At 40.0% G+C, this 72089-nt stretch overlaps 2 protein-coding genes across 2 annotated transcripts; both read left to right on the forward strand.

Moving 5' to 3' along the window:
• Positions 1–7683: 7683 nt before the first annotated feature.
• On the forward strand, positions 7684–9007 carry LOC130041830 (protein farnesyltransferase/geranylgeranyltransferase type-1 subunit alpha-like). Its single transcript, XM_056134100.1, is given in 2 exon segments — positions 7684–8388; positions 8390–9007. Coding segments are annotated over 2 exon segments (1107 nt in total). The 3' UTR covers positions 8792–9007.
• An 11652-nt stretch (positions 9008–20659) lies between these two features.
• On the forward strand, positions 20660–41701 carry TMCO5A (transmembrane and coiled-coil domains 5A). The gene is made up of 11 exons (XM_056134374.1): positions 20660–20697; positions 21847–21996; positions 22632–22755; positions 23130–23180; positions 24007–24078; positions 27162–27218; positions 27668–27727; positions 28173–28237; positions 34715–34775; positions 36710–36750; positions 41503–41701. Exons 1-11 carry the CDS (start codon positions 20663–20665, stop codon positions 41699–41701), a joined length of 915 nt encoding a protein of 304 aa, XP_055990349.1. The 5' UTR covers positions 20660–20662.
• Positions 41702–72089: the final 30388 nt, after the last annotated feature.

Raw genomic sequence — 72089 nt, forward strand, 5'->3', positions numbered from 1 at the left:
CTTCTTTAAGTCAATGAACGTTAGACAGAGCGGCATCTTGAACTCCCGAGATACCTCAATGAGCTTGGTTATTGTGTGGATATGGTCGATGGTACTGAATCCTTTTCGGAATCCGGCTTGTTCACATGGTTGTCCTTCATCTAGTGTTCTGCTAATCCTATTCAGGATGACTCGAGTGAATAGTTTGTAGATGACAGACAATAGGCAGATTGGGCAATAGTTGCCAATGTCGTGGATGTCTCCTTTCTTGTATAGTAGTACAGTCCTGCTGGTTTTCCATTGGGATGAAGCCATCAAGGATGACCTCAAAAACAGGAGAGCAGCAGTACTGGTAGATGCAGCAGAAGCTGGGAAAAACATTTGTAATGCCCGCCTGTCCTTCACCAACTACAAAACCAAGATGACTGCCCTCCGACATCATGATGGATCTATCACATCTTCCAGAAGGGCAATGGAGAAGATTATTCATGACTTCTACTCAGATCTCTTTAATAGCCACATCCACTTGCCCACATACCACATACCACATGATGGATATGTCGTTCCCAATGTTCTCCCTTCCGAAATCCAACATGCCATCTCGTCGGTAAAGAAACAAAGAGCACCTGGCCCAGACAAGATCAGACCTGAACACCTGAAGAACTTACCATCAGTACTCATCAATACATTGGCTCGACTCTTCACATGCTACCTGTCTGAATGCAAGGTTCCATCCCAATGGAAAACCAGCAGGAAAAAAAAATAATTTGGAATATGATAGTTAATTGGTGGAGTGCCACCCTAACTTTTCTTTTGTCAAACAGTGCTCCTCTCAGATTATCTGGGTCTGTCTCTACACCCCAGAAATAGGCAAAAAGAAGTCAAAAAGGCAAACTAGTTGGATCCTGGAGTCACCCCTTGCTCACAGGAATGACAAGTTCACATTTGCATTGGAGCAACTACCTTTAATCTGAGGATCAGATTCTCTACAAGGCAATGATGGAAATCAAACTGGGTATAAGTCAAAACCTGTTCACCAAAGAAAATTGTAAAAATTTTTTCCAAAGATATCCTTTCATCCATTTATTCAGAAATATCTGAACAGTTGGGGGTTACAAAATGTAACAGATTTCACAAAGCTACTGACCTGCACACTGGTTCACTGACTGACAGTTCTAACCACAGAGGTAGACCAGTAGTTTTCAGCCTTACTACACCTGAAAACCAGCACTAGTTTATAGACCATTGGTTGGAGATCACCTACTCCAACTGAAAGTGATTTCAGAGGTGATGGGAATCCGTGTTTCCATTGTCACACCTATAACTTCTACTGTATCTCTCTCAGATAGTCTTTATTTGAAAACCTGCAATGAGACTGGGAAGGGAAAGCATTGAATTCATTTATATTCAAGAGTAGCTTGGGGTGATGAAGAGTCCCCCCGTATGCATTCCACAATTTTCTGATTTTGGATTTTGGGCGACACCTGGCAACACTCAGGGCTTACTCCTCACTCTGGGCTCAGGAGTCTCTCCTGGAAGAGCTCTGAGGACCATATGGAGTGTTAGGGAGCATACCTGGGTAGATCATGTGGAAGGGGATATGTACTGTAAAACCTGTACTATCTCTCTGTCCTTGACTATATATTCCAAAAAGAAAATCATTGCAAGCTAGCTGTTTAAAAATGAGAAAAGAGAATAAATAAACTACCTGTTGTCAATACCTGACATAGCAAGGATGGATAATTTTGCTAAGGGTCAATAGGTAAGGGGCAAAGTTGCTGAACTCTAGCTGGCGTTCTAGATTTTACCATGAGGACTCACCATCAGGATGGGGATCTTAGTTTTTCAGTAGAAACTTTTAAAAGAGACTCTGGAAGTAGAATGGTAAAGCCAGATTTCTCACATGTACTATAGACAAAAAGAGAAGGGCTTTGAGCATCCTCAGAAGAAGACACAGATGAGAGGGCCAACAATATACATGTCTTCCTTACAGAAAATATCAATTGAGTTAAACAAATGAGGACAACTTACCCATACAAATAACTCAGCCTCACAAAGCCTATCAAATAAGAAGGAATTGGTCTTTGACCCACTTTATCTACATTGCATGAACTTCACCTAAACCCTGGTCAAAAAATGAAGTTGTACAAATTCAGTTCTTCACTGAATGATAGGAGAAAAAGAACTATGAATTTAATTTTGAAACTAAAATTTTAAACAATTCCAACTGAAAACTATTTTAATAATTAAAACTTCTGAACCTTCTCATTCTAGCATACATAATGTTAACTTACCTGTTATGAATTACATACTTTAGATATTATGATGATCCTTAGCAATGTGAAATACAGAAATTATTTATCCCAGTGGGAAGTTCAAGATGCCTATTTCTAAACGAAGATAGGGCATTAATTTCATAGACACCATGGGCAACAACTTTTATAATATATCCCAACCCATACATATTCCATAATAATGTGGACCAAAGTTCCATGGAATTCAGGTAATGCAGAACTTTGTGACCTTGGACTCTGGGCTCAACGGGATCCGGGAGCAGAGATCCTCTGCTTGTTTCACCCAGTCTCCGGTGACTCAGGGATCACACCCATAAGCCACCTCTTGCCAGCACCAGATAATCTCCTCATCGCCCACTCTCCAGAAATAACGGCTGCTTCTTCCAGAAGGGAGCATAAAATGAGGCCCCCATAACCATGCCACCAGACTCCATGCCAGGCTGCTTTCATCTTGGGGCGTTCCAGAGAGGGGCGGGTGAGAGCCCTCCCTGCCCCAAGGAACCCAGCCCCAGCATCCGACCTCTACTACACAACCACCACCACTCTCCAGGCTGCTTTCCATGCCCTCTGGTCGAGCCTCACATATGGGGAACATATTCCTGGACACATCGTAAGACACCCTCTACTTATTTTCCAAAATCACTATCACAATCACTATCACTATCATCCCATTGTTCATTGATTTGCTGGAGTGGGCACCAGTAATGTCTCCATTCGTTCCTGCCATGTGCTAGTGTAGCCCAATGGCATACTGGGGGCTCTTTCAGGGTCAGGGGGATGAGGACCAACATTGTTAGTTTTTTTGGCATATCAAATACTCCACAAGTAGCTGTTCAGGCTCTGCTGGTACTGGTGTAAAACTCTCAGTAGCTTGCCAGGCTCTCCGAGAGGGATGGAGGCTTTGGGGCAGCCTATAATCACCTTTACAGGTATTCCCAGTCAGGCGGGCAGGATACTCTCGGTAGCCTGCTGAGTTCTCTGAGAGCGAGAACTAGACAATAAGAGGTCTCGCTGCCACAAATGTGGCCGCACAACTTTCGGGAGCTTGGTTTTATAGTCCCACACCCCTGGGTTCCTTTGCCAGTTCCTTCATGTGTGAGGCTCGTCCGAGCATGTGGAGAGTGGTCTAAACATAGCTATGACTGGGTCCCGGAGGTCTTCAGCTGCCAGGGCTCTGCTCAGGGCGGGGAGGAAAACTCAACACACACCCCTCCAAGTAGCCCCGGTGAGGACACCAGGCTCAGTGGCAGGACACTCTGCATTGTTCTCTTCTGGGAGCTTGGTTTTATAATCTCTGGGTCTTGGCTGTTGATGAGGTTACACAGCAACTGGTTGGTGGAACTGTCTAGTTACTGGAAGATAGGGAATCTGGGTGGATGAGGCCCAGTCCTGAACAAAGCAGACTTGGAGATCTCAGTCCCGGGTTCCAGAGGAACACCTGGGATTCTCTGCCGGTTCCTCCATGAATGAGGCCTGTCGGAGCATGTGGAGAGTAGTCTTATGTATATTTTCACTGTCACTGTCCTCCTGTTGTTCATCGATTTGCTAGAGCAGGCCCAGTAACGTCTCCATTGAGAAAGCCCACCAAGCAACTGAGAGTATCCCACCCGGACTTCAGAGTCTGGCAAGCTCCCGTGGCATATTCGATATGTGAAAAATAGTAACAATAACGGGTCTCATTTCCCTGACCCTGAAAGAACCTCCAATATGGCATCATTGGGAAAGACAAGTAAGGAGAGGCTGCTAAAATCTCAGGGCTGGGACAAATGTAGATGTTACTGGCACCTGCTGGAGTAAATCAATGAACAACATAATGACAGTGATGACAGGGATGACAATGTATACCAAAGTCCACTATAACAGGTGATATAGGGAGTGAAAGAGATAGGGAGGGGGATTATTATATTTAAGTGAACTAGGAAATCAATAGTTACACTAAGAAAACAAAACTCAAGATCAGAATTTTTTTTAAGTAGTGGGTGGTGGGAAAAGAATTATTGCCCACTTTACAAAAGAAATACCAATTAATCTCTTGAATGACATTCATTGAAAGAGCTGTGTCAGCATAGGGCAACAACAAATCCTGAAGCCTCCATGAAAATTATTCTATCTCACCAAGAATGCCAGTCTAAAAAGTGAGATTTTATTTAGAGAGTGACAAAGCACAGATGAAAAAGAAAAAATGGGAAAAATTTCAATATATAGTGTTAAAAAGGAAAATGAATAGTAGAATAGGTGGACTTTTAGGGACATTAAAGATAATTTGAACTACTTCAAAATCCTTCTCAAAAAGAAGACTTAATAAATGATACTGATAGTGATTTGAAAAATAGTATCTATAATTCTTCTCTTTAATTCCTTATTAATCTTTTGCTTATAACAAATCCACATATTTTGGCCTAAGAGAGATGATAAATCAAAAATAAGGGGTGATAGTTAAAATTTAGTATTTTTATCTTAACTAGAGCAGACATAGATAACAAATATAAATGGAATGCACATCTATGCCAAACACAGTAACAGCAAAGTCTCCAATGGAGACGTTACTGGGCCCGCTTGAACAAATCGATGAACAACGGGAGGGCAGTGACAGTGACAGTGACATCTGTAAAATCTATAACATTACAGTGAGTATAGTAGAAATATTAATAAACTATTATATACATGTGATTTTCTGAACAATGTTATCAAAGCAAGTACTTTAAATTGCTTTTTGATTTCTATATTTTGATAAGATGACCCATTATATGATTCAGATCTCGTAACCAACTGAATAAATGAAACAGCAGCCTAATATTTTCCTCACATAATTACATGATGCTTAAGTTATACTGTTCTAGCTTTTTAAAAATATTGGCATAAAATTTTCTATAGCTATAAATAAAATTAATTTGGCAAGTCCCATTTCAGGGAATTCCAGCTGAATATTTCATATCCAACTATTCATTATAAAATCCTAAAGTGGTTTTAGGAACTCAAAATTCTCTATTTTAACCATTTTGAAAAAATTAAGAGGAAGTCTATTTGCTGCTACAATGCTAATAAAAAGTTGGGACTTACTGCATTCAAAACTAAGTATTACTTATTGGTTAGAGATTCCCAGTAACTCTGAATCATAGTCATTTTTGGAAACTGAACAAGAAATTTGACTGGAATGTCATATCTAACTTGACTAGAGACTGCCCAACTGCAAGGCAAATAACATGCACTTTCACCCCCAAATGACCTGGGAAATAAGCACAAAAAATATTCAAGGACTTAAAATCTAGCTGTGGGAACTTCACTGCAACTAAATAGAGAAGAAAACAGACGATCCCAGGGGAAACAAGTATATGGCAAGAAGGATGCAATTAAGAGCAATGACAAAGTCATTTACCATTGCTGTTTGTTTAATCCGGTCACTGTGAGCAAAGGTAGTAACAAGGAGGGAACTGTCCTCTCCAGAATGAGAGGAATTCAGGGATTCACAGCACAAAGACCCATCAGAAGGGCACTATGATAGGGAGACTGGTTGACTAATGGATGTGGGGAATAAATTCTCCCAGCTCTGTTCAAACCATTGGAAAAGAGTTGCCCTTCAGATCATCTCTACGCCTGTTTCTTTTATCCATTTTCAATTTATAATAACAATAATGACCTAGACATAAGACATTTCCTGGGCTTTAGTGACAGTCTAAGGTTAATGGCCCTCAACTACACCTCAGGCCATCAACCCCTCCCAGCTGGTCATTAATCTCTAGGAAATTTCCTGTTCTGGGGTCATTATTGTTTCAATATCAACTATACCTTAAAAGCTTTATGGATTCTACAATACAAATCTCTTGCCAATAGAGGTTATAAAACCTGTTTAGAATTCTGAAACTATCTTGAGTTTGACCTCTCAAAACTGTGTCGCTCAAAAGTCAAATTGTCCTAAAAAAAAGTTCAATTTTATCCTTATTTGTTTACATTTTCTCAGAAGAGTCTATTCAATATTATAAGAACTTAAAAAAAATCAATGGATAATGGGTGACAAAGGTCATCTTTTAAGAGCAGCACTTTCTCCCCTGAGCAGTAGCATTACTTAGCTTTTGAGAAAGAACACTGTTACTTGTGAGAATGGTTCTGTAACATAATTTATGTGACTAGGTATCTCCAAACCACCCCATGCAGAGAATTTTCAAAGTACACCCAAATTCTAAAATCTCATTTTTTACTCCATAAGAAAATATCTAATATGCACACTACTACAATGAGCATCCTATCTGTAATAGAATATTCCAAATGAAGATGGACTGATAAATCAGGGGTAAAATACTATTTCTGGAAGGTAGTATTCATTATTAAAATTAAGCAATTAAAATTCTGACCCCAGCCAATTTCCACTGACTCAAACGAGACTCCATCCATGAGTGAATCTGCTGAAAAAAAAAAAACAGGTATGCAGGATTTGTGACTGAAATCTCCAGACTCACATTGAGTCAGGAATGGGAAACCTCCCCTCACTCCCCTGTGCTTCCAGTAGCTTGGCAGTCACACTCACGAAATGCCTCTGATGCCAAGCTCATTGTGGCCATGTTCCAGAGACTCAGAAATAAATCTCCTGGAAGAGAGCAATACAAGAGCAACACACAGCAGAGATGCCTCTGGACCTCAAAGTCAGCATCCAGTTAATAAAAAATTTAATTAACCTCAGATATATCACTGTATTTAAAATTTTAGAATTCCTGGAGTGACATCTCATACTCTATACCACTGATGTACTAAGACAAGGGCTTAATGGCTCCAGGGTAAAATACAACAATCTTCACATACTTTCCTCTAAGAAAACTTTTTGGATCATTTTTAGTGGAATATTTATAACAAGCTATACAAAATAAATTATTAGGTCCTGCTCTGGGTTCAGGCTTGGGGATCAGGGTGGAAACATTCGAAAGATGGTGGTGAGAAGGTATAATAGTGGTGCAATTGGTGTTAAAATATTAAATGTAATAAATTATTTTGAGCAACTTTATAAAAATAAAATTAAATTAAAAATATAATTTAATTTAAAAAAGAAATAAATGAAATTCTGACTCTACTGAGAGGGTGGTAGTATGGCTCTCCAGGAATTATTGAGAATTAGAAAACTAGTGTAGACAAAGGAAAGGGGCAAGAAACCCAATAAATAGTAATAGGAAATTGCCCTGGTAGAAAAGCAGATCACAGACATGAACAGGCAGGGTATTGGAGATGTGGAAGCCCCAGAGGGTACCCAGCTTTGGGGAAGAATTTAGGGTCAGAGATTCGTGCATAGAGGATCTGACAAAAACAGTGTCTAATAGCAAAATTAGCCTGAATTGCCTCTAGCTTAGCTGTAATAAGTTTCATATCTGAAACTGAAGAATAAAAAAGGTCACAGGGGAAGGGGGCGTGGCGGGCCTGCCCTGGCATGGCAGCGGGCATCGGGGAGGCCGAGCAGGGTCAGCCATCGCCTCCGCCGCCGCAGCCACAGCCGCCGGACATGGCCGAGGCCGGGGGTGCAACGGCGGCCCCCGTGGACGACGGGTTTCTGGACCTGGACTCTCCCACCTACGTCCTGTACCGAGACAGAGCAGAATGGGCTGATATAGATCCCGTGCCGCAGAACGATGGCCCTAATCCAGAGGTCCAGATCATTTATAGTGAAAAATTGAGAGATGTTTATGATTATTTCCGAGCTGTTCTGCAGCGTGATGAAAGAAGTGAAAGTGCTTTTGAACTAACCAGAGATGCTATTGAGTTCAATGCAGCCAATTACAAGTTGTGGCATTTTCGGAGAGTTCTTCTAAAGTCACTCCAAAAGGATCTACATGAGGAAATGAATTACATTACTGCAATAATTGAGGAGCAACCCCAAAACTATGAAGTTTGGCATCATAGGCGTGTGTTAGTGGAGTGGCTAAAAGATCCATCCCAGGAGCTTGAATTTGTTGCTGACTTTCTAAACCAGGATGCAAAGAATTACCATGCCTGGCAACATCGACAGTGGATTATTCAGGAATTTAAACTTCGGGACAATGAGCTACAATATGTAGAGCAACTTCTCAAAGAGGATCTGAGAAATAACTCAGTCTGGAACCAAAGATACTTCATGATTTCTAACACCACTGGCTATAGTGAACAGCAGTGCTGTCTTGGAGAGAGAGGTGCAGTACACTCTGGAAATGATCAAACTAGTACCACATAATGAACATAATGAAAGTGCATGGAACTTTTTGAAAGGGATTTTGCAGGATCTTGGTCTTTCCAAATATCCCAATTTATTAAATCAGCTACTTGATTTACAACCAAGTCACAGTTCCCCCTACTTAATTGCCTTTCTTGTGGATATCTATGAAGACATGCTAGAGAACCAATGTGACAACAAGGAGAACGTTCTTGCTAAAGCCCTAGAGTTATGTGAAATTCTAGCAAAAGAAAAGGATACTATAAGAAAGGAATATTGGAGATATATTGGAAGATCTCTTCAAAGCAAACTCAGCACAGAAAACAAACCTCCAGCAAATGTTCAGCAATAACACCATCCAGAAGAATTTGATGGATGCTTTTACTTTTTTTTAAAAGACTCTAAAGTAAGAGTTTAAAACTAGGGTGGTCACTCCCTTTGTGGTATAAACATGAATCACAAAGGTAATTGCTTTCTCACAAGAACTAAGTTATGTTCTTTGGGTGTTGCTGCTGTTCAGACTAGTTCTAAGTAATTCAGTTTTTCAAAGCAACGTAGTTCAGGGGAGTGGGACCACGAGGGAGGAAGAAAATCAGAAAGATCACTGCAGTCTTACAAACATTTATTCTAATTCCTTAGCATTACCTTCTCCCCAAATGGTCCGTGCATTAGGGCTTAAGCAGTGATTGAAGGTAACGGGTATGGATGCGAGATTGTTTGATTCTGGGTTAAGCAAGCAGGAAATGCTTTTGATACATTAGAGCTGCGATGCTGCACTCACAGTATCTTGCTACCACTGTAACCAACTAATGTCAAAAAAATGATTTTGTAATAAAATTATAAGATGTATCTTTTTAAAAAAAAAAAGGTCACAGGAATATGGCATAAACTTGAGTGCTGACCACAAGCACAGGGCACAGCATCACAGAACACTGGGAGTCAGGAGGCTGATTGGATTCTACCTAAGTTAGAACTAACTCACCCATACCCTTCCACCACCCTTCCATCATTGAGGGAGGTTCTGGAGCTCAGCAATAACTGAATCTTGGAACGGTCAGATGATAAAAAAAAAACCAAACAAGTCCCACACAGCCAACCTATCCAGCATTTCATTTTCTAATGGAAAACTTTTTTTTTGAAATGTCAATTTGATTCTACGCAGCCAACATGGCCGACCCGAGTTCGATTCCTCCGCCCCTCTCGGAGAGCCCGGCGAGCTACCGAGAGTATCTCGCCCGCACGGCAGAGCCTGGCAAGCTCCTCGTGACGTATTCGATATGCCAAACACAGTAACAACAAAGTCTCCAGTGGAGGCGTTACTGGGCCCACTCGAGCAAAATTTGATTCTGGATCATATAAACATGATTCCTGCTAGGTATCAAAATTCAGGTCAGGGAGGGGGGGAAAAGTAGCAACTTCCCAGAATTTTCATACATTAACTCTTCGTTTGAATAAAATACATTTTTGAACTTTCAGGTAGAACAACAACACTAAAACAAGGTGTTGTTTTCCTACTTGGCTGCTATTCTAACACACTCTACAAACACTGAAGTTGACATGTGAATTGCTATTGAAATATTCTGTATGTTCTATATGATATCATATGTTCTGTATGACATCAGGAATGCAAAAGACAAAAGATGAATTTGAAGTGGAACTTGAGACAAAGACATGTCTCATTAAGTAAACAAAATATCTGGAAAACTTCTGAGATGGATATTATACCCATTATCTACATTTCAGAATAAAGTTGTGTCACTACTTTAGGGAATCTTTCCTTAGAGGGCTGTGCTGTGAGTGTATACCCTCTGGGGGGAAGAGTGAGTCAGGAATTCCAAAGGAAGGATAGGAATGATGCTTCCACCTGATCTCAAAGTGAGTGGAGCAGGGATCTGAGGGACAGTACAGGGTTTAGTTAAAAATGCATGTGGCCCACCCTGGTTCAAAACCTAGCACCACATACAGTCCCCACCACGGATCATTCCTGTACACAATGCCAGGAATGACCCCTGGGCATCACTAGGTTTCGCTCCAAAACCCCCACCACCCAAGAAAATTTGAGTGGAGTAAGCTAAATCATAATTCCTAAACATCCCTAAATCCTAATCCCCTTTTCTCTGAAAGAAGTATTTGGATCTGTAATTAAAGGTCCTGAAATGAACAGATAATCCTGCATTATTGCAATGGGACAGATGTACTTATAGGATCTTTCTTAAAGAGTGGAGGAGAGTTGGTGCAAAAAAAGGAAATGTGATGTCAATTGCAAGGAGAGTGTGGGAAAAATTTCAATATTCTACAGTCATAATTTTGGAACCAGAGAGGTCACAAGTGAAGGAATATAGATGGCCTCAAGAATCTGGAAAAACTAAGGAAACAGGTTCTTTCCCAGAGCGTTCAAAAAAAGATACAATTTTGTCAATACCTTGATTTTACTCAGCGCTACCTTATAGAACCATACACTACTTTGTGTTGTGTGGGCCACAAGTTTGTTTAATTTACCACAGCAGCAGAAGGTAAGTTTTGACACAGGAGAAAGAAGGGCTTTAGCAAGCAAACTAGGAGACTGTCTGTATGTTCCCTAGAGTATAGCAAATACTTACCACTGACTTACTCTCATCTTGAAAATATTATTCTCTATTTTCTATTTTGATGTGTTATTTTGACAGCAGAGCAAATGTGTGGGGAATGGTCCCTGTTCTAGAACCTGTTTAAACAAGTAGGAGTGTATCTTGCCAGCAAAATCAATTGTCTCATATCAAATTCATGACAGTCACCTACAGGGCCAGCTTTATGAACTCAGGATTTGTGCAATCTATAGGGATCTACATTCAGAAGCAACCTGTGCTTGGTTCAATGTTCCGCTGTCACTAACTTAAAATGACTAATAAATTTTGAAAGAGGGGCCTGGCATTTCCACTTTGCACTGAGTTATGCAAATTACTTGGTCAATGAAGGCCACAAAGAAGGACAAGGACTAGCAGAGAGAAGCTGGCAGAATGACTACAGTCAGTCACAGATGTCATTTTGTCAACAAGTGATGATATAAATTATACATGTAACTGTCTAGGTCATAGTTTGAGCTTCCAATTTGGTCATGAGAGTGGTTGGGCAACCTCCAGAAATATTCCTAAAAGCATCCTGAAGAAAAAGATGCAAGTTCAAAGAAAAAATTCAACCAGGATATAGTGGACAGAACATCAATGTACTGGTCAAAGTGTCCTTTAGCTCTGTTCCTGAGAAGGAGTGGGAAGATCTTAAAGTAAAGACAGCTTGACAAGCGGGAAAAGGGTAGAAGATGTGTTCCATTATCATCTCATACCACAGAAACTGGCACACATTCAAAAGAACAAAAAAAAATAGTGTTGACGTGGATGTGGAGAGAAAGGAATGCTCTTTCACTGTTGGTGGGAATGCCGACTGGTCCAACCTTTCTGGAAAACAATATAGATATTCCTTCAAAAACTAGAAATTCAGCTTTCATATGACCCTGCAATACCACTTCTGGGAATATATCCTGAGGGTTAAAAAAAAGTACTGTAGAAATGACATCTGCACCTGTATGTTCATTGCAGCACTGTTCACAATAACCAGAATTTGGAAACAATTCTGGTGTTTCCAAACCCAAGTGCCCTAGAACAGACTACTGGTTAAAGAAACTTTGGTACATCTACACAATGGAATATTATGCAGATATTAGGAGAGATGAAGTGATGAAATTTGCTTATAAATGGATGGACATGGAGAGTATCATGTTAAGTGAAATGAGTCAGAAAGAGAGGGGCAGATATAGAAGGACTGCACTCATTTGTGGAATATAAAATAACATATGAGACTGACATCCAAGTACAGTAGACACAAGGGCAAAGAAGAATGCCCCATAGTTGGAAGTCTGTCTCATGAGCTGGGGAAGAAGGCAGCTGGAATAGAGAAGGGATCACTAAGACAATGATGGTTGGAGGAATCGTTCAGGATGGGTGATGTGTGCTGAAAGTAGATAAAGGACCAAACGTGATAACCTTTCAGTATCTGTATTGCAAATCATAATGCCCAAAAGTGGAGAGAGTGAGTATGAGGGAAGTTTTCTACCATGGAGGCAGGGAGAGGGTTGGAAATAAGGGATATACTGAGACCATTGGTGGTGGAGAATGTGCACTGGTGGAGGGATGGGTGTTTGATCATTATATGATTGAAACCCAAACATGAAAGCTTTGTAACTGTATCTCATGGTGATTCAATAAAAAAATTAATTTAATTTAAAATTTTAAAAAAATTTAAAAAGATGTGTTCCACATGGAAAGCAGTAAACCAATGAGCCTATACCTAGTTTTCAGCCTTTCTAGCCATGGTAGTCTTCATTTGCCAAAAGGTAGAATCCTCAACATAATACTAGAATTTTCATTATTAATGGATACTGGATCTTTCGATGACTGTACTGAGACATTCATTTTTTTAAGGCAGCTAAAAATGCCACATGGTTAAAAAAATGTCCTCTAGGGAAAGAATTAGTTCCAGTAAGAACAATTTAAAAGAATAGTGAGAGACATTGTGAACTTAGGGATAATTCATGACCTCTTTCTCATTGCAAGGTTAGTATACCTTGACCATTTAGAAGATTCAGTATTACCTTCATAAACCAAGTAGAGAGTAATTCATATATGGACATGAGAGTGGTACTCTAGGATATTTTTTCCAATAGTAAAAAAATGTGATAAAAAGTTGTATGTTCATTCATGACATTGGCAACTATCGCCCGATCTGCCTATTGTCTGTCATCTACAAGCTGTTCACTCGAGTCATCCTGAATAGGATTGGCAGAACACTAGATGAAGGACAACCATGCGAGCAAGCAGGGTTCCGCAAAGGATTCAGCACCATCGACCATATCCACACGGTAACCAAGCTCATTGAGGTTTCTCGGGAGTTCAAGATGCCGCTCTGCTTAACGTTCATTGATTTAAAGAAGGCCTTTGATTCTGTTGAGATGGAAGCGGTCATTGAAGCCCTAGCCAATCAGGGCATTCAAGCCCAATACATCAGGATCCTCCGTGAGCTGTATTGCGGATTCACTACCAGGATCTCACCATTCTACAAAGAAGTGATCGTTGATGTCAAGAGAGGGGTGCGGCAGGGTGATACCATTTCACCGAAACTCTTCAGTGCCACCCTCGAGAACATCATGCGAGGACTGGAATGGGAAGGAATGGGAGTGAAGATAGATGGTCGGCAACTACACCACCTCCGCTTTGCTGATGACATTGTTTTAATAACACCAAACATCAGCCAAGCGGCACAAATGCTGGCCGACTTTGACCGTGAGTGTGGAAAGGTAGGACTACAGCTGAATCTTACGAAGACAATGTTTATGAGAAACAGCCTTGTTCCTGACGCCCCATTCGCTCTCAATGGAACGACCATCTCCGAATGCAACAGCTATGTGTACCTAGGTCGAGAGGTCAACATGACAAATGACCTGGCACCCGAGCTGCGCAGGAGGAAGAGAGCGGCTTGGAACGCCTTCAAGAACGTCGAAGAAATAGCTAAGAGGACGAAGAACCTCCGGCTCCGGGCACATCTCTTTGATTCCACTGTTCTTCCTGCATTAACATATGCCTCAGAGACCTGGGCCCTACGCAAACAAGATGAGAACGCCATTCAGGTCTCCCAAAGAAGAATAGAAAGAGCTATGCTTGGAATATCACGTTTCACTCAAATGAGAGAACGAATCCGGAGTTCTGACATCCGTCGACGATCAAGGATCAGGGACGCTGTCTCATATGCCAAGGTGTCGAAAATCAGATGGGCTGGTCACGTAATGAGATTTAAAGACGACCGTTGGACTAGAGCTGTTACTGATTGGATTCCACGGGATGTCAAGAGACCGCGTGGCCGCCCACCTACCAGATGGTCAGACTTCTTTGTCAAGATCATGAACGATCGGTTTGAGGCCCTCCATGTTCCCGGAGCGAAGAGATGCCATTGGGCTACACTAGCACGCGACAGGGACAAATGGAGACGTTACTGGCGCCCGCTCGAGCAAATCGACGACTAACGGGAAGTTAAGTGATAAGTGATTAAGTTCATTCAAAAAGCAAGCATATGATAATATACCACCACTGCAATGTAAAGTTGGTAATGCACTTATCCACAAACACTGAGGACTCCGTTCTTCATCTATCCACCTTTCATGGCCCCAGAATAGCTTTCTTAAATCTTAGAAATCTTAAAAATCCTTAAAAGAAAAATTACATTTCTTAAATACAATATTATACACTTATACCTACAGGTCTCCAACAACTTTTGAGGTGCTTTGTGATGAACCCAAAGTCTTGAGCACAAGTGTATGGTACTCCTCAACTTACCAAGCTATCCCTGCCCTTCCATACCACATCTGATCATTGGGCACTGATCCTCAAACATCCCTTCCATAACTGCTCCATGTGTATGCTGAAAATATATGCTCACCCCCCAGAAATACCTTGCTTAATATTTTTCCATAAGCTGATTTAACTCAAATTTATTCTCATTTCTCACCCACATGGCAAAGTCTGGCAAGCTATCCATGACATATTCGATATGTCAAACACAGTAACAACAAAGTCTCACAATGGAGACGTTACTGGGTCCATTAGAGAAAATCAATGAACAATGGGAGGACAGTGACAGTGATAGTGACAAAGTAGCAACTTGAAATATAGCTTGAATGAGCTAATTGTACTTTTACTAATTCTTTATCACTGTTAAAATTTTAAAATTAAAGGCAAGTTTAAGCCCCACCAAAAATCATGGTACACCAATGATTGTTCGAGGCATACACACTAGCACATGCTATTACCAAAAGAATGGAGCTGCAATGAATTTTTACCACTGCCTTATCACACTATGCCTTTGACCCTACTGCTCCTCCCTCTAATAATTTCTCTTCCCGTTATCTGTGAATTTAATCTCTTCCTTTAGAAATCCACCCTTTTGAAGCTCCCAAAATCATGAATGTCACACACACACACACACACACACACATTCCCTGTAACTTTTAGCATATTGTATAATCCTAGGAAGAAACTGAGTTGTTTGTAAGACATACAATTATTATCTAGAGAAATATCTCTTGGATGCTCAGGAAAAAAAACTTTGCTAAATAATTAGAGAGTAATGAAATTCAGAACCAAATATAAATTTGTCATCAGCCATTTATAGAAAGAATTTTACAGGATATTATTTCTATCACACCACATATCTTCCCAAAATTTAACATATGAGACTTCTCTATCATTATAAAACAGAACTAATATGCACACTGAAAGGACTGTGTTTCTAACATGAGGAAGATACATTACAAAGTTAGAAGAGCAAAGAATACATAAAAACTACATCAAATTTCAATGAACATTTTTATAAATGTCTGATACAAAGATTCTAGTTATATATTTAGGATTCCCCTGCTTAATGACTACTTTCTTGTTACAACACTTTAGTATCAGTGTATCACTGTCATCCTGTTATTTATCAATTTGCTTGAGTGGGCACCAGGAATGTCTGCATTCATCCTAGCCCTGAGATTTTAGCAGCCTCTCCTTACTCATCCTTCCCAACTGTGCCACATTGGAGGCTCTTTCAGGGTTAGGGGAATGAGTACCACATCATTGGTAATATTTTTGGGATATCAAATAGGCCGCAGGAGCTTGCCAGGCTCTGCTGTGCAGGCAGGATACTCTTGGTAGCTTGCCAGGTTCTTCGAGAAGGAGACCTAGACTATAAGAGGTCATGCAGCTGCATACGCTTTGTTTTATAGTCTCCAGGACCTGGCCATTGGTGGAATTTCATGGCGCTGGGGGCAGTTTGTGGGTGTAACTGCCTAGCTACTAGAAAATGGGGGATCTGGGTGGAGGAGGCCCAGTCCTTACACTTTAGTAAATGTACTAAAAATGCACATTTAAAATAAAGTAGAAAGGGATCAAAGGAGAAACCCAAATATTGGCTACCTCAGAAAAAAATGACCTTGTTGAATGCAAAACTTTTTACTAATATGGGGAATATACCAAAAAGCTGTTCCATAGTGCCAATCCCATGTTTTCATTGAGGAAATTTTCTATTCCTATTACACTTTTCAAACCTACAGAGAATGAACCAGGAAAGCTGACAGTTATGGCTCACAGGCCTGGGAAATTTGTTCTCTTGCTTTTTTTTTCTTTTTGGGTCATACCTGGAGATGTACAGTGGTTATTTCTGGCTCTGAACTCAGAAATTACTCCTGGCAGTGCTCAAGGGACCATATGGGATGCTGGGAATGAACCCGGGTCCACCACGTGCAAGGCAACTGCCCTACCCACTGTGCTATCGCTCCAGTACCAGTTCTCTTTCATTTTCTTTATTCCACTGTCCCTTCCCTCAGATGCTGCTGCTATTGTGATGACTGAGGATCACACACACTTGGTCATGTGCTCACCAGTGGTTGTGCTTGTGCACAAGATCACTGGGGTCACACTGTATTCTCACACATTCTGGTGGTTGTGTGCACCACAGGTCCCTGTGGTGCCCACGCTGGTACTCACTGGGAGTCACATTCCTAGCCACAAACCTCGCCCATATATTTTTCATTGCTGTGCACTCCAAGATCTATACCCTTTTATCTGTGGTATTCACACACACTGAGCTTCACTGTGACCGGAAATGGCTTGTGGTGCCAGGGTTTTCAGACAGTAGAGCTGCCAGGATCACACTTAGCACACAGGGCATCACCAGGATTCAAAGTCACATGCTTTCAAGCATGTGTTATGTCACTAAATTATCTCCCCACCTCCCTTTTTTTGTCCTTTGGGAGAAATAAAATCCCCTTAGGCATTTAATAGCTTCTCCTTACTTGTTTCATCTATAAAATTTTTAATTGGCAGGCAATGCATAGGCACTCTAGCACTGTAGCACTGTCCTCCCATTGTTCATCAATTTGCTCGAGCGGACACCAGTAACACCTTCATTGTGAGACTTGTTGTTACTGTTTTTGATATATTGAATATGCCACGGGGAGCTTGCCAGGCTCTGCCGTGCGGGTGGGATACTCTCGGTAACTTGCCGGACTCTATGAGAGGGACATAGGAATCAAACCCAGGTTGGCTACATGGAAGGCAAACACCCTATCCACTGTGCTATCGCTCCAGCCCTGTCAAAAAGTATATTTTTAAATGTAGTTAAATAATCTTTAAATTTTATTAAAGCCTAATAATCATATAGATGATTAAGTAAAAATGGCATAAAAACAGAATCTCTATCTCACTTCTCCCCTCGCCTCCCCTCCCTTTTCTTCCGCCTTCTCTTCTCACATTTTTTGGCTTGAGCTTCTGCTTTTGTATCCCATTCTCAAAGGAAATTCAGAGAGAGTTTGAACTTTTAAATTAAACATAAATTGTCACAAAAAATAAGTAACAACATGTGGAAAAGCATGGACTCATTCTGTACTCAAAGAACAATTATCTAAAGTGTTCTCCAGTCTGACCTTAGCAAGGAGCTTCCAAACTGAGCATTTATGAAAATGTTCCAGAAGGCGTTGCCAGAGTAAGGAAGTACAAACAAGATGACAGAGAATTGGCTCTTGTTCCTTTGAGGCAGCAGCAGACCTGAGTCTGGGTGGTTCCCTGAGGAGCTCAGGCAGCTGGTCAGGCCCCTGCCAGCTAAAGGTGAAGACCCAGCAAACAGCCTGCAGGTCCAGCCTGGAGAAGAGCAGGTGTTTTCCCAACAGACTTCCACACAAAGGCCGCAGCACTGCTGGCGGCACTCTGAGATGTCTCTTAGTGACTCTTCTGAGTGAGGCAGGGCAGGGCACAGAGAAGTTAACAAGGTGAAAACGGCAGCTCTAAAGCTGCACTGGGTGTTAATAAAGCCACCTCCTGGAGAGCAGGAAGTCTTATATCAAGGATCTTAATTTGCCTCCAAGGCCCTGTTTTAACCTTGATCTAATAATTCTATCTAACAGCAATATGTTGTCCTCATCCCACACACAGTCCCCAAGCTTGGGGTTCTGCTGCTCCTACAGGTTTGCCTTTGGTAGCCCCTCAAGGAGAAAAGCTCCCCAGGAAGGACATGGAGCTTTATTTTTATCCCAGTTAAGTCCCTACCCAATCCATTAATAGCAAAGATAACCTTGGTCCAGGGCATTTCCTGGAGAAGCTATAACCAGCTGGGGTTAATGAACTCTCCCTACCATTAATTCCTGGGAGAGGCCATTGGCCTGAATTGTTACTTAATTACTCTTCTGTGTACAGCTTCATAAAGCAATGAAATGCCTTCTTTCAGGAAGAAGGGAGATGGTAATGGGGGTCATCAGAGGCCATTAATTTTACAAATAGTTTGTTAGAAACTACAGTATGTTAAGAAGTCACTCTGGCCCGCAAATCAACTCAATGTGGTCTTATTAAGTCAAGACATGGGACTTTCCAGGTTTCCGTGACTTGCACACACAAAAATTGTGACAGGCCATACAGCACCTGGCCAAAACATACATATTTGAGTATGCAGAAACATAGTGTTTATATTATACAACTAATTTTATCACACTACCTTCTTAAACCGGCAGAAAAGAATCAAACCAATTTATTTACAAATTATTTACTCCTGAGCACTGCCAGGTGTTAAGTCGTGAGCACCAAATATGAAAAATGTGTGCGTGTATACAGTGTGGATATATATACAAATATATACATATATCATCATTTTTGAGTAATTTCTTTGAAGGAGAATCTCCTTCAGTACTCTCTTCTTTCCCTTGATGGTTGCAGGTGCAAACACATATCAGTAAGGCATCAAGGAGCAACTTTGGGTCTTCACACCTTCCCTTGGTCTCCTGGGACTGCTGGTCTTTCAGGTTGCCTATTGGTTCATGCTTATGATAACCATGAACCTTACCATCGCTGCTTATTATGAAGTCTACGAACTCTGTATCCTTTTCAGGACAATCCAGTCTTCCAATCCTCAAGCCTCTCAACATATCTACACCACAAGTCTGGGAATACGTAGGTGCTCTGCCTCTGGAGCATCCAATTTAAAACTGTACAACTTCACACACACAAACACACACACACACACACATACACACTCACACACTGCATTTACCCTTACCTATTTCATATGTTTATGTGTCTTCTTAGCAAACTCTCCTCTTTTATCAGAGCAAATAAAACCAATTATTTTATTTTTTATCTTGTTGCTTGTATTACTCATGTCTCCCCAAAAGCATCATTCTAAAATATAATCTCACTAAGTACCAGTGCTTTGGCTGCTTTATTCAGCATATCTAACCAGTTTTTAGAATAGTGCCCAGCATACACAGGTTTTCTTTCAATGTCCATCAATAAATGAGACTAGATTGCTGGGTGATAGTCAGACTGCTGGCCATGGGACATAAAGGTTCCAAATTAGGACCAACTGGGCAGTAAAGAAGTTCAATCGGCCTAGCAACAAACAGGGTTTATCTGTACATATGCCCCCAAATCCCATACATTGACCTTCGCCCGCCAAAAGGAAGGCTTGACTATGAATCCATTATCCAGCTGAGCTCAGAACTCTGTACAAATTGAAAAACTGTTGCCACCCACCGCTTTGTGACATGATGCCCCACCCATTCTATGTCAACAACTGACTCATGACCAATAGGAAGGCTTTGAGATTCTATTGGATGGTTCCGGTGGGGAAGCTGCAGTCTTCAGATGCCAATTGACTAGGGCAGAATCAGAAAGACCGTACATATCAAAAGGGAGGTATACTTTATGGAAGAAAGAGAGAGAAAGAGGAAACTAAGGGATAGAAGGAAACAAATCATTTACTTCTGCTTAGTCTCACTGAGTACTAATTGAAGACTAAAAGTTTTACTTTAATGTCTGGAGTTTTAGTCAAAGTCTCCATAGAGCAGAGATTGGTTTTCAGAACAATTATTATGCACCTTTATACATGTCTGTAGAGCCTTAGAGAAAGCAGCTAAGACTAGAATGGAAAAGAACTTAGGAACAATTTGGACTACTTTTAACTTTCTTGCCTTGTATTATTACAGCGGCATAACCAGATCATGAGTAAAATAAAACGGTTGAGTTTTGTTGTGGCCAAATTGTAGGGGTTGGAGGGAAGAAACTAACATGTAATTGTTGTATTCTCTGACTCTTGGCTAGTTAATTTTATATGTGAATGGACTTATTTTCCATTTCATTAGAATCTTCTTTTCTGGTATCTTAGGGAACCTACAATGGAAGAACACACAGAAGACCAACTAGATTATGAGTAAGTAACCATGATTATGCACAGCCACATGTAGGAAGGGTGATATAAGCAGGCCAGTTATTGCTATTTTCCCTCATATTCCAATTTCTATTTCTTTCTCAACTCTTTTCCATCTCTGATTGCCCTTTGCTCCAAGTATGGCATTCCCTAGGAGGTGATAACTACTATAAATTTTCTATCTAAGCCATCCTTCTAGAGCAGAATTTTCTTTTACTAAACATCTCATTTCTTCTCACAACAGAAGTCCCATTTCAAAGACAAATCAGTGAATTAATTAATATATGAAAAATATTGAAAACTACCAATTCCTGAACTTTAAATTCAGCCATTACTTCATTAAAATTTACTACAAAAATATGTTTGTATACCTGTAAGTTAATGCCTACATAAACACACACACGTACACACACACACACCATATCTGTGTTCTCAATGGAGTGATTCCTGTAAAAGTCTCAAGTTCTGTATTAGGCAACAGAGAAGAAAATTTTGAGGTTAGTGAAGGAAGAAAAAGATTAAAGTCCTTACCATGCTGGGAAATCCCTGTTTTGGCCTCTATAGAAAGCCAGGGTCAAGTATATACCAGATACATTAGAAAAGTACTGAATAAAAATGACCTTTGTAAATCCCCCTGGCCCTCAATGCCAGTTTGACTACCACTGGAAATATGAGAACCTCTAAGGAGACTTCTTCAAAAGAGTGTTGCTGCTGAAGCATATATTTTATGAACAACTTGTCTAGGAATGCCTAGGAAACCATTCTCTCCAAGAATCAGAGCAGAGGTTCTACTTCATGACTCTGTTCGGTACTTTGGACAAGACAGTCTGAGAAACATCTCCCTTGCTAACCAATCTGAGAATTGCTGAAACATACTATAAAGCATTATTAGGAAAAATGATTTCCTGAGTGGAAGGCAGTCAGAGGATGGTGATGGGAGAGTAGCTTTTGTGGTAAGAACTGTGTAACAATCTTACTTGTCAAGCGATGTGAAATGACAAAATAAGATTTCCTGTGAGTATAAAAGGAAAGATGGTTTACCAGTAAAAGTCAGGTTAATGAATTATATGTCTTCGAGATAGCCCCTCCATCCAAAACTTCACTGCTCATATTTAACTGAAACCTTGTTCATTTGTGGGGATGTGTCTCTAGGTCAGGGAAAGTGGAAATCTTAAGGTTGGCCCAGTCAAAGAAGAACATTAACATTCTGAACATGGACCTTGAAAGGGATATGCAAAAAATAGATGAAGCAAATCAAGAACTACTTCTGGCACTCCATGAGAAAGAAGATGAGATTCAGAGGTAAAGATTGAGATTTCATGAGGGAAGTTCCTAATATACAGGAAGTAGAAGGAAAAGATGAGACAAAAATTGAATTAGGTTGTTTGCTCTAGAGATCATTACCTTGTATAACTAACATGTTTTACTACCTCTTTGGACATTTCTTTGTGCTCCAAACTCTGTAATAATATAGAGCAAGCTTCAAATTGCCAAAAGACAGTGTGCTATTATGGTTGTTGATTTGTAAGTGAATCTTACTTTTCCTGCCTAGGAAACCATAAAAGAGGAGTTTCCATCTTGATATTCATGTTGAGTGTTATCAGAAGTACTATAAAAGGGATATGTATGTTTTATTGGGCTGGAGCGATAGTACAGCGGGTAGGGCGTTTGCCTTGCGTGCAGCTGACCCTGGTTCGATTCCTCTGCCCCTGTTGGAGAGCCCGGCAAGCTACCGTGAGTATCCCGGCTGCACAATAGAGTCTGGCAAGATCCCCGTGGCATGTTCGATATGCCAAAAAGAGTAACGAGTCTCACAATAGAGACGTTACTGGTGCCTGCTCGAGCAAATCGATGAACAACAGGACGACAGTGCTACAGTGTGTTTTTATCATTTTGGAGATTGCCAATTCCTCATAGTGTGTGTTTGTCCCATCTAGGCTGGAAAGTGAGATCACCCAGAGCAGCAACCTGGGAGAGGATGAGGAGTGGGAGAAGGAGAACTCGACCACCATAGAAAGGGAAAGAGCCTTGCAGGAGCTGGAAGAAGAAACAGCTAGACTTGTAAGAAAGAAACTGTGAGAGTCATTAGAAAAGTTATAGTTCTTATTCTGTTCTTCACCAACAGACCGAGAAGCTCATTTCTCATTTTAATATACAAAGAATAGTCAACTTAAAAATCAGGATAATGTGTTCATGCATGGAAAGGGAATTGTGGAGGAAAGGTATTTTTTTTTGTTATATTTGGTACAATGTATGGACATCTCAATCCCTGTTTAGCAGTGTGTATGGGCTGAAATCAAACCACTCACCTTTAGCTAACATTATTCTGTAGAGTTAATACAAGAAAATATCACTGGGAAGAAATGGAGAACTACCGATTGATTAGAGATGGTGGTGTACAGATTACACTTACAGGCTGTTTTTTCTCTAAATAGGAAAGGAAGAATGAGACACTGGTCCACAGTATAGAAGAACTTCAAAGAAAGGTAGGTGAGGTCTTTATAATCCTAAATCCAGATCTTCATGCACAGTCTGTCATTTAAGAGACAAGGAAGGGAAAGTGAACATAACTATGATTCTGAGAAGGCTTTTTGGGAGCCAATATTCCTCTGCTTCCCTCTCTAGATGCCTGACCTAAATTCACAATTTTCCCTACAAGTGTCAGGGCAAGAAGTGTATGGAGTCTTCTGTGGTCATATAGGTTCTTTGTTCTATCACAGAAAAGGCATTCTAGTAGACACTATCGAAGTGACTGATACACCATATATGGTGAAAATTCATTTACTTTAAACAGATATTTTCAAAATTTCTTATTGTCAAGGATTTATAAAGGTAAAAGTAAAGGCCCTCCCGTTGATCATCGATTTGCTCAAGCGGGCCCAGTAACGTCTCCATTGGAGACTTTGTTGTTACTGTGTTTGGCATATCGAATACATCACGGGGAGCTTGCCAGGCGAACTCGGGTGATGACATATTTTTTCTACCTCAACTCTTGCTCATAATATAGCCAACTTACTATTATTGTCCTACTTTCTGTGCCGTGGTTACAGCCCTGAATAACACAGCACAGATTACAGGTTCAGAGAAGTGTTCCTGCTTTAAACAGACTCCAGTTTGGTAGTAAAACTGGTGAGAAAAAGATTGAGGTTAGGATAAAGATGTTTCCAGGGTCACCAAGTATCCACCAAGGAAAAATCTCATGGCAGTTTTCATCAATTCCAAGTTACAGGGTTCCCACAGACAATTTCTTTGTCTTTTATATTTTGATTTGATATATTTTTATGTGAATTCTATTTTTATTTTTAACTGTAGCTTACAAGGAAATCACAAAAGGCAACTAAGTGGGAACAAGGTATCTCAAAAATTACACCAGAAGAGTCAAAGGTAAGAAATTTTAAATGGATTTGTGCTATGTGGCCAGGAACAAGTCTTTCAAAGGAATCAACCATCAAAGTTGGAGTAAATTCTTCATAGTTTTGACCCTAGCGAGGCATAAGCCTAGACAGCTGAGTGTTGAATTCTCTGCCCTTTGGAAAGAATTTGTTTCTAAAACACCATGTATATAGTTCCCTCAGTAGGAAAAGAAGAATATAAATGCACAAGTGCATATATAATTGAAGCTTTTTAAATTGTGGTATCCAAAGTTAGACAGTTAAATCTTTCCAAGTTTCAGTTTGATAATTGAACAAAATCTCACAGTTAAAATATTCTTTACATATTTTTGGATGGCTAAACCTTCAAGTCGCAATCTTAAAGTGATGTAAAGTGATGTATTTTGTCTATTTGTTTATAGTGCTATACCTGACAATGCTCAGGGGTTAGGTTATTCCTGGCTTTGCACTCCAGAATCACTCCTTTTGGTGCTCAGGCAACCATATGAGATGCTGGGGATCAAAACCACATTGACTGCATGTAAGACAAGTGCCTTATCCACTGTAATATCTCTCTGGGCCCTTAAAATAATTACTATAAAGTCTGGCTGAAGCACATATATAAATTTATAAAGGCAGAGTTAGGATTTATTACTTCTGTATGCTAAGTAATTTACACATCTTGTCTTTGAATGCAATCCAGATTAATCAATTCAGGTACTTAGATTTACCTAACTCCTAAGGATGCCATACAGCGGTTAGCTTTGCTTTCCAGACCTAAGAAATTAGGGTTATGACCACAACCTCATCTGATTTAAGACACAAAAATTATACATTTATTTCTTTATATTCAAAAGCACATAGTATTCTTATATAATGCTTTCTGTACAGTGTGTATTTTTCTTTGTCTTATTTTTATTCCTATTTCTTTAAATCCCACAATTTACTGTGTAAAATGAAATTTCTGAATATATGGACAAAAATAGTAATAGAACATGAAAGAATAGGGACTCACTCCTTTATTTTTTGCTATCCTAGTATTGGTGCCAACACACACACACACCAAAGTTCAACGTTACCTAGGAGACTTGTTTGGTCATGCTTATGCAGGAAACCAACCTGGAAATAAAGAAATCTAGAATGTATATGAAACAACTGTAGTCAAGGACTGATTTTCTTCTAAGATCCCTTCTGCCAACAACAGGTTTTACTAATAAGAAATACTCCAGAATCTTAACAGTGACAGTATCTTCCTAATCTGGTTATAGTCAGGTGGGCTGAGCTATTTATTTGACTGTAGAGAGTCACAGACCTTTATAATAACAGTAACTATTATTTTCCTGGCTAAAATCACTCTAATTGCAATGTGTTTTATTAACCTTTGAATCATCTGTTCCTCTGCGTGTTACATAAAGGTTTGGGGTAGCTTCTCTATGAAATAACCATCATTGTTTTTTAGACTTTGCTGCTCTTACATGCTGATAATCACATCAGTTTGATGAGGTTCCTGCTTCATCTTATGATTCTGACCAGTGTCTTGAAAGTATAACCCATAACACATTTGACTGGTTCTACATGTAATTTACTGCAAAGAAAGGAACCATTAAGAAGTCAAAGTGTGAAATAATGGGATCTAGATGAAAGTGGAAACAACAGAGGTGAAAAGCACAGAAGAAAAAATTGACCATGTATGACTTACCTCTAAGAATATCCTAGATGCCTCCAATTCATTCTTCCAAGACTATTCTAAGACTATAACCCCTACTCTTTTTGCAAGCCTATATAACTTTTCAACCTGTAGCTTCTTAACTAGTCCTTTTTTTCAATTCTTAATCTACTTTCCACGGATGAAAAACTCTTTTAAAAAATACAAGGCAAAAATAAATAAATAAATAAATAAATACAAGGCAAATTGTGTTTTTGCTATTAAAACTCTCTTTTCAAACCTCTCCCTACATTTATAATAAAGAACAAACTCTTCTCAGAAACACTAAGACTCATAGGCTCATCTATATCTACCTTTCCAGAATACGTTTTGTCTACTTATCAGTCTCCTTTACACTCCAGTCACATAACTTCCTCATTTACCAAGTTTGTGCTCTTTCACAACATGGGGCCTTGTGTAATCTAGGGATAATTTCTTTCATATTTTCTTATCTTAGGTAATAGTTATTATTTAGATTTTTTCATAGCTCTGATTCTCATCACATTGCCTTTTTCATTTCCTTCACTGCACTTATCATCCTCAGGTTGATTAATTGATTATGTCTCCCAACTAGAATGTTGGTTCTATGAAGCAGGGAGATTATCAAACCTGTTGACAACCGAATTCTCAGTAGTCCTATGAAACTAACCTCATCTGTTCACATAGTGGTCAATATAGAATAGTCTTTCATCAGATGTTTAAGACAGGAAATATAGAGGTAAAGGAACACAGGGAGGAATAATGGAGTAAGCTACAAATATAAAAGAAAAAAAATAAAGTTTCCAGGATTTTTTCTAAGAAAAATAGCTAAGTCACAACAAAGGTAAGAATCAAAATTTAGAAGTAAAAAAGAAGCACTGATAAATGTGGAAGTGTCAAGCTTGCGAAGGAACAGATTCACTGTAGGATAAGTTTGTCTTGCATTCAGCTGACTCTGGTTCAATCCTTGCATGGTTCCCTGACCATAACGGGAGATCAGGAGAGCAACCCCCAATTATAGATCTAGAAATATTCCCCAATTTCCCCCACCAAAATAAAGAACAGTTTTATCCAGTCGTTAAAAAGGACAGTAGATGGTGTGTTTTCATCATCAAAAAGATATCTTAGAGGTAGGGGAGGTAGCTCAAATGGTAAAGCATGTGTAAGAAAATATTGGGTTTCATGCGTGGGACCTCATGAATTTATGGCACCATTGAATCTAAGCAGCACTGCACTGTAAGACTGAGCATTGCTAGGAGTGGTCCAAACCCTACAGAAGACACGTGGTATTATACCTGATACATTGCAATCAACTATGAGGTTATCTTTGAGCATTTTTGAGCTGATACCAGACTGAAATCCTATACTGTTTTGACTTAATAAATTTTTGGGAGTCTCCTTCCCTTTTACAGGCTAAGTTACAACAACTGGAAGCTTCCTGTGCAGATCGAGAGAAGGAGTTGAGCAAGGTAACAACAGTAACTTCAATGTCACTTCTCCAAAGGAAAAGAAATGTGGTCCTCAATCAGAATATTTAATACATTTCTGTAAATCACTGAATTATAATTAGGTTCCAGACCCAAGATCATTTATGGGGCTCTGGACGGAAGCAAAGAAAGTAGAATCCCCTACATTGTCATCTTTAACATTTTTTAGCAAAGATATATTTTATAATTTATATCAGTCACAAGTTAGTTTCTATTCTTCTACCAACTGCCCTCAAATAATTCTCACTTGGGACAGAAAATATGGCTTATTTACCTTCATAAAATGAGATGAAGTCATGTGCACAGCAAACACAAACTTAGAATGATTCTAAAATCATATTTAGGCTTCTAGAAGTAGGAGAAAACAACATATTGCTTGTTCTTATAGAAACTTTCTGAGAAAAACTTAAGACTGAACCTTGACTTCCCAGGTAATGGAAGACTATGCATTTGTGGCCCAGCTCTGTGAAGATCAGGCTCTCTGCATAAAGGTACAGCTTCTCTCAGTACAGCAATAAGCAAAGCATTTGATAAGGTGCAAGAGAAGACAGAACCAGATTTTTAAAGACTTCTGTCTAGAATCATTTTTACTCTGCAAGTGGAACCAAAGAGACTTCAAGGTCTTAGTCACTCAACCTTCATTATCACTCTAACAGTTCCCTTGTGTACCTAAATTCTGTGTTCTGAAATTTAACATGAAATTTAAATTTAACATACTTTTTCTATGTATACCCCCAAGTATCCACAGGGCCCCACCTAATGATGATGCCTGGTAATGTAAGAGATCAGAAAGTGCAGGTTGGGGTTCTAGGAATAGAGAAAGAGGTAGTTGTTATACCAAAGTGGCATGTTGCAATTAAATAAGAAGTGTTTGTTATGATTTAAAAAGCATAAAGTTTCTAATTATTAAGGGGTCATTTTTATGTCTCTTTGAAGAAGTACCAGGAAACTTTGAAGAAAATAGAAGAAGAACTAGAGACTCGATTCCTTGAGAAAGAAGTGTGAGCGTTGGCAAAGAAAAGAACATCCTGGTTTGAGTGGTAACACCATCTCAGCCTGGTCAGAACAAAGGTTTTCTCTGACCAATTCCTATCTGGAATTGATAGGCTCCCATCATATCTTTCTTTCTGCAAACAATTTGGTTAAAGCCCCATAAAATACACCAACTTTAAAATCCAAATAGTGTGTCAGTGAAAGAGCTCAACAGGCTGACTGTGTGCTCTTTATGCGGAATGCCCAGGTTTGATGTTGTTGGCACTGCATGGTCAGCCAAGTAGGGCTTAAAATAATCAAAATCATTTATTAGATATACCTCATCAAAAAAATTTCAGGTGTTTCTCCATCCTCTATTTCTTTTTAGTTTATGTTGCTTTATTTTTTTTAAATAATATTTAAGAACCATCAAGAAAAGTGCATTCAATATTTATACAGATACTGGATGCTCTTTGTTTCGATGCATTTATCCAAATTTCCATCTGATGCTTTATTTTTTTTTAATTTTTATTAGTGAAACACCATGAGGTACAGTTGTAGACTTACAAATTTTTGTGCTTGGGTTTCAATTATATAATGATAAAGTACCTATCCCTCCACTAGTGCCCATTCTCCACCACCAATGATCCCAGTATTCCTCCCACTCCCCCATCTTCCCATCCCACCCTGCCTCTGTGGCAGGGCATTCCCTTTTGTTCTCTCTCTCCTTTTGGGTGCTGTGGTTTGCAAAAGAGCCATTGAGTGGCAATCATGTTCGGTCCATAGTCTACTTTCAGCATACATCTCCCATCTTGGCGGGGGGGGATCCTCCCAATATCCTTTATTTGGTGCTCCCTTCTCTATCTGAGCTGCCTTTTCCCCTAGCATGTTTGGCTGGTCTCCAAGACATGGAGTAAACCTCCTGGTACTTATCTCGGATATTCTTGTGTGTTAGTCTGCTATTTTGTTACTTTATTGTTCCCCAGATGAATACAGTCTTTCTATGTCTGTGCTTCTCTTTCTGACTCATTTCACTTAGCATGATACTTTCCATGTAGTACTGATTGTATGTAAATTTCATAACTTCATCTTTTCAAACAGATACCTAGTACTCCATTGTGTAGTACTAGAGAACCCTATAACCTCTACCAAGAAACTCTTAGAAACAATAGACTTCTATAGTAAAGTTGCAGGCTATAAAATCAATACCCAAAAGTCCATGGCTTTCCTATACACAAACAGTGAGAGAGAAGAAAGTGACATGAAAAAAATAATCCCGTTCACAATTTTGTGAACCTATTGACCTATTGCTAGGTCAAATGAAAGATCAATTTCTAATTTTGGAGAATCGTCCATACTGTTTTCCAAAAGGGCTGAAACAGTCAGCATTCCCACCAGCAGTGAAGGAGGGTCCCTTTCTCACCACATCCGAGCCAACACTGGTTGCTATTCTTCATTTGGATGTGGGCCAGTCTCTGTGGTGTAAGATGATATCTCATTGTTGTTTTGATCTGCATCTCCCTGATGATTAGTGATGTAGAGCATTTTCTCATGTGCCTTTTAGCCATTCGGATTTCTTCTGTCTTTGTTCCAGTACCATGCTGTTTTAATTATTACTACTTTGTAGTAAAGTTTAAAGTTCAGGAGGTTGATTCCTCCCATTTTCTTTTTCCCAGTGATTGCTTTAGCTATTCGTGGGGGCTTATTTTTCCATATGAATTTCAGGAGTGTTTGCTCCATTTCTTTGAAAAATATCATGGGTATCCTTATAGGGATCGCATTGAATTTATACAATGCTTTGGGAAGTATTGCCATTTTGACAATGTTAATTCTCCCGATCCATGAGCAGGGGATATCTTTCCATTTTCTCATGTCCTCTTTTATTTCCTGAAGTAGTGTTTTGTAGTTTTCTTTGTACAGATCCTTTACTCCCTTAGTTAAGCTGATCCTAGATACTTGATTGTTTGGGGCACAATTGTGAACGGGATTGTTTTTTTCATGTCACTTTCTTCTCTCTCACTGTTTGTGTATAGGAAAGCCCATACACTGTTTGTGTATGGACTTTTGGGTATTGATTTTATAGCCTGCAACTTTACTATAGAAGTCTATTGTTTCTAAGAGTTTCTTGGTAGAGGTTATAGGGTTCTCTAGGTATAGTATCATATCATCTGCAAATAGTGAGAGCTTGATTTCTTCTTTTTCTATCTGAATGCCCTTAATATCTTTTTCTTGCCTAACCATTACTGCAAGTACTTCAAGCAATACATTAAACAGCAGTGGAGTGAGTGGGCATCCTTGTCTTGTCCCTAATCTTAGAGGGAAGGCTCTCAGTTTTTCCCCATTGAAGATGATCTTGCTGTAGGCTTGTGGTAGATGGCTTTAACTATATTGAGGAAAGTCCCCTCTATACCTATTTTGGTGAGGGTTTTCATCATAAACGGGAGCTGGATCTTGTCAAATGTTTTCTCTGCATCTATTGATATGATCATATGGTTTTTATCTTTTCTTTTGTTGATACGATGGATTATGTTGATCTATTTTTGAACATTAAACCATCCTTGCCTCTCCAGGATGAATCCCACTTGGTCATGGTGTATGATCTTTTTAATGAGTTGCTGAATTATCTTTGCTAATATTTTGTTAAGAATCTTCACGCCGTGTTCATTTGGGATATCAGCCTGTGGTTTTTTTTTTATTGTGGTGTCTTTGTTTCCTTTTGGTATTAGAGAGATATGGGCTTCATAGAAACTGTTTGGGAGAGTTTCTGTTTCTTCAATTTCCTGGAAAATCTTGAGAAGAACTGGCAATAGGTCCTCTTTAAATGTTTGGAAAAATTCTAGTGAATCCATCTGGACATGGGCTTTATTTTGGGTAAGACTTTTGCTTACAGTTTCAATTTCCTTGATGTTAATAGGACTATTCAGGGACTCTAGATCTTCTTGATTCAGCCATGGGAGATTATAGTATTCCAGGAATTTATCCATTTCTTCCAGGTTCTCTTGTTTCATGGCATACAGACTTTCAAAGTAGTCTCTGATGATCTTTTGAATTTCGTTAGTTTCTGTTGTGATATCCCCCTTCTCATTTCTGATTCAGTTTATTACAGTTTGCTCTCTCTCTCTTTCTTTGTGAGTCTTGCTAGTGGTTTATCTATCTTGTTTATTTTCTCGAAGAACCAGATCTTGGTTTCATTGATCTTTCATTTTTTTTTTTTTTGGTTTCCATGTTGTTGATTTCTGCTCTAAGTTTTATGATCTCTTTCCTTCTGCCTGGTTTGGGCTCCTTTTGATGGTCCTTTTCTAAGATCTTGAGCTGTGAGGTCAAGTTGTCTATGTGGGCCCTTTTTTCCTTCCTGAAATGCTCACAGAGCTATAAATTTCCCCTTAACATGGCTTTAGCTGAATCCCATAGGTTTTGGTAGTTTGTGTCCTCATTCTGATTTGTTTCCAGGTATCTTTTGATTTCGTCTTTGACTTCCTTCCAGACCCACTCATTGTTCAACATTGAGTTATTAAATTTTTAGGTGTCTGATTTGGTTTTCTGTGTCTGTGTATGATTCACTTCGATTCTCAGTACATCGTGGTCTGAAAAGATGTTGATACTATTTCTATCTTCCTAATTCTATTGAGGTATGTTTTGTGTCCTAGCACATGGTCTATTTTGAAAAATGTTCTGTGTGCACTGGAAAAGAATGTGTGTATTCTTTCTTTGGGGGGTATAAAGCCCTGTATAGGTCTATAAGCCTTCTCTCTTCAATTTCTTCCTTCAAAGCCAATGTGTCCTTGCTGAGTTTTGTTCTTGTTGATCTATCCAGAGGTGATAAGGCGATATTGAAGTCTTCGGCTACTATTGTGTTGCTAGCAATATCCTTAAAATACGTTAGCAGTTGTTTTAAATATTTAGCTGTTCCCTCATATATATTTAGGTGCATATATATTTAAGAATGTGATTTCTTCCTGCTGTACATATCCTTTGATGAAGAGAAAATAGCCTTTACTGTCCCTTCTAATCTTTTTCAACCTAAAATTTATGTTTTCAGATACTAGTATGGCCACCCCATCTTTTTTTAAGGGAGCTGTTTGCTTGCAGGATTTTTTTCCATCCTTTAACTTTGAGTCTGTGTTTGCTCTGACTGTTCAGATGAATTTCTTATAGGCAGCGGAATGTTGGGTTCTGTCTCTGAATCCATTTTGCCGCTCTATGTCTCTTAATTGGTGAATTTAGACCATTGATGTTGAGAGAGATTATTGTTATGGGTTTTTGTGTCATCTTTCTCTAAGGATCTGTTGTGCTTATAGGGTTTGTCTTGTCTTATAGTAGCCCCTTTAGCCCTTCTTCTAGTGGTTTTGAGTCTATGAAGTTCCTGAACTTCTATTCATGTAGAAAATAATGTACAGTTCCGTCGAGTTTGAGTAAGAGTTTAGTCGGATAGAGTTTTCTTGGTGAAGCATTCATTTCAGTGAGTTTTTTCACTATATCCAACCATTGCCTTCGGTCTTGGAGGATTTCCTATGATAGGTCTGCTGTGACTCTAAGGGGTGCTCCTTTGTATGTGATTTCCTTCTTTGCCCTTGCTACTTGCAGTATTGTGTCTCTATCAGTGGCATCAATCATTCTAACTATGATATGTCTTGGAGTGTTTTTGTTAGGGTCTCTTTTAGCTGGCACCCTTTGGGCTCCTTGAATCTGAATGGCTTCATTGTGGAGCTCTGGGAATTTTTCAGCAATGATTTCTTTAACCGTGGCTTTTTGATTGGGATTGTTTCCCTGACCTTCTGGTAGTCCCATGATCCTAATGTTGTTCGTCTTGGAATTATCTCCTAGGACTCTGATTTGTTCTAGAGCTATTTTGAGGTCTCTTGCCATTGCTTGTTGTTGCCTGCTGACTTGGTGCAGCTGATCGTCCAGTCTCTGATTCAGTCTTCAGCTATGGTCATTCTACTGTTGAGGGCACAGAGTGAGTTTTTTATTTCATCTATGGAATCTTTTATTCGTGACATTTCTGTGCGTAGCTTTCCAATTTCTGCTCTCATTTCTTCCCTTAATTTCTCTATTTTTTCAGTCATGTTACTGGATATCTGTCTCACTGTTTCATTGAGTTCATTGAACATCTTCATTACTTCATATCTGAATTCTTTCTCAGAGAGGTCCTTTAGGTGAGTAGCACCTACTGAGGCTTCTAGAGTCTTTTCATCATCCTCCCCACATGGTGGGGATTTGCATTGTTTCTTCATGTCGGTGTGGAGGTATGGAGACTGAGATTTTACACAAGATTGCTGGGTACTGATAAACCATCTGCAGGCGCCTGAGCATTCACCTGCCTAAAATTATGCGATGCCCACTTCTACAGAAGACACGCCCACTTCTGAAGAGGACACGCCCCCACGGGTACCTTGTGTGTGGGGCTGGTATCAGCTGAGAGGGGGGAGAAGACCCGCATGGTGTTCAGGAAGAACAGGAAGAGGCTCAGGGATTCCGAGCAGCCCAGGGTCCTAGAGGACGCCTGGGGCACATGCTCGGAGAAAGCCAAGTCCTGGGTTCGAATACTGACAGGTTAACTGACTTGGGCTGGGAAGAACTCTCCATCTTTTTTATAAGTCTGCAGAAACAACTATCTCCCTTCATAATTTTTACACAGATTATTTGGATTTATATTGAGTAAGAACATGCTTTTAAAAAGAGTCATCAGGCAATTATTCTTTATAAGTATTTGCAATATGAACCTTTAAAAATACCTTAAAACTAATACCATCCTCGCTCCTCCAAAATACACAAAATAATCATATGAGACAGAGGTTAAACCAATCTCTAGACATACATTAAAGTAATCAGATTATGAACTCAGAACTACACACTAAATTAAACTAAAAATAGAAATGATAAATTATAGGAAAGTTCTTCCCCCCCCAAGTGCTTCCGAAGTTTGTCAAAAATAAATGGTGGAAAAACCGAACCAAAAACCTGATTAACACATTTTGACCCTTCTTTAAGTCAAATCACAATTCAGCCAAGAAGTATTTCTATTTATTAAATATTTTTAGAACCTTGGGAGCAAGGAAAAAGAGACCCAAACTGCATAAAGCCTCTAACTAGAACTCTGTGGCCTGGAACAAAGGTACCAGAACTTGCAAGTCCTCACCCCTAAAGGTGAGAGCTCTGAGATCTCCCTAAAGGTAATTCACCCATCATTACCCCCAACATATTTCTTGAGCATTAGATGTGGCTTGACTGATAAGATTCTAGATCAGGGTTGCAAGTCAAAGTTTCTGTGCTATATATTAGGTAGCAATTAGCCTTAGATGGCTAATGTGAACTGAAATTTTCCATTTTAATGAAGAGCTACATTCAGCCAGGAGATAGTTTCAACAGGGGACAGTATAGCTTTTGTCCCTATTGAACAGTGTAGCTTTTAAATATAAAAGTATTTTAAGTATTCATGCATTATGAATTCATGTATCATGAATGTGAAATTTATTCAACCCCTATCCTGGTTATTTTCTTCATAGATCAAAAGTCTTAAGTATAGAAACTGCAAGAAACATACAAAATAACAGCAAAAACAATAAGGTAAGCTCTCCAATTCATGTTAGCGTCTTTCAGTGTCTTTGCTTCCCAAAAGTGTTTCAAAATCAACCAAATACCTGTCTTCCATGTGCATTTTCCAAGAAAAGTATTAGATATAATTCCAATTCACTCCTATCTTAAACAGAGGATTCCAAGGAACAATTGTCAACCCTTTCTTATTGCCATGCAAAGGACATGTTCTCAAGTGAAAAGACCAAAGAGAATGGTGGCAAGAACAAACATTAATGAGCTACACTCAAAGGAGAGAGGGTCATAACATGTCCCATACACCATTTATCTCATCTACTGCAATCACAGTATACTATTTGTTTCCAATGACCTCAAAATGGTCCATAATCTTTCATAGAACAGAAGATCTTGGCATCAACCACCATGTAGTCAGAATTGGTTCATAAGTTAAAATATAGGAAGCCATTGTTCCTTTATGGTACACATAGGTGTTGGTTCATGTTTAATATCATAATATCTCCAGCATATATGCAAAGGTTTGGAGGAAACTTAATTGGATGTAAAGCGCTAGACCTCTTGATACAGTTGGTACCATATGGCAACAAGTAGATGTGCTAAAAGATAGCAATTGTATTGGATTACAATTTTTCCATTTATATTGCCTTTAGAATCTGGATTGACATTCACCAGAAATTTTACCTTGTTAAGGTAAATGGTCCATATAATCTCAGAAGAAAGAATCCATATCTTTCTTAAAAGCAATTATCAACAACCAACTATAGTTTTTATGGTCATCCAGATGTTTGGAACTATGTTATACAACATCTATCAGTAACCATGGTTCTTATTGTTATGAGAAAGCTATCCTAGCCCCTATTCCACTAGGCAAATAAAACTGAAATCAACTGGATTCTGCTTCTCTAGACCCAAGCCTGATAATCTATATCTAGAGGGCAAAGTTCAGTGCCACTTGCCTTGCATGCAGTCAACTTGGCATAGAAATGATTCCTGAACACAGAACTACGAATAAGCCCTGAGCACCACTAGGTATTCCCCTCCCCCAATAAAAAGGTCCTACATTTATCCTTAGAGAAGTAACTTGTTGCTTTTGACCAACTATCGAAAGAAAAACAAAACTAGGGGCAGAGCAATTGTACGGTGGGTATTGAATACGCCTTACACATGTATTCTATATCCACCACCACATATGTCCCCTGAGCACATCCAGATATGATCCCTGATCACAGAGCCAAGAGTAAGCCCTGAGCACCACAGGTAATGCTCCAATTGGAGCAAAACACTCCCCAATAAAGCCACCAAGAAAACAAAATTGCTTTCATCCTTATTATCAGAACTTCATGATGGTTCAATAGCCTGTGATATTCAAAGAATTTTTACAGCTGGCATGCTACTGAATCTCACTTGAGCTATATCATTTCCACGGTTTTCTAATGTGATCATAATTCCTATTTTTTATCTCACAAAGAGGTCAAAACAAAAATGAAATAATTGAGAAACTAGTTTGGAAGAGGTATATCACAGAAATAGAAGCCAAATCCTCATTTTTTGAGTTTTTATAGCTTTTAGAACTTACATCTTAGAATATATGTGTGGTTTTTATCACCTGCTTTCTCTAATAATCACTGGCTAAGTATAAAGTAATGGTATATTCAAGAGAACCCAGAATTTGTGTCTGTAGCACTTAAGTTACAGGGCTGGTTCCTGCCTCTTACCAGTCATGTGATCTTTACAATATAAAAACTTAACCTTTCTCTTTGCTAGTTTATTCATATATACATAAAAATTAATATAAAAATATATGCATAGGTATGTATGTCTTTGAAAATGTCATATATAGATGAAAACTATTTTTATATAAATATCACATTTAACTATTGTCTTATGTTGAACAATTAGCAGTAATTATAGCTCCAATAAATCATTTATTAATGTCCTTTCTCTCCTAGAATAAGTCTCTTCTGAAGAAGACAACACTGTTCTTTATAAGGTAAATAAAACTGAGAGTCCTACTTAGCTTACTTAAACCTATCCTAGCAAACAACAAAATCTAGACAAAGATAACTTTGTATATATACTTAAACACTCAGTAAAATTGACAGTGATACACAGTGACTATACACATCAGTTGTAGGTTATGATTTTTTATGTTTTTTTTTCATTTCATTTCATCATCTTGTTAATCGTCGATTGCCTCGAGCAGGCCCCAGTAACGTCTCTTTCATCCTAGCCCTGAGATTATATTCACGGCTTTTTAGGAGAATGAGACCCATCAGTGTTACTGGTATTTGGCATATTTGGTAGGCCACGGGGAGTTTGCCAGACTCTGCCCTGTGGGCAGGCTACATTCGATAGCCTGCAAGTTTGTCCAAAGTAGGAATGAGATAATAAGATGTCGCGCGGCCGCATTTGCGGCCGCGCGGTTCCGGGATCTGGATTTTATAGTCTCTGAGTCTTGGCCGCTGATGGGATTACACGGCGCCAGGGGGCCAGGTAGTGGGTGTGACCCCCGCCTACTGGAATTTGGAGGATCTGGGTGGAAGATGCTCAACTCCAATTCGAGTAGGCTTGGAGGTCTCGGCCCCGGAACCCGCGTGGCTTTGTCCCTCTGCCAGTACCTTCATGTGTGCGGAGAGTGGTCTCAGCATGGTGGTGGCTGGTCCTGGAGGTCTTTGGCTGCCGTAGCCCTGGCCGGGGCGGGGAGGAAAGCTCAACCCGCTCCCCTCCAAGGGACTCCGGGAAGGAACACCCAGGCGCCGGGGCAGAGACTGCACTGTTGTCGTCCGGGATCTGGATTTTATAGTCTCTGAGTCTTGGCCGCTGATGGGATTACACGGCGCCAGGGGGCCATGTAATGGTATTTTATGTAAAGAAAATCACTAATTTCAAATTTACCTATTTTTATTGTGGAGGCGGTACTCGGTGGTGGTCTAGGCACTATGTATCACCTGGGATCAAACCTAAACTCATACATACACGTTATATGCTCAGAACGAATTCCTGACCCTCAATTTTCCAGTGTTAGAAGTCAAAGAGTTAACTTGTAACTACTAGTTAAAAGTCTAGTAGTTAACAGAAATAAAATCTTATCATCTAAGGTAGATGTGGCAAATCTTATATTGAATCCTTATAAAGATTTAAATATGCATTTATAAAATATGCATGTATATGGGTATTTTGTTAGCCAATAACATCAGAGATTAGAAATGGGTGATACTCTTTGGTGGTTCATAGTAAGATCACTGGGTTTTCACATTATTATGTGACACAGTCCAATACCCAATCTTGTTAAATATTAACATATTATCTGTCTAGCATGAAAACAAAATAACATAAAATAACTAAATGGTATAGAATTCCAGATGCAAGAATTTAATTGCTTAATAGCAGATTTTAAAAGTAGAAAATAATGATGAAGAATAAAATATAGTCCCTAATAGTAACAGTGCATAATAAAACCCGTGAACCAAGAAGTGTTAAACTGAGTAATAACTCAAGATTCAAACAACTGAGTGTGGAATTCTAAGGGACTTGTGACAGCAAAGTAAAACTGTTTTTCATGAAATCCCCACATTTTCAAGAAAAGGTAAAATTATGTTCATAATAACCTGTTTAAGAAGGCATAGAGAAATATATTCAATGTAGTCTGAAGTCACTGTCACTGTCACTGTCCTCCCGTTGTTCATCGATTTGCTCGAGTGGGCCCAGTAACATCTCCATTGGAGACTTTTGTTGTTACTGTGTTTGGCATATCGAATACATCATGGAGAGCTTGCCAGGCTCTGCCATGCGGGCAAGATACTCTCGGTAGCTTGCCGGACTCTCCGAGAGGGGCAGAGGAATCGAACTCGGGTCGGCCATTTTGGCTGGATGCAAGGCAAACACCCTACCGCTGTGCTATCACTCGATTTATAAGAACTCCAACAAAATGGTTAACAAAATTATTAGTGTTTAAAGGTGAACTCAGTTGAAAATTTGCTTAAGGGGGTTGCCTTTCAAACCATATATGTTAATTACTACATATTTTGTTCAGGGTTGTTTCATGAACACCGTTTCATGAATACAATGTTCATGAAGCAACCAACAGAATTTCCTATGAACTCTCAGGCTGCCTTCACCTCTTCTTTTGCTCCAGTGTGCAGCATGGAATTAACGTGTACACCTAGGATAAAAACTACTTATCTTAAAAGGAGTTGGTATACTGTAGGGAACCTGACAAAGATATGCTAGTCTATATCATCACATCAAATTACAAATGTTTTCCCTCTTTTTCATCCCCAACTTCCTGTGGGACATGGGTATATTGGGCCTGACCCAAGAGGTAAGATGGGTTATTCCTAAAATGGTCTCTGGAAATGTCATCTCAAAATCTCTTCAGAAATACATGCTCAAGCAGCATGTTGGAAAGACTTTTTTTCAATTAAAAGAAGTAAAAGACTTCTGATTGCAATATAAACAAGATGCTGAATTAGAATGGATTTTTGATTTCTGTCACCAAAATCAAATCTGGAGAGGGACAGGGACAGGGACAGGGAAAGGGAAAGGAAGAGGGAGAGGGATGGGGGGGAAGCGAGCAAGAGAGGGAGAGGGGGAGAGAGAGAGAGAGAGAGAGAGAGAGAGAGAGAGAGAGAGAGAGAGAGAGAGAGAACAGTGACAGTGGGTAAAGAGAGAGAGAGAGAGAGAACAGTGACAGTGGGTAAAGACCACATATGATCTTCCCAAGCTCGGGAAGGATTGATCACTGAGCATAGAGCCAGGAATAAGCCCTTGAGCTTATGTGCCAGATGTGCCCTGCCCCCTCCCAATACTCCCCCCCCCACACACACACAAAGAACTACTATAAAATTATAGTTATAGTGTTGGCCAACACCACAGTCTTTGAAGGTGTGGCTGGGGCTCACCCACCTGTATTCAAGATAACTGACTCATATTTTTGGTAAGTTTTTGCTGATAATTAAGCAGAATTCAGCTCCTTCTTCCTCCTTATGTGACCCTCTCCAAAGGGATGCTGATGTCTCCTCTTAACACAATACCTGTCCTTCTCCTGAGGATATGCAATGCCTTTAAAGTGTCATCCAGGAAGTCACTGTCATTTCAGTTGTTCTATGCTATAGCAGCAAGTCAGCAAGTCCAGTACCCATTCCCATAGAGGGGCAGCTCTTGAAGGGAGGAGGAGCGGAGAATTTAAGGATATCTACAAACTATTACAAACTCATAGAAAATAGAAATGTCTTTTAGATATTGATAAGAAATAATCCTTTAGGATACAAAAAGTACTAATTCTAATTAATGAAAAGGTAGATAAACTAGACTTTATATGATTAGTTTTTGTTCTTCAATACCTCAGATACAGCAAAAGTTATAAAGCCTATAGGAAGATATTCAAAATAAAAACAATATTGGTAAAAGGATTGGTAAAAATTACATGAAAAATACTTCCCAATTAATAAGAAAAGTTTAAAAACTAATAAATGGACAAGAGAAAACACATGAGGCCAATATTCTATAAACAGATACTCAGCATCTGCTCTTAAGGGAAATATAAATTAAGGCCATAACAAGTTAATACTTTACATCTATTTGGCTGGTTAAGTTTTTTAAATCTAAAGTTATTAGTGCAATAGCCAACATATTGAAACAACTCAAGTGCCCAACAATAGAGGAACAGATAAAGAGTCATGGTTTGTATGCATAATGGAATACTATGCAGTCACAAGAAAATATGAAATCCTGTAGTTTATGAAAACTTGGGTTAAATAGGAGGGTGTTATGTTGGTAAAAATAAGAGAGAGAAAGACGAATACCATACGATCTAATATATCTGTGGCATATAGAGAAATCAAAGGTATAGACAAAACCAACTGATAAACTCTGGGCACTGGATTATCATTAGGGGAGGGAATGAAACAGACCAGAAATAGCACAACGGCATTAGTGGACAGTCTTTGGCACTTTAGTGATGGTACAGTAACTTATATTCAAGAATCATAACTTTCAATCAACAAACAAAGGGGGATAAGTGGGAGAAATACAAACTGAATCAGAAGTGATTCAAGGAGAGTTGTGGAGAATCCTGGGCACTTTGGTGGGATGCAGTAACTCTAGACAATAAGCTTCAACACTGAATTTTGTATATTACCTAAATACATTAATTTATATATTACCTAAATACAAAGATAACGTAACTATTACTTAAACTATAAAAAATATAAAATCTCATGTGATCAAGTGTTGGAAAGGAGATGGACCTACCTACAAAAACATAAATCCTGCTAGTGCAACCAACTTGGAAACTTTCAAAATAAATAAATAAACATTGGAGATAGTCCAGTGGGGAGAGCATTTGTCTTGTACATGGCTGCCCTGGTTTGATTCCCAGCATACTATAAATCCTTGTGAGCACTGCCAGGAGTGATTTCTGAGTGCGGAGCCAGCAGTTATCCCTGAGCATCACCAGGTGTGGCTAAAGAAATAAATAAACACACTAGACTCTCAGGTGGTGATGTACACTATAAGAAAGGGGAGCAAAAAGGAGGAAGGATGAGGGTGGATAGCAGAGCACTGTCTAAGTGATTTACAAAGGCAAATGGGGATTTTTGTAAAAGGGATTGTGAGGGTGGAGATCACAATTATTTGGACTTTGTATCACAAGATGGAGTTGGACATGCATTTGGGTTTGATTTGCCATTTTGTCCCAAACTCCCAAACCTTGGTTAACAGTTTCTTGGCTTTCTCTTTTCAGGATTTTTCGCTATCTCTTTTTCACCACCCTCTTTTTCATCAGACTGCTTGGCTACTTGATTTTCCATATAAGTTTTATAAATCCGGATTTCCTTGTCAACATACTACCCAAGATACTGAGCAGAGACATGTTGTGGCGGCTAAGAAGCTTCCTCTTTCCATCTCTGACGCTTGATACAGAAGACATGTTACCCCACTAACTTAAGAAATATCCTCAGACAAAAGAAGGCAAGTGGTATCTGAAGTCTGCACAGAGGAGGCAGCTGGAGTTGTAGAGGGAAAAGGTTTTCATCAGTTCTTCCGTTGAGGATGGCCTACTTAATTAATTTCTTTCCCCATGTTCTTGTTCCAAGATTAACTTTGCCCAGTAAAGAGCTCTGTCAACAGATTTCTGCAGTTATGTGGATAAGCTACATAGAACAGATAGTTTAAAAAAATCACAGAGGACAATACTGGAGTAATGCAGCAGATCTCAAGTTAAGCGAAGGTTGATCAATTCCTCTAGCGCATCTTAAAGAACTGACTAGACCCCTGCAATCCTTACTGATCATATTAGAACTCTTTGGTTGCAAGAAGCCTTTGCCTGAGTTCTTTAATAAATTTCCAGTAGAAGATCACCCCAAAGGGAATTGAGTCTTAGAATTGAGTCTTAAAATCTCTCTGGAGCTACATACATGGCTGAATCTGGAAGGTGAAAAACAATGTCTTCATGCTTTCCTCCCTCTCTCCCCTCTTTGAGCAGACACTGGTTTTCAATGCTGCCAACAGTCTAAGTCTTATAGAAGAACAAAATCTTTTTTTTTTATTAGTGAAACACCATGAGGTACAGTTGTAGATTTACAATTTTTTGTGCTTGGGTTTCGATTATACAATGATCAGATACCCATCCCTCCACCAGTGCCCATTTTCCACCACCATGGATAATATCCCCCCCACCCCCATCCCCCCATCCCCCCTGCCTCTGTGGCAGGGCAATCCCCTGTGTTCTCGCTCTCCTTTTGGGTGTTGTGGTCTGCAAAAGAGGCATTGAGTGGCAAACATGTTCAGTCCATAGTCTACTTTCGACATGCATCTCCCCTCCTGGGAGGATCCTCCAAACACCCTTTATTTGGTGCTCCCTTCTCTATCTGAACTGCCCTTTCCTCTAGGATACCCGGCTGGCCTTTAAGTTATGGAGTAATGCTCCTGGTGCTGATCTCAGCTATTCTTGGGTATTAATCTCATATTTTGTTACTTCATATTCCCCAGATGAATGCAATCTTTCTATGTCTATCCCTCTCTTTCTGACTCATTTCGCTTAGCATGATACTTTCCATATTGTACCACTTGTATGTAAATTTCATAACTTTATCTTTTCTAACAGCTACATAGTACTCCATTGTGTAGATGTACCAAAGTTTCTTTAACCAGTCATCGGTTCTTGGGCATTCAGGTTTCTTCCAGTTTCTGGCTATTGTAAAGAGTGCTGCAATGAACAAACAAGTGCAGATGTCACTTCGACTATACATTTTTGCCTCTCTGGCATATATTCCCAGGAGTGGTATTGCTGGGTCAAATGGGAACTCAATTTCTAATTTTTTGAGAATCGTCCATACTGTTTTCCAGAAGGGCTGAACCAGTCGACATTCCCACCAACAGTGAAGGAGTGTCCCTTTCTCGCCACATCCACGCCAGCATCGGTTGCTTTTGTTCTTTTGAATGTGGGCCAGTCTCTGAGGTGTGAGATGGTATCTCATTGTGGTTTTGATCTGCATCTCCCTGATGATTAATGATGTGGAACATTTTCTCATGTGTCTTTTAGCCATTCGGATTTCTTCTTTGAGAAAGTTTCTGTTCATTTCATTGCCCCATTATTGGATGGGGTTGGATGTTTTCTTCTTGTGGAGTTTAACCAGTATTTTGTATATCCTGGATATCAACCCCTTGTCAGATGTGTATTCGGCGAATATCCTTTCCCATTCTATAGACTGTCTTTGTATTTTGGTCACTGTTTCTTTGGCGGTGCAGAAGCTTCTCAGTTTAAGATAGTCCCATTTATCTATCTCTGTTTTCACTTGCTCGGCCAGTGGCGTGGCATCTTTGAAGATACCATTAGCTTCAATGTCATGGAGGGTTTTGCCAACTTTGTCTTCAATGTACCTTATGGTTTCTGGTCTGATGTTGAGGGAAGAACAAAATCTTCTACAGTACTGACAGTGAAGTCCAGAAAAACTTGCTTGGTGAGGCTCAACAACTACTCCATCTCATAATCAATGTGGCCAAAGAGATGGGCAGACTGAGAAGTCAAGCATAAAGACCCATAGCTGAAGATACACATTTCCAACCACTGTAATGGGTAGGGGGAAAAGGAGACAAAATTAAGAAATAAGGGGAGTCAGTCACACCTAAACTATATGAATATGTTTTCACAGAAAAAGTGCTCCATTCACAGAGGGAAGAGAGAAATTGGATAAGTATAAACAGATGTCTGCTTAATTGCTAGTTTTAGCATTACATATCAATATTCAACTCTGTCAATTGGAGGGGGAGGTCCATATCCAATGGTATTTAAGAGAGCTACTCCTGGATCTGTGTTCAGAGATTGCTGTGTTCTGGGAACCATGTGGTACAGGGGATCAAACTCAGGACTCCAACATGCAAAGCACACACTCGCCTATTGAGCTATCTTCTCCCAACTTCTATTTATCCTTTATTGGTTGGTTGGTTTTTTGTTCTTGGGGTGGGAAGTTTTTTGTTTTGTTTTTATGGGGGGCCACGCCCGGAGGTGCTCAGGGGTTACTCCTAGATCTGCACACAGGAATTACTTCTGGCAAGTTCAGGGGACCCTACAGGATGGCAGGGATCAAACCCAGGTTGGTCATATGCAAGGCAAGAGCCCTACCCACTCATCAGTATCTCATCAGCGTCCCGGTGAGTGTGGGTACTATTACTCTAACCCTTCTTTTCATTTTTGTTTGGAAGCATAGAAGTGGTCCTCAGAAGTCACTTCCAGGTAATACTTGTGGTACTCATACCAGGGATCAAACCTGGGCCTCCCACATGCAAAGTATGTGCTCCCACCCATTGAGTGCTCTCTTGCGCTCTCTCATTCTCTTTCCCTCCCTGCCTCCCTCTCTCCTCCCTCTCTCTCTGACTGCACAAACTCAAAGTTGTAGTTCAAATGTCTTCTTAATGGTTAAAACCTTTCTAGATTATAGACTGAGATTAGAAAGCTACAGCACGGGGGCTGGAGCAATAGCACAGTGGGTAGGGCATTTGCCTTGCATGCAGCCAACCAAGGTTCAATTTCCAGCATCCCATATGGTTCCCTGAGCACCGCCAAGAGTAATTCCTGAGTGCATGAGCCAGGAGTAACCCCCGTGCATCGCCGGCTGTGACCCAAAAAGAAAAAAAAAGTTACAGCAAAAAGTACAGAAGATGACAAACAACCACCAATGACAAAAATCAGGATTTCTCTAGGACAAAAGCAAGCAAGGATTCTAGAATAAATAGTTATTTTAACTGATACAAACTGCTTCACAAACTTTGAGTGTCCTTTAAATGATCAATCTCTTGATTCCCCAATTCACTGCTGCAGACCCACATGCCTTAGTAAGATATATTCACTGCTGCAGACCCACATGCCTTAGTAAGATATATTCAAATATACTCTTAAAAACACACACTCCTTTTGAAATTGTCAGAAGCACTGAAAGTTCTGCAGTTCCAAACTAGGAGGGCTCGTATCATTTTGGCTTCCACAGCAGCAGGAAAGAACTTTCTACTTAGTTCACTGGCACTGCTGCTTGACACCACACGGTGGCACTGTTGAAAGTCAGTCCTAATGTTGGTCTAATAAATTTCATAAGTAATGAGACACATTTGATAATAGAAAAGGATTTCATAAATAAGTATGCCAGGAGGACAGGCATGTGACTCATAGGAAGAGTACATATCTCCCATGTGGGAAGGTCTGTGTTCAAACAAAAGAAGCCATCCTGGACTCTTAGCAAACCAGCATATTGATCACCTTAGGTACAAAGTTTACATTGTGCCTTGTACAGATACAAGTGGATATAACTCTGTGTGTTGTGTTAAGTCTAACAAATATTACGGTGTCATTGTCAGAACTCAAGGTGCACCTCTCCTTCCATTCACATTCCCTATCCTCTGCTCCAGCCTCTGGTTCCTGGAAGCTCAAAATTACTTCCAGTCTCTGCTATCCCCACTATTTCCTTTCCTAAAGAGCCTTCATTTGAGAAGTCAGTATGTTCTAATGGGACACATCCCTTTAGGGGTCAGGCTTCTGAAGATGACCCTTAAAACACAAGGATCCAATGATCACACTCCAGGGGAGGCACTGAAATACACCCCTTGCCTTACATAAGACCCTAGAGAAGAGAAGCCTTTTTTTTGTCTGAAAGGCAATGTTCAAGCTTCATTTATACCTTTGGTGAAAACTGGGTTTTCTAAACTATCAATGGGTCTGTTTACCCACATATCCCTGTCATTATTTCAAAATGAATTATTGCTCACACTGATGATGTGGCTTCTGATTTGAGAAGAGAAGAGGAAAGAACATTTTCTTTTCCTAGGAAAAATTCCTAGTGATCTAGTGTTGGCAATTAAAAAAAAGCATTATTAAATCTGTCCTTGCAAGTATGTGAAGGAGAATTAAATATACCACATGTGTCCATGGTGTGTTCTATAACAGAACAACAGAAAAGGAGGTGATTTCCCATGTGTATGTTGATTAGGTCACCCATGACCCACAATTCTGGTGAGAAAGAATGAACAATGCCAAGTACTAAGTAGCTGGCCACGTGTCAACACGACCATTCTTTACTGAGAGATTAAAAGCACTTTCTACCCTAAACATTTTAAGGGCTAATCAAATAACTACCCAAAAATTGATCAACACCCTTTATCTATAGTTTACAAAACTATAGAATGGAAACTGTCATATATTCTCTGAAAACCCCAGGTTTCAGAGGAAACCATGTTTTTCTCCCTGAACTTTTTCAGCATAATATATGAATAGCCATAATCTAACAACACAGATAACTCTGAGTGACATACCCAGCACACTGAATGTAAAGAGCCTCAATCATTGTTAATAAATACTGGCAATTTAGAGTTTTTTTCCTGCACTGAATGGCAAGAGGATTCTGGGATCTAGGGGAATCAGGAAGTTTCTTCCTGCTGGGTGGCAACTGGGGCATTAAACTGGACTTCATTAATGACAAAATGAAAAGATGGATGTGGCCTTTTCCCTTTTACCAGCATCTTTCCAAACAGAGCAAGAAATCTAAGAAATCTAGTCTTTAACATGGGAATGGGGGGGGGGGGGGGTGGAGGGAGTGAGGGAAAGGGAGAGGGAAGGAGGGAGGGAGGGGGGGAAAGAGAGAGGGAAAGAGGGAGGGAGAGAGAAAATGTGGTTTTAAAGTGATCTGAGGAAAACATTTCCTTTTACACACACTTCATCATCCTTATTCCATGGAGCTACAGCTACAGCTACAGCTCCATGGAATGGTGCAAAGAACACAGTTCAGAAGTTATTTTAGCATAGACAAAATCCTATTAGGTCAGCTTAAAACCTGCAAAGTGTCCCTTTTGCTGTAAAATAAAGGTAACTTGACTGTAGTTTAGGGTTATCATAGGAATATAACTGAAAATTTTAAGCGCAGATAGCGGGTAAGGCATTTGCCTTGCATGCGGTTGACATAGCCGACCGGGGTTCAATTCCTCTGCCCTCTCGGAGAGCCCAGCAAGCTACCGAGAGTATCTCGCCCACACGGCAAAGCCTGGCAAGCTCCCCGTGACGTATTCGATATGCCAAAAACAGTAACAACAAGTCTCACAATTTGTTGTGAGACGTTACTGGTGCCCGCCTGAGCAAATCGATGAACAGCGGGAGGACAGTGCTACAGGACAGTGCTAAGTAGAGGGTCAGCAAAAGCAAAGACTTTTCCTAGGATGTAGAACAAGTCAGCAGAAAAAATTCCACCAGATAATATCACACTGTTGAAGGAGACTTGCTGAAATTTAAGCTGATGAGGAATGGGAGGAAGGAGGGAGAAAAAAATAAGAGATTTGGGCCACATCCTGGGGTTCCCAGCTATTCCCAGCTTCATGCTCATGAATGACCTCTGGCGGTACTTGGGAGACCATATGTGCGGCCAAGAACTTGAACCAGACTCAGTCACATACAAGGGCCTTACTTCCACACTTCCTATCTCTCTGGCCCAAAGATTAAATTCATTAGGGCAGGTTGAGATTTTAGGTCACGTGCAATGGTGCTCAGGGTTATTCCTGGCTCTCTGCTTGGGAGTGATCCTAGTACAATGGTATGTGGTGAGGGAATTCGAATCAGGGTCGGCTGCATGCAAGGCGAACTCCTGAAACCCTGTGTTGTCTCTTCAGTTTTTAAGGCAAGCTTCTACGGTGAAAATGATGATGAAATTCTTGTCGAACTAAGGTTTTTCTCTTTGCAGTGAAAACTGGGGAACATGACTACGTGTAGGGTGGGATCAGAACCTGCCTAAGAAACACAAGGAGGGAACGAGCGCAGTTAGCTCACCAGTCTGGCTTCTGTTGAGATTGAGGACACCCACCGCTGGCCTTGGACTGTTGATCTCTGCAGACAGGAAAGCAGCTTAGTTTGGAAGTGCCCCTGAGCAGTGCTCACAGGATTTGATCAGCAGAGTGCACTGTTCTGTGGCACAGGTGGGAACTCCTTGCTAGATGCCAAGTAGAGGGTGAAAGAGCCAAGATAATGACAGCCTGACCCATTTTCCATAGGTTCTTAGACCAGAGTTTGGAATCAACATCCTAAACAGTATCTCCTGTTCCAAGGAAAAGCAGTAATGACCTGTAATGATAATATGCCTAAAATCTTCAGAATGCATGTTCTCAGTAGAATTTCTTTCGTCTTTCTTAATACCAATCAATGTTCACTGTGAAACCCAGTTAAAGACTGTAATAAATCTGTCCTAGTAGATCTCACTCCACAGTGCTATGTATATTTTTATAAACGCACAAAATTACTTGTGGCAGAGAAATAGCATGAATTTTGCTCATCACACAGGACAAACAGATTAACATGCCTCAAGCCCACTGATTTACACTTTTCAAAATCCTCTTTCTCCCTCTTCTTTAATCAAAATCCTTTCCTCTCCTCCCACACAGTTTAGAAACAAAACTTTGCAAAATCATCTAGTATCCTTTTGGTAATAGTTTCCACTCAGCAAAACCAAAGTCTAAGAGCTACAGTACAGAAACCTAAGAGCATTCTACCAATAAAATAAGACGTTTCTGAGTTCCCAGGCAAAGTAAACCCCAAGTTTTGTCATGTTATTCACCCAGAATCTTCAAAACAGGTATGATGTGAGTGACATCAACTCCATTTATCAAGCACTCAAATGACAGGCATGTTAATATGCCACTTGCATTTTTGTATCTTTTTCCAATGTAGTTTTCCAAGTAGATATGATTCACCTAGTTTACAAATAAGAAAATGATGGATCTGAGCAAATAAAACAAGTCTTAATTTGGAACTTGTCTGGCTTCGAAACCTGCAAGAACCTCTGAGAGCAGATGCTGACTAAACAGCTGATCAGGGAAAGCAGATAGATGGGATCAAGTTCAAAGTAGTGGAATAGTCACCACTATATACTGTGAAATCCTACACTACATTCCTCGGGCATGGCTGCATTTATAAAAGAAATAAATATACATCAGGATGGTCATTGATTCGATAGTAATAGTAGGTGAGTTACAGATGGGTCATTCAGGTACAGAGAGATAGTTTTCCTAAGATGATCATGTAATTTGCTGCTTCATGGATGAATCTGGACCTTCTCATGCTAAGTGAAGTCATTCAGGAGAGGACAGACACAAAATGACCTCTTTCATACTGGGAAGAAAAAAACATAGTAAGGAAATAACAAATGGTCACGATCACGATCACAACCATCCTGTTGTTCATCGATTGCCTCGAGCAGGCCCCAGTAACGTCGTCTTCGTCCTAGCCCTGAGATTTTTTAAAAAGTGCCATATTCAAGGCTCTTTCAGGATTTGGAGAATGAGACCCATCATTGTTACTGGTATTCGTCATATTGGGTACACCACGGGGGGGTTGCCAGACTCTGCCGTGTGGGCAGGTTACATTTGGTAGCCTGCCATTTTGTCCAAAGTAAAATGGTAAAAAAAAAAAAATAGAACACGAGAATTGGGCCATTGAACTGAGCATACTGGGGCTCAAAGAGGTAGTACATCAGGTAAAGTTCTTGCTCTGTACACAGTCAAAAGGTTTGAACCTCTGGCACCACATCCCATATGGTCTCTGGAGCAATGCCAGGACTAATCCCTGAGTGCAGAGTGAGAATTAAGCCCTGAGTATAGACAGGTTTGCCCCCAAACAAACAGCAACAATAGCAGCAACAACAAACCAACCTGAGCACTTGAGCTTAGCAAAAGTAGGTGGATGGGGTGTAAGTGGGAGACACTGAGATAATGGTAGAAGGAAGCCACTCTGGTGGGAGGGGGATGCTTATAGGATGTATGCATGAAACTTAGCATTAGCCCATGGTAAAGTCTGATATCTCAGAGAAAAATTTTTAAAACACATTTTTTCATGATTCTTTATAATTCGGCTTTTGTTTGTTTTTGGTGATACTACCAAGTAGTACTCAAGGACTGCTACTAGATAAGGGCTCCAAAAAGTGTTTGGCGTATTGTTCAGTGCCAGGACTTCAAGCCAGGACTCCTGCAGATAAGACGTGCTTCAGCCTTTTGTGCCATCTCCCTGGTCCCATTTCCCAGTTCTTTACTGAGAGCCTCGAACATACTGTACAAGAGGTTTTACTACAATTGATCAAAGCAACTGAGCCCTCATGTCATAAGGTAAAGGCAGAATCAGTCCCTCTGTGGCAATAAAATCCTGTATTTCTCTCTCCAATCCTATAGAAACTAATAGGGAAAGGGGAGAGAATAAAGGGTGATATTGGAATATCATATTCGGGATATGATATTGATATAGATATCAATACAGTACCCAGGGCTGAGATTTCCAAACCTGCTCGGTTTGGGACTGGGCCTCCTCCACACAGCTCCCTGATCTTCCAGTAGCTAGACAGTTACACCCACCAACTGCCATGTAACCCCATCAACGGCCATCCAGAGACTATAAAACCAAGCTTCCGGAAGAGAACAAGGCAGAGTCTCCTGCCCCCACTCCTAGCTGTCCTCACGGGGGCCCCTTGGAGGAGAGTGGGTTGAGTTTCCCTCTCCACACCGAGCAGAGCCCCGACAGCTGAAGACTTCCGGGACCCAGCCAAAGTCATGCTGAGACCACTCTCCACATGCTTGGACAAAGAACCGGCAGAGGAACCCAGGTGTGCAGGACCTGGGGCTGAGATCTCCAAGCCTGCTATGTTCAGGACTGGGCCTCCTCCACCCAGCTCCCACACCTTCCAGTAGCTAGACAGTTACACCCACCAACTGCCGTGTAACCCATCAACGGCCATCCAGAGACTATAAAACCAAGCTCCCGGACCTCTTATTCTCTAGTTCTCACTCTCAGAGAACCCGGCAGGCTACTGAGAGCATCATACCCGCCTATATGCCTGACTAAGAACACCTGTAAAGATGACTAGAGGTTGCCCCAAAAGCCTCCATCCATCTCAGAGAGCCCAGCAAGCTACCGAGAGTATCCCTCCTGCACGGCAGAGCCTGACAAGCTACTCGTGATGTACTCAATATGTCAAAAACAGTAACAATGAATGGTGCTCATTCCCCTGACCAGGAAGGAACCCCAATATGTCATCAGGCTACATTTGCATGTGGCAGGGACAAATGGAGATGTTACTGATAATGGTTGGAATATAGAGGCTTTTTTTGGCAGACCACATTAATAAACCTTGAGTTATGCAAAGTGTGAATTGTGGGGGAGTGGTAAGTGCTAAACCTGAAATACTCTTTATAATGTGAAGAATTTTTGTCACATCCAAGGGTAAAAAGAATCAAGAGAATAAAGCTGAATAACATGAGACACTGAAGTTCAAGTTAGTGGACATGGGCAGGGGAAACAAGGGATGCTAATATTCCATTTTAGATTATTTTCTAAATGGCATTTCAAAATGTATGCTTCTACACACTTCAGTTCTAGCAAAATCTACTATACACAGTTCAGATTCTTGTCTCAGTGTGCTGCTTTTTTGATGCGTCTTCGAAGAAAATTGGAGGTGAGGTAAGGGGGTTGGTATCTTCACTTTGAGTTAGTGCTCATCAGAATTAAAACACTCAAGAGTTATAGAATGGAATCACTAAGAGAATGTGTTTGTAAAAAATTCTCAAGAAAAGAATAAAATTGCATGTGGAATTTGAAAGATGGTATGAAAGGCAATATTGATAATAAAAAGCACTGTCCTCCAGTTGTTCCCTGATTTGCTTGAGCCGGCACCAGTAATATCTCCATTGTGAGGCTTGTTGTTACTGTTTTTGGCATATTGAATACACTACAGGTAGCTTGCCAGGCTTTGCCATGTGGGCAGGATATTCTCGGTAGCTTGCCAGGCTTACCAAGAGGGACGGAGGAATCGAACCTGGGCTGGCTGTGTACAAGGCAAACGCCCTACCCGCTGTGCAATCAAGGGGAAAGTCATTCCTGCTAACTTTTAAGTTATGAGAATCTTCATCACTTTTTCTTCTTTATTTTTTCCAAATAATCAAACCAATGTCAAGTTTTCCTCTATATTATTTTCTAGGAGTTTAGTGGTTTCAGTCGTGCGTGAGTCTCGGCCCGAGCTGCCACGCGGGTCCGGAAAGCGTCCTGTGGTTGGTGGGAGCAAGCAGAGAAACTCTGTCCCTCCAGCCGAGCTGGAGTCCAAGGTCTCAGAGAGTTCCGCTTATTTTGTTCTGTGGGTCTTCAGTCATGCGTGAGTCTCCACCGGAGCCGCCACGCAGGTCCGGAGAGCGCCTGGAGTGTAGCGACGGCTGGGTAGTGGAGGTAGGGTCAATAGTGGAAGTCAGCCAGTGGGGTATTTATCTGGGTAGGGTGGGTCTTCTGTGCGCAATCCGATCCCTGGGTGGTTGATGGAAGCAGACAGGGCAGGTAGGGTGGGGCTCCTGATTAGAATCCCTTTGTCACCTGTGGTTGGTGGAAGCAAGCAGAGAAACTCTGTCCCTGGGTCCACCGAGCTGGAGTCCAAGGTCTCAGAGAGTTCCGCTTATCTTGTTCAGCACCCGGCCCAGACAAGGTCAGACCTGAACACCTGAAGAACCTGCCATCAGTACTCATCAATACACTGGCTCGGCTCTTCACTCGCTACCTGTCTGAATGCAAGGTTCCGTCCCAATGGAAAACCAGCAGGACCGTACTACTGTTCAAGAAGGGGGACATCCATGACATTGGCAACTATCGCCTGATCTGCCTATTGTCTGTCATCTACAAGTTGTTCACTCGAGTCATCCTAAATAGGATTGGCAGAACACTAGATGAAGGACAACCATGCGAGCAAGCAGGGTTCCGCAAAGGATTCAGCAACATCGACCATATCCACACGATAACCAAGCTCATTGAGGTTTCTCGGGAGTTCAAGATGCCGCTCTGTTTAACGTTCATTGATTTAAAGAAGGCCTTTGATTCTGTTGAGACGGAAGCGGTCATTGAAGCCCTAGCCAATCAGGGCATTCAAGCCCAATACATCAGGATCCTCCGTGAGCTGTATTGCGGATTAACTACCAGGATCTCACCATTCTACAAAGAAGTGATCGTTGATGTCAAGAGAGGGGTGCGGCAGGGCGATACCATTTCACCGAAACTCTTCAGTACCACCCTCGAGAACATCATGCGACGACTGGAATGGGAAGGAATGGGAGTGAAGATAGATGGTCGGCAATTACACCACCTCCGCTTTGCTGATGACATTGTTTTAATAACACCAAACATCAGCCAAGCGGCACAAATGCTGGCCGACTTTGACCGTGAGTGTGGAAAGGTAGGACTACAGCTGAATCTTACAAAGACAATGTTTATGAGAAACAGCCTCGTTCCTGATGCCCCATTCGCTCTCAATGGAACGACCATCTCCGAATGCAACAGCTATGTGTACCTAGGTTGAGAAGTCAACATGACAAATGACCTGGCACCCGAGCTGCGCAGGAGGAAGAGAGCAGCTTGGAACACCTTCAAGAATGTCGAAGAAATAGCTAAGAGGACGAAGAACCTTCGGCTCCAGGCACATCTCTTTGATTCCACTGTTCTTCCTGCATTAACATATGCCTCAGAGACCTGGGCCCTATGCAAACAGGATGAGAACGCTATTCAGGTCTCCCAAAGAAGAATAGAAAGAGCTATTCTTGGAATATCACATTTCACCCAAATGAGAGAAAGAATCCGGAGTTCCGACATCCGTCGACGATCAAGAATCAGGGACGTTGTCTCATTTGCCAAGGTGTCAAAAATCAGATGGGCTGGTCATGTAATGAGATTTAAAGATGACCGCTGGACTAGAGCTATTACTGACTGGATTCCACAGGATGTCAAAAGACTGTGTGGCCGCCCACCTACCAGATGGTCAGACTTCTTCGTGAAGATCATGAACGATCGGTTTGAGGCTCTTCATGTTCCCAGAGCGAACAGATGCCATTGGGCTACACTAGCACGTGACAGGGACAAATGGAGACGTTACTGGCGCCCGCTCAAGCAAATCGATGACTAACGGGAAGTTCAGTGATTAAGTGATTAGTGGTTTCAGACCTTACAATTAAGTCCTGAATCCATTTTGCATAATTTTTGCTAATGGTATAAGATAAGGGCTCAATTTCATTCTTTTAAACATGGCTGTCCAATTTTTCGAATCATTTATTCAACAGTTAACTTTAGTCCATTGTGCATCCTGGCCTTTAAAAATTAGTTGATGGTCCGAGACCAGCAGCCACTTGCATGGCATGTGACTGACCTGGATTCAGTTCCTGGCACCATATGTGATCCCCCGAAGCCCAGGAGTAAGTTCTGGGCACAGAACTCAAGAATAATTCCTGAGTACAGCTGGGTGTGGCCCCCAAAATAAAAATAATTGGCTGTATATATATGGGTGCATTTCTGAGCTTATTATATTTTACTGATTTATAGGCATCTTTTTATATAATATCAGGTTGTTTTGCTCCAGATAGCTTCATAATGTAACTTAAAATCAAACTGTGATATCTCCAACTTTGTTGTTCTAGCTCAATATTAATTTATGTATTTAATGTCTTATGGGGCTTCATACAGATTTTAAGATTATTTATTCTATTCCGGTAAAAGTGTCTTGGAATTTTGATAAAGATTGCACTGCACTGAGTCTCTAAATGGCTCTTTCAAATTCATAAATCTGGGATAACTATATATGTTTCCTTCAATATCTTCCATCAGTGTTTTGTAGTTTTCAGTACATAAATATTTAACCTCCTTAATTTAATTTTATCTACTATCAATCCAATTGTTTTGTTAGTTTTATTTTTCCAGCTAATTCACTTCTACTTTATATAAACACAATTGACTTGGGTATGCTGATTTTTTTTTATCTTAGTACTTTACTATTCATTTACTTAAACATTCTTTGATAGAGTCTAGGGTTTTTTATATATAAGATCATGTCACCTGCAAATAATTTTACTTCTCCCTTCTTAGTTGAATTCCTTTTATTTTTTTCTAGCAACTTTGTCCTTGGTAAGATGTCCAGTACTATGTAAAAGAGAAGTGAATTTTAAGGGTGGACACAATTGTCTTATTCCTTACTTCACAGGAAGACATTTCAGCTTTTCACCATTAGGTAATATTAGCTCTAGGCTTGTCATGTTTGGCCTATATATGCTGGATGAACATTCCTTCTGTGGTTAAATTTTCAGAGTTATCATGAAAAAGTGTTGAATGTTGTAAATACTTTTCTGCATCAATTGAAATGATCAAATTAATTTAACCTTCACTTTGTTAATATGGTGTGTCACATTGGTTGATTTGCATATACAAACTACCTTTACATCCCAAAGAAAAATCCTACTTGCTCATGGGTATATGATCATTCTAATGTGATGATGAAATTTTGTTAGTATTTTGTTAAGAAAGTTTGCTCTTTCCACCGACATATTAGCCTACTGTCTTTTCTTGTCATGTCCTTGTCTGAATTTGGCATCAGAATAACGATGGCCTTGTAAAATAAGTTTCCAAATTTTATCATAGACCCTTTTCAGTTATGTCCAGTTGTACTTTACATATGTTGATAGTCTGTAACTATGTATATAAAGATTAATAATTGTACTATCTTCTTACTATATTGAATCTTTTTTTTTTTTTGGTGGTGCCAGGGAGTTTGGTTCCTGGTAGTACTAATGGACTATACTCTGTCTCTGTGCTCAAGGATCTCATCTTGCAGTACTAGGAGGATATATATACGCAGTGGCAAGAATAGAGCTGGCACTAGCAACATGCAAACAATAGCCATATTCTCTGTACTATCTTTCCAGCCTTGTGTTGAATACTTTACTAATTCATAATGTCCTTCATTGTCATAAGCTTGATTGAAACTACCTTTTGACCCCCATTTCCTGCATTGCTGTATTTTCTTGTGTTTAGTTAATTTTCATATCAAAAAGTTTTAACTGCCTTCTTATTTAACTCTATATATTCCATAGCTATTTTCCTTGTGGTTACCATGGGGGTTACATTGAACATCCTAAAGTTATAACACTCTACTTTCAATTTATACTGACTTAACAATATACAAATTTCTTTTTGGATTATACACAGTTCCATCCTTGCCTTTGTTCAGTGCTATAACTACATTTTTATACACTGCCTATCAAAAAAACTAACAATTGTTTTGTACTGTAATCTCTGGTTACATAAAATAAATAACCTATTTTAGACTATGTTATTGGTGTTGTAGTTAAAGTAAGGTAAAGGTAAAGGTAAAGGCCCTCCCGTTGATCGTCAATTTGCTCGAGCGGGCCCAGTAACGTCTCCATTGGAGACTTTGTTGTTACTGTGTTTGGCATATCGAATACTCTCGGTAGCTTGCCGGGCTCTCCGAGAGGGGCGGAGGAATCGAACTCGGGTTGGCCATGTTGGCCGCTTGTAAGGCGAACGCCCTACCGCTGTGCTATCGCTCCAGGGTGTCAGGATGGCCGAGTGGTCTAAGGCGCCAGTAGTTAAAGTAACATGTTAATAATACCATTATTGTTTATGATTTTGATGTGCAGTTTTCACACCTCACTACCACCACACTGCCCATTACCCTCCACATACATCCCTATATTATATCTAGTTCAACTCATTATTCCTTCCAAAACTCCCATGTCTGAATTAGTGATATCTTCATTCTTTTTATACAGCTGGATAGTGCTCCATTATGCATATATACAGCATCTTTATCTGTTTAATTGCCTTTGGACATTTGTCTTGCTTCCTTATCCTGTCTATTGTACTAAGCACTGCAATAAACACAGCTGCGCATAAACCATTCTGAGTCATGTGTGTGTAGGGTGTGAGGGGGTAGATACCCAGAAGTAAAATCATTGGGTCATATGGAAGCCCTATTCTTAATTTTTAAATGTCTCCATACTGTATTCCATAGGGACAAAACCATATGGCCAATAGTAAATGATGGCTCCTTCTTAACTACATTTCCACCCACACTGTTATACTAACTTTCCCTTAAAACTGATGATAAGCACATTTTTATATATCCACACATCCTTTATCAGAGGTATGGTGCGCAAATATTTTCTCCCATTGAGTGGAATATCTTTATTTTAGCCCGTGTTTCGTTTGCTATGTAAAAACTTCTAATTTTAAGTAGCCCCATTTGTTAATATTTGGTTTTGTTTTCTTTGCTAGTGTAGTCAAATCACTGAAAATGTTTTTAAGGCACATATCTTAGAGAACTTTATCTTGGCCTCAATTAATTTTATGAATCCTGGTATAATCTCAAGGCCTTTAATACACTTTGAATTAACTGTTGTGTGTGGTTAAAGATCCAGTTTCACTTTTTGCAGGGGGTTATCCAGTTTTCCCAATGCCATTTTTTAAAGAGACTTTCCTTGATGCACTTCATTAATAATTTTTAAATGAAAGTTCCCAATCCACAAAGAAAACAAAGCTGTAAATTGAAGTTTAAATAATACAAGTTTGTTTACTAAATTGCCCATGTATCCATCTATACTGATTATCTTTGTTTTTGGTATACAGCTTCAACTCCCCATCTCTTATTTAATTTCAGTTGTAATATTCTTTTTAGAATTTTTAAATGGGAAGTTCTAGTTACAATAAATTTCCTTCACTTTTATTTGTCTAGGAATATTTTAACTAATTCCCCACCTTTGAGAGATTTTTTTTCTGAATAACAAAATCTTCTTGGAAATAAATTTATTTATGCAACTAGATTTATAAATGTGCATGTAGTAGAGTTTCAGGCATACACGTTCAACACAAATTCCAACCCCCAGTGTCAACCAATGTTGACACCATCTCCATCAATATTGCCCGATTTTTCTCACCGGCACCTGCTTCATCAACAGGCGCACTTTTAAAATTAATTATTATATTTTGGGTCCCATACTTCACTATTTATGGACACATGGTTTAATTATATACATATGCGATACCTCTACATCACTGCTCTCTGTCCAAGGACCATAACCTTTGCCCCTGTTGCCTCTCATCCACCTCTTCTTATTACCTGATCTACTTCTCTCTTCCCCTGGTCTTATTATTTCTATAATCTAGGGCCAAGATTGACACCTTAAATTCCCTTGTCATATTATTCTACATACCACAGTAAGTGAGAGCATCTTGTATTTCACTTATTTCTTTATTCTTACTTATTTCACTTAACATGATATCTATCCAAGTTGCATCAAACTGTATATAATTTTATCATTTCTTATGGCTGCAAAGCATGAATAACAGAACTCTTGGTTCAAATTTTTTCCTGAAGTTCTTTGAATTCCTTAGTTCTCTGCAGTCATAATTCCAATGTGTCTGATGAGAAGTTAACTGAAAATCTTATTGAGAATCACTTGTACATGTTGAATCACTTTTTTCTCATTACTTTCAAAATTCTCTTATCTTTGACTTTCAACAGTTTTATTACATAGAACAGCTTCAAAGATTTTAGATTCAATTCTGGACCATTAAGCTTATGTCACAATTTTTAAAAACATGATTCAAAAGGAACATAAAAAAACCCAGAATGAACATAGAGAGTATCATGCTGAGTGAAATAGTCAGAATGAGAGGGAAAGATATAGAATGAATGCATTCATTTGTGGTATATTAAAAAAATATATAGTAGAAGACTAATATCCATGGCCAGGGAAAACACGGGCTTAGAGGACTGGTCAATGGTTGGACTCTACCACAAGTGTTTTTGGTGGGGCAGAGGGTAGGTAAGATAAGGAAGGGACCACTATGACAATAGTAGTTGGAAATGATATCACGCTGGACAAGAACGGAGTGTTAAAAGTAGATAAAGGGATATACATGATAACCTTTCAGTATCTGTACTGCAGATAATGCCCAAAAGGGGGGGGAGAGAGAGAGAGAGAGAGAGAGAGAGAGAGAGAGAGAGAGAGAGAAGAAAAGTGCCTGCTGCCATAGAGGCGGGGGCGGGGGGAGGTTGATGGGAGGGAACCTGGGGACACTAGTTCTGGGAAATGTAAGCTGGTGGAGGGATGGGTGTTGGAACATTGTATGACTGAAACCTAATCATAGAAGATATTTTTAAAGGTCTATCTCACAGTGATTCAATAAAAAACATCATTAAAAAATAAATAAAAACATGATTCACCCAAACATTTTTATATACTAGTGCATACAAAAGTTATGTTTACACAATTCTTTAGTCTATTAATTATGTAGTAGAAGTATGTCTTTGGGTGGGGGTGGGGGGCACATCCATCGGTGCTCAGGAGCTACTCCCAGTTCTACACTCAGAATTATTCCTGATGGTGCTCAGGGAACCATAGAGGATACCAGGGATAAAATCCTGGTAGGCCACGTGCAAGGCAAACAAACACCCTACCCACCGTTTTATCACGACAGCCTGTAGCAGTATGTCTTTTTAAAAAGAAACATACAAACTTCAACTAAATATGATTAAGTGTGACAGAGACATAAATTGAGCTGTTGAGAAAAAATACATTGATAAACTTGCCTGATTTCAGGTGCCACAAACCTTCAATTTTTGAAAAAGGGGAAAAAATCTGAAAGGCACAATAAAGCAAAACTTGGGAGGTGTGACAATCATGTCTCTAGGTATGAGCAGAGATTCAGCTGGTTGTTTAGTTGGGGGGGAGGGTGTTTGTTTGTTTGAGGATTATTTGAGGGGTTGTATTTTTTTACTTTATCCTAATGGAATTCATTAAGGTCTTTGGTAGTTGATATTCATGTGTTTAATAAAATTTAGCAACATCATAGCCATTATTTTCTTGCATAACATCTCATCTCTTTTCTTTCTGCTTCTACAATAAAACTATATTTGTCTATTTTGATATAGAAAGATTGCATTCATCTGGGGAATATAAAGTAATAAAATATGAGATTAATACCCAAGAATAGCTGAGATCAGCACCAGGAGGATTACTCCATAGTTTAGAGGCCAGCCGGGCATTCTAGGGGAAAGGGCAGCTCAGATAGAGAAGGGAGCACCAAATAAAGGGTGTTTGGAGGATCCTCCCAGGAGGGGAGATGCATGTTGAAAGTAGACTATGGACTGAACATGTTTGCCACTCAAAGCCTCTTTTGCAGACCACAACACCCAAAAGGAGAGAGAGAACACAAGGGATTGCCCTGCCACAGAGGCAGGGTGGGATGGGAGGGATGGGGGTGGGAGCGATATTATCCATGGTGGTGGAAAATGGGCACTGGTGGAGGCATGGGTATTTGATCATTGTATAATAGAAACCCAAGCACAAAAAATTGTAAATCTACAACTGTACCTCATGGTGTTTCACTAATAATAAAAAAAAAACTATATTTGTCTATTTTGAAACCCACAGGTCGAAGATCTGTAACTTTTCTTTAATCTTTTTCCTTTCTGGTCCTCAGTTTCAGTCATTCTAATATTCTATATTCAAGTTTTTTTTATTCTTTCTTCCACTCATTTACAATTATTTCTCCAATGTTTTGGGTGTTTTTCAGTAACTGTACTTCTCAGTTCCAGAATTTACTTTACGTTTCTTTACAGTTTTCTGTCTTCTTGAGTGATTTTTAAATGTTTAATATTCCTATTGAGACTATTTTCTCCACATATTTAAATCTTTAAGCATCTTTCAGATGCTTGTCTTAAAGTCTTTTCTAGAAAGTTAACTGCCTGAACTTTCTTAGGGGAAGTTTCTCTTGGGCTTTTATTTTCCTGTAAATGGTTCACACCTCCCTCCTTATTTCTTTGTATGCCTTGTCAATTTTTCAATTTGGAAAGTGGACATTTTAATGTAACAATGTGACCCTGGAAAAAATATTCTCCCCTTCCCTAGGGTGTGATGACTTTTTACATTTTTATTGGTATAAGCTGTGTCTTTGAGTAGTCCAGGTGGAGAGAAAATGAAAAACTTCTTGGGTCTTCTTGGGTCTGTACCTTTCTCTGCTCATACACATAGACTTTGTAAATTCTCCTGGAGATGTGGTTGCTTTAAAATAGCCTAGAATGTACACATCTGGCTCCCAAAAAGGAAAAATGAGAAAGAAAAATTAAAATGGAAGTAGAAAAAATAAAGGGAAAATGTGTGTTGACTTTTTTTAATCCTTTAGAAGTGGCTCCTATCATGGAGGGTGTTGGCAATAGTGACAGGAAGCCACGATGTGTGCCCACCCCTGTGTCAGCAGCTCTAGGTATGAAGCAGTAGCCATCAATTGTAACTCTCGTCCCTAATGACTGGAAGCCATGGTCCTTATTGCCTTCAGCTGTATGCTCTGCTTTCCTGCTCCAGAAATAGGTGCGTAACTGACTTTTTCCAGGCCAAAGACAGAAATGGATTACTGTCACAGAGCTAAGACCAGAAATTAACTGCAGTGTCTCATTCAAGCACTCCCCTAAACATAGCACACTTTCCAAAGCAACAAACTCCTGAACTCAAAAATCACTTGATCAGATTCTGCCAGTGCAATGATTATTTTTGAGTGGGGCAAATAAACACCAGGTGTCTTCCACCCAGAATTCTCATCCAGATGAAAAAGTTCCATTTGACAGGGGAACCCATTTTGAAGCAAGAACAATATTTAGACACTTCATGTATTTAAATCTTCAGCAGGACAAAGTTCCCACTGCTTCATACCTATGACTTAGATAGAAGGGAAAGAAAAAATGAGAGAGACACAGAGACCCTTAGAGGGAAAGGAAAGATTCCAGAGAAAGGGGAGCATATAGTCCAGTTTCTAAAATCTGTGTTCTGGGGTTGGAGCGATAGTATAGCAGGTAGGTCATTTGCCTTGCATGCGGCCTACCCGGGTTCAGCCCCCAGCATCTCATGGTCCCCCTAGAGCTGCCAGGAGTGAAGAGCCAGGACTAACCCCTGAGCATCGTTGGGTATGACACCCCCCCCAAAAAAAGCAAAAATAAATAAAATCTGGTTTCATTTTTAAAAAATAAAGCAGTGCATTATCCAGCAAAGAGAATCAGGAGCAATAGTAGCAGGTGCATAACAAAGATTTTCCAGGGGCTGGAACGGAAGAAAAGCCCCCCCCCCCCGATTTTTCTAAGCTGGAGCTTTGGTGTGTACATGACTTTGTACATAGTAACCACATCCTCCAATGATGGACATGTTCCTCATATTTAATGAGGATATGGGGGACAATTTTAAAAAGATAATAACAAAGGGATATTAATATAGGAATTCACAGTCACTAATTTACTGTTTTTTTGTATATTTCACCATCTTAGTCCGGTTACTTGAAATATCTATTGGGATTCAAATCTGGTTTTTGTATATTTCACCATCTTCGTCCGGTTACTTGAAATATCTATTGGGATTCAAATCTGCACTTCACACGTCAACAGCCCTGCTACATATACTTGATGCACTTAAATTTGATACACGGTCTGCAGAGGAGAACTTCAAACTAGGGCCTAGAAACTCCCTCCAGACTGCCATCAGCTGGTATCAAACTCAGACTGTCTCTGCCAGTTTGCTCTGGGAAGAAGTAAAGAGGGTGGGTAAAGGTAATAGTGAATGGTAGGTGACAAGGACTGTGTCACACATTTTCCTGACTTTAGAAGCTTATCAGAAGAGGAAATGTTAGCATATCCGGGTTTGGTTTTGACTCTCCCAAATTTCTACAAGCAAGTTTCCTGTTTTAAGTGCTGATAAAATGCTTTCCTGTTGGAGCTAGACTACACAAGGATGAGCAGGTTCTATTGGGTGTTAAATGGTGTTAAAGCTTCATAAGCAATATATTTTTTACATGTACCTAATAACATTCATGCCCAACACAAACATGCCAGTATATTTGGACATGAACCACTCAAGGCCTTACCCTAATCTAGGGGTCTTTGTGCCAGCCCCCAGGAAAGGTCACTACAGAGATCAAAATATTTTTGCCAGTCTCTCCTTCCCCATGCTCTGAGGATGTAAAAGCCAGATAATATAGCTCACACTCTGTTAATACTGCTCACACTGTTTCTTTCTCCCAAAAGAGTACAAAAGACAGCCTCACCTTCCAGCTCCACAGGAGGTCAGCTTTGTGGTTTGATAAAATTCTTCTGCATCTGACAATAAAATTTATAACCTTACTCTCCTCTGGTTCAGCCTGCAACATTTGGGGGCGGGGGCGTGGGGGAAGGTCAGAAAGTCATCTCGGAGTCAGGTTTTGGCATTTCTCACCAAGTCCAAATCATCAGTAAGATCCCCTTGATAGCCTGACTGATCCCATCTAAGGTATCCATCTAATTAGCTCTGCTGGGAGAATCAGTCTCCCACTGCCATCTTTCTGTGTGCACTGCAGTCATGTGGTAGAAGTACACAAATCTTGATGGCCTGGATGTCGTATACGACACTGCTGCAAGGAATATTTTTACCACTTTGCTGCTCTGTGATGACTCAGAAAAGTTGTTAACAGACAAGAGGACAACGAAATCGCGACTCAAGAGGCACGGTGCGGTCCTGTTATGCAAGTGGATGGAAATGCTGTATGAGTTTTCTCCACGTGGTGGCGCTAGCCTCCAAAAAATGTTTCTGGAAGACGTAGTTAAAGGGAAGTTTTCTTACTGCTTTGACGGCACACTATGGTCGAGATAGGGCTACACCACATTGATTCTACAAATAAGAATCAAAAAGAAGAGTTTGTCCAAATTATCCCTGCGTGTCTTCCCAGGGATAATTGGGGGAAAAAAATCACCATGCTCTTCACTGATTCACTCATTATTTTTTATTAAATGTTTTTTATTTCACTGTATCACTGTCACCCCGTTATTCATTGATTTGCTCTCACAGGCACCAGTAAAGTCTGCATTCGTTCTAACCCTGAGATTTCAGCAGCCTCTCCTTCCTCGTCCTTCCCAACGGTGCCGCATTGGAGGCTCTTTCAAGGTCAGGGGAATGAGACATATCGTTGTTACTGTTTTTGGCATATCAAACACGCCACAAGAGCTTGCCAGACTCTGCCGTGCGGACAGGATACTCTCGGTAGCTTGGAGGGTTCTTTGAGAAGGAAACTAGACTATAAGTGGTCTGGGTGGAGGAGGCCAGTCCCGATCTGAGTAGGCTTGGGGATCTCAGCCCGGGGACCTGGGTTCCTCTGCTAGTTCTTTCACGTGTGAGACTCATCCAAGCATGTGGAGAGTGGCCTTGAGGATGGCTGTGGCAGGGTACCGGAGGTCTGCAGCTGCTGGGGCTCTGCTCAGGGTGGGGAGGATGGAGAAAATGGAGGATCTGCCTCCTCCACCAAGATCACCCATTTTCCAGTGGCTAGGCAGTTACACCCACAAACTGCCCCCGTAGCCATGAAATCCCACCAATGGCCAAGATCCAGAGACTATAAAACAAAGCTACTAGAATAGAGTGACGCAGAGTCTCCTGCCGGCGCATCAGGCTGCCTTCACTGGGGCCCCTCAGAGGGGGCCTGGTTGAGTATTTTATTTAGGCACCATGATTTATAATAGTGTAATACTAGATTATCAGGCATACAATTTTCCAACATCAATCCTACCACTAGTGTCATCTTCCCTCCACCAATGTCCCCAGGTTTCCCCAGACTCGCCTCCAGACCTGCCTCCTTAACAGGCATAATTTTATGGTTAATTATTATAGTTTGGGGCCCATGTTTCAGTACTGATGGCTGTGGTTACATATACGTCCACTTCTACACCACTAATGTGTCCAAAACCCTTGGCCCTTGCTCCTGTTAATTCCTGTTTGCCTTTTCTTTCTTCCCCCATTATGTGTCTCTTTTCTCTAATCAAGGACCAAGGTTTTGCCCCTGCCATGTTATTATAGATACCACAGGTAAGTGAGATTTAGTATTTACTCTTCTTCTTATGACTTACTTCACTTAACATGAGATATTCCAGTTCTTATGCAACCCTGGGGCAAAAGTGACTTTCACTGAGCTGATGGGCCTATACAACCTAGTGCAGGGTCTGATCATTACTGAGAGGGACCTGGAGTGGCCTGGGTGTGGCTGAGCAACAAGCCACACGTGGTGCTTTATTGCTTCTTGTGAATGTTGCTGGCAGTCAAATAGATGAGAGCAACAGACATTTCAGTGTGTCACTGAATCAAGGAAAGCGGGTTCCATGTAGATGCCTTTGAAGCCTTAGAAAGTCTACGGCTTCTAAACCCCAAATTATGTTCTCCACCTGTCCTAGAACCAATTCTCACCAGCTGCCTCTTATTTCCTGGAATCTAAATCTTCTGTTTACATGCTTCAAAAGCAGACGGGATCTCATTAAGTAGGTTAAATTAGTGCTTAGGCAAAACATAAGAGGCTAAGTAGAACCAATTAACAGGTGTACAAACAAGTTTTAAAACTTGGGACCTATCAGTACCAAAAAGCTCTCTCAACTCTACAAGGGGAGGATGGACATATGTTTAATAATGGTCCTCTAGGGCTTAACCCTTCCCTGATAATACTGAAAAGAATGAAAACCATGAATAAGTTGAAACAGAGTCAAAATGTTTTCACACCTGGCCTTAGATTTGCTTACACCTATGATTTGGGGGGATTACAAGGTACCACTTATTATCCTTTACAAATATCCCTTCTGGCATCACGTGGACTTTTGGCCCCTTTACTTGTTTTCATGCACAACTTTAGATAATAGCTTCTAAGGATATTACTCCAATAACTTCATAAAAATGATCTTCTGAGGTGTCAGAGAGATAGTTCACTAGGTAGGAAGCTTTTCTTGCACAGGGCGAACCCAAGTTCAATGTCCAGCACCTCATACGGGGCCCAGAGTCTGCCAGGAGTGATCCCTGAGTGGAGAGGCAGGAGTAAGCCCTTTTCACTGCCATATGTGTCTCAAAAACTCAAACAAAGCAAAATAAACATATAACCTCCTGACAGAGAGGAAGACTCCCAATGAAAATTTCTTTTTATAATGTGTTCTTGTTACACTGGTCAATTTACCCCTTGAATAGCAAGGAGAGAATCTTGAGAAGATGGCATTTAAGAGCCAAGGAGTTTGATGGTCTCAAGCTTGATAGCCAAGGATGTACCTGGAATACAAGAAAAAATAAGAATGGAAAAATTTTCCCACTCACCACACATCAAACATAGCAAGGTAATGTTTCACAGGTTCAATTAAGTTCACAGTTGCATGCCAGTCGCTCCATACAATTTCTTGGTTTTGTTGTTTTGTTTTCAATTTGTATGTTATACAAATATTTAAAATTTTGAGCCTGTCATTTTAAAGTCTGCATGTTGAGTTTCTTCTTTTCTGTTTTAGAAAACATATGGTCACTACTGGACACAATTCTTAAGCAGTAGCAGTTGCTATAAGCTGAGAAATAGCAGCTAAGTCAACCAAGTATCTGACCATTTATTCCCTACCATCTAACTGTACCATAACTGGTCTGAAACACCCAGTTGTGCCATCAACATATCCCTTTTAAGGACTACTCCATTTTGACTTCTAAGGGTCACCTGGAGAGGGGTTCCCGAAAAGGAAGATGATGGTGCCAGTTGGAGGATAGCAAAAAAAGAAACAACTTCAAAAAAAATAAACAACTTTCTGAAAAGATCAGCATTATCTGACAGAAAGAAAAGAAAAACACCTGGAGAAAAATTCATAACAAAAGTTTATCCTGGGCTAAATAGGAAGTACAAGTACCAGAAAGTGCAGAGCGGGAGGAAGAGGACAGACAGCTACAAAACCATATGATGTGATGAGAAAGTTTTCCTGAATCTCAGCTTTTGATTTATGAGGTGGCAAACCACAAGACTTATGAACAAATCATATGAACTTTAGAAATAGCCTGCTCAGCAAGGAGGCAGTCTTTGTACAGACTTTCCCACAACTCACAAAGGAGGGGTGATGGACCCAAAGTACAACAAAGGAGTGTGGGCTTGGAACCAATCACTCCTAGATTTATATACATTACACCCTGACATAATTGCACAGAATTATAAATTTCTTGGGCGTAAGTGATTTGTGCCTGAATCTTAATTTATAAAGATGACTGAGTGATGACAATATGAAGAGGTTAATGCCACTGAATGAACAATCCGTTGTGGCTTACGGATGCTCTAGAAACGATAGGCACACAACCCCATGCAGGGTTACCTGGGAAATTCCCTATGCCCATCAGGAAGCAGAAACAGGAAGGAGGGTACTGTATGTCCTATAGCCGCTATTGTGTTTTCCGTGCAAAAGGCAAGGCAGGGGAGGAAAAACAGTTTAGGACTGACTAGTCTGAATAAATTTGGCAGACTTTGAGCTATAGAGATTTCTACTTGTCTAGCTCCCTAGAGAATTAGGACAGGGAAACAATGGCTTGGTATGTGAGATAAAGAAGAAGGTGATGACAGTATGGACTCAGGCTTAATTGGGGAGTTAATAATATAATATTTGAACATCTGTGAAAACTAGGTCGCAGGAGAACTATAAATACCTCTGGACATTAGTTGGCCTTCTGATGAGTGTATGCCAAATAGACACATTAAAAAAAATACAGAACCCAAGAGAGTATAGATGAATCAAGGAATATAAGCAGTACTTAGTCAAATTCCTCCACTTTCAAATTGAGGACACTAATAATTAAAGATAAGGGTCATTTGTTCAAAATTTAATGAAGTTTGTTAGCATCAGTGCAAAGAATAGAATTCACTAGATACTACTCCCAACTCTGTGAATTCTGTTATACTTTTTTTGACTTAATATTGATATGGACATCGACCTATGAAATTTTCTTTGTCATATCTTAAGAATCTAAAGCAGAGATTAACATCTTAGGTTTGGGTCAGACAGTCTCTTGTCACAAATGCATTGTTGAACTAAAGCAGATATTGATAATACTTGTGTGTGTGTATAGTCAATGAAACTTCATAAATATTGAAATTGAAAAGCCATCAATTTTGACATTTTTAAAAAACCTTACTTTTTAAAAATTATTTAAAAGACTAATAAGCTGGGGCTGGAGTGATAGCACAGCGAGTAGGGTGTTTGCCTTGCATGCGGCTGACCCGGGTTCGATTCCCAGCATCCCATATGGCCCTATGCCCCCCTGAACACCACAAGGAGTAATTTCTGAATTAAGAGCCAGGAGTAACCCCCACGCATCGCCTGGTGTAACCCAAAAAGCAAAAAGAAAAAAAGTGTAATGATCTTTTTTGCTGAGCTTGCAAAATCATAGAAGGAAACAGACAGCAGAGTTTTTTCCATGAGCATTTTTTAGAACATTTTTTAGAACAAATGTTCACTAACATTTGTTCTAAAAAATTTGTCCACGTACTTCCTATGAAATGAAATATCAGGAGATTGAAGCAAATGATAATTTGCTGCTTTAGAACTTAGCTTCTCCACTGATAAAGTAAGTTTTCTAGATACTAGATTTCTTATAGATGTCTAAGCTTAAAGGTTTTGCCAAGGATATTAAAAATCAAAAAGAAAACCTGTAGGTTCTCTTTCGTGGGATTCTATTAAGAACTATCAGATAACCCTATGAAGCCATGTAATTCAAAATTCTATGAAGAAGAACATCAGATATACAAAATTTAACATTATTAAGACTCATACAGTGACATAATTAGGGAACAGGATTAAATTAATTTCTCTTCTCCAAGACCAATCAAACTTTATAAACAAGGGCTATTTAAAGTGGAATATCTAGGTTTTTATTTGTTTGATGTTTCTTTTGTGGGGAAGGGTAGGTTAGCCCTAGTCATTGGTGCTTAGGCATTACTTCTGACTGCTCAGGAATCACTCCTGAGAGTGCTCAGGAGACCAAATTCAGTATTAGGTATCAAATAAAATCAGGTCAACCACAACCTTACGCCTTGGCCTTGTACTATCTCTCTGGCCCCTAAAATAGGATCTTCAAAAGTCAACAAGGACTGGGGTACAGGTGATCTAAGTTAGCAGGCAAACAGTAAACAAAAAGAGACAGATAAAATTGAGATAGGGTGATGAGAAAAGCCTTGTTATAACAGGTTAATGAATAAGAGACTGTTGTGAGCTACTGCATCTCAGTTCAGCTGGTATCTCTCTAAGAGAGAATAATAAGGTTTCAGAATTATTCCAAAGAGGATGGAAGGTCATAGGCATTTTTCAAGTCCAACTTCCTAATGTTTGAGTGTTGTTCCAAAGGTGGAATACTCCATATTCCCAAGGTTTCACCTGCAGAAAATCCAGAACACCCTGACTTCTTAAAAGAACTTGGCAAAGAAGGGACATTAAGGTGAGAAACTATCAACACTTCAGATTCATCTGCCAAGACTATATTTAGCAAAAGAGCTGCTGAAGAGATATGCTGAAGGTACTAACGCCTTGGCTATAAAGGGGACTACTAGGTGGGAGCCACCACCCAGTTGGAGGAAAGAAATCCTCCAACTCCAAAGATTTGGAGGGAAGAAATCAATGTTCTCTGATCTCATTTGCTCTGAGAAACACTTTCTTGCATGCAGCATCCCAGGTGATTTACTCTTTAACATAACAGAATAGTGCCAGTGACTGGGCATCTGGTAACATTAGAGGATCTCTCCAGCTTTATTTTCTAAAATCAGTCTGACAAAGTATGCACTAAATACCAATAAGCCTTTGTCATCTCTAGGGCAGAAACTAGGCCAATGCATTCACACCATGCCAGGCATGAGGTCAACTCCAACATAAAAAAAATAAACAGTGAAGAACAATTCACCTCTAAATGAGGGTGCTTCTGCAATGATGCATGTCAAAGGAAGGACAGAATGTTCAAAGTCTAGCTGGAACCATGACAAGACATCACCATCTGCCATCTGAGTCCCACCTCCCTAGTCCTTTTACCATCTGCACACCTGCTCAAGCATGCCACATTGGGGAAGGGATGGCCATGTGATCACTAATGCTGAGACAATAAAAACAAAAGCTCACGGAGCGTTCTGAGGTCTCTGGCACCTTTACTTCCTTTAAATTTGAAATCTATCTCCAAGAAGAAACACACTGAAAAGGAAACTTATCCACTGAAAGCTTAGACTCACACAGGACTAAATTTTCTGTGTAATCTAAATTTCAGACTACACAGAAAAATCAGCAAACTGTTAAAGGACTGGTGTAGCAAATGCTCAGTTGGACCTAATAGGGAGTCTCTTACACAAATTCTTTTTGAATTTTGATCTATAGGAATCACCTCTTTACTACCTTTAGTTCTGATTCCATCCGTAGACCCACATTTCCCAGCAAGGTAAAAATAGATACAGACAACTGATTATGGAGAACTCTTCCCAAGTATTCAATCAGTTCTCCCTGAAAGTCTTGCACTAGAGTACATTTTGGGTTTGGCTATTGCAGTTCTTTCAGCATTATGAGCCCTTGACTGGGTTTATGCAAACATAGCTCATGAAAATAGAAAGTAACCTGGTACAGGATCCATTTAAGACAGCAAAGGCTATCTAGTTGATCTCTAAGAAGGCTCTTTAGTTGATATCATTTATCAAGGCAAAATTTTTATTTTAAATGTCAAGTTCTTCCTAGATCAAGTGTCGTCCTTAAAAATAACATAAAGTTCCCTTAATTTGGGTACTGCAAGGATACAAAAAGACACACACTGGTAATTACTATTCACCAAATATACTATATGCCATGAAATAGATAGGTCCTTTCCTAATGAGTATTTTTGAAAAATAAAACAATGATGGAGACCTGAGTTCAACCACCAACACAACAGGGTCCTATGAGCACCCTCAGAATGTGTCATTCTCCCCCACCTCCAGCATAAAGTTGAGAACTGCCACTGAATACCAGTGGGTATAAGACATGCACCAAAAAAGAACAGATGCAATATGGAGTCATTCATGCCAAATCCACCAAGTCTTAATACCTCCCCTACCTACTCTCTGACTCTCCCCAAAGCAGAAATTTAAATTGAACAATCAGAAGTTACCTAATTAACACTAGTGAGCTAATCTTTAAGGTTAAGACTTCAAGATTAAGCCTTGCACATGCTGACCCTGATTTCCCAGCACCACCAAGTATGACCCAAAAACTAAAAAAAAAGAAAAAAGAAAAGAAAAAGACATCTGCCTTCTCCCTCTCATCATCCTTCCCCCTCCAGGTGGCTTTGCCTGAAGTAATTCTTTTCATTTGCTAATGGCCTCGGGTCATGCCCTTTCTGGCTATAAAAACTTTCCATTTTTATTATTATTATGGCTTAAGAAGTTGCAATAGAATTAAATAGAGTTAAGAGAGTTAAAGGTCATAGTATTGAACACCCACCATCACCAAAGTGTCCTCAATCCTCTGTCACTGTCTCTACGCCTCTTCTTGTCTGTTCTCCCCTTTTACTCCTCTATTTGGTAATTGGTCAGGATTCCTCTGCCAAGGGTTTGTCACTGTTCAGATCTTCTATTCTTTATTTTGACTTTCTATATTCCACAGACAAATGAGTTCATCTGATATTTGTCCTTCTCCCTCTGACTTATTTTGCTAATCTGATACCCTCCATGTTGCAGTGAAGTGCATGATTTCATCTTCATTTTGAATAACATCTTGCCATGCTTTTCTACTTGCCAAATGGAATGCTGTCTGGATTCAAGCAGTTTAATAAGTCAAATAGATCTTTAAAGTTAACTTGATTGTATTTTTGTGACTCAACCTTAGGTTAAGCATGGGAAAGTCGGTAGGCAATACAACCCAGCAGTTAGATGTCTAAGCTCCAAGATCATAATGCTTGCTTCTCTCTGGCTTTGCCACTCGTAAGCATATCGCCTGAAGAATGTCACTTAAAGACCCTAATTTCAACCCAACAACAAAGATATTGGATTTCTGACATCAAGAGGTGTCAGGGAATAAATTTCTGTTGTTTTCAGCTGTCAAGTTTGTTGGAAAAAGCCAAACTATCATTTATTGAAAGTCACCAGAAACAAGTATACAACTGCTATACATTTATGTTGGTTATCCTATAGCTACATAACGCAACTTGGTGCATTAATACAAC

This window comes from Sorex fumeus, unplaced genomic scaffold (assembly GCF_029834395.1).
Source record: "Sorex fumeus unplaced genomic scaffold, SorFum_2.1 ptg000098l, whole genome shotgun sequence".
Lineage (NCBI taxonomy): Eukaryota > Metazoa > Chordata > Mammalia > Eulipotyphla > Soricidae > Sorex > Sorex fumeus.

Excerpts from the sequence above, each read along its gene's own strand:
- TMCO5A (XM_056134374.1), top strand. The coding sequence starts at position 20,663 with ATGGAAGAACACACAGAAGACCAACTAGATTATGA. Across the intron at positions 21,997-22,631 it reads AAAGAAGATGAGATTCAGAG|GCTGGAAAGTGAGATCACCC; the intron begins GTAAAGATTGAG and ends TGTCCCATCTAG. Across the intron at positions 28,238-34,714 it reads CGATTCCTTGAGAAAGAAGT|ATCAAAAGTCTTAAGTATAG; the intron begins GTGAGCGTTGGC and ends TTTTCTTCATAG.